This window comes from Rhinopithecus bieti, unplaced genomic scaffold (genome assembly GCF_001698545.2).
Source record: "Rhinopithecus bieti isolate Rb0 unplaced genomic scaffold, ASM169854v2 scaffold_12086, whole genome shotgun sequence".
In the NCBI taxonomy this organism is placed as follows: Eukaryota; Metazoa; Chordata; class Mammalia; order Primates; family Cercopithecidae; genus Rhinopithecus; species Rhinopithecus bieti.
Window position 1 is genome coordinate 3078199 of NW_016807466.1, and position 71786 is coordinate 3149984.

Genomic DNA, 71786 nt, shown 5'->3' on the forward strand with positions numbered 1-71786 from the left:
CCCTAAAGAGGGTCTGGGAGACCCTCAACAGTTGGAGCTGTAGGGGCCTCTCTCTTCACTGTCAGCTCTGAAAGGTCAGGCAGGGATTTTTATATAGGGAGCTGAGGCCGGTGGGCTCAGTGGGTAATGGGGCAGGGTGGGAGGCACGAGTCCATTGCTGTCCATTCTGGGGATCCACCTGTGGTTTAAGGAAGCAGATCCACCTCATCCGGCCTCCGTCGCAGGCTGCCTAACTCCAGGTCTATCATTCCTGTAGTGCAGTGCATAGCCTACACTCCTCTCCGTGGCTGCCTGGTCTGGGAAGAAGAGGCACCTGATTTTGAGGCAAACACAGCCCAACAGATCTTTGCTCTGGAGCATAAAAGCTGGTCTTTATGAAGACTTTAGTGAAGAATTTCTTTTCAGGTTGAACTAGCACATACTCAGCTCCTTTTATGTGCCAAGCTCACAGTAGGTGACCTTTCTCATCTAAACCTCCCATCTCCCAGTGCAATTTCTGCTTTGTTTTTTGTTTTTTGGTTTTTTTTTTTTGAACAGTCTTGCTCTGTAGCCCAGGCTGGAGTGCAGTGGTGCGATCTTGGCTCACTGTAACCTCCACCTCCCAGGTTCAAGCAATTCTTGTGCCTCAGCCTCCCGAGGCACGGGAGGATTACAAGTGTGTGATTACAGCTGGGATTACAGGCGTGTGCCACCACACCTGGCTGATTTTTGTATTTTTTAGTAGAGACAGGGTTTCGCCATGTTGGCCAGACTGGTTTCCAACTTCTCATCTCAAGAGATCCACCTGCCTCGGCCTTCCAAAGTTCTGGGACTACAGGCATGAGCCACCGTACCTGGCCTCTGCTACATTTTTGAGTTGGAAAGAAACGTACTTGCTTTATTGATGGAATGACCATATTTACATTCTCAATGGCAGATGGTGCATTTACAAAATTGAAGTCAGTTTTGCAGTCACGTCTGGCTTGCAATGTCACCTCTCTTTGTCCCTTTGAGAATGGTTGGGACATTTGGATTGGTGCCCAAGGCCCTCTGTGTGGCCCTGTTGATGTTGCTTCTCACCCTGGTGACTCCCAGGCTTCTAAGCAGTTGCTCAAAAGGTCTCTAGGCCCTTGGCTCTTAACCAGCCGAGGAGGAGCCAATGATTCCAGGAGGTTCTCTAGCATCAAGGGCTAGGGCTAGGGCTGGAGACTTGGTGGGCATCCAAGTGAGAAAGAGGCCCCCAGCCCATCCCCACCCCTTTAAGGGAGACCTTGCCCTTTGAATTTCAGCTGAGATTTGGGACTCTCCTCCCCACTCATGTCTGCTTGCTGGAGTTGTCTATGAAGCTGGAAAGGCTGTGGGCCTTCTCGTCAGAACTGGGTTCAACTCTTGCTTGAATCTCGGCTCACTGCAAGCTCTACCTCCTGGGTTCACGCCATTGTCCTGCCTCAGCCTCCCCAGTAGCTGGGACCACAGGTGCCCGCCACTACACCCGGCTAATTTTTTTGTATTTTTAGTAGAGACGGGGTTTCACTGTGTTAGCCAGGATGGTCTCGATCTCCTGACCTTGTGATCCACCCGCCTCGGCCTCCCAAAGTGCTGGGATTACAGGCGTGAGCCACTACGCCTGGCTGAAGTGTTTTAATAATTTTTGAACGAGGGGTTGCACGTTTTCATTTTGCTTTGGGTCCTGCAAATTATGTAGCCAGTCTTGCCTCTTCATCTTATCCGGTGGATCATATCTAATTCTACCACATCATACCCATTCTACACATGCATAAACCGAAGCTTGGAGAGGTGAAATGCACAAAATTACCCAACCTCTAAATTGCAGAGCTGGGCCCAGAAACAGATCTTCATAGATGGAGTCCATTTCACTGGGGTGGTGGCCGTGTTTCTGTGGCTTTGTGCCTGGGCTGGGCCCACGAGTTGACAGGTTACGGGTCAACAGACTCAGTGGCCTTTACCCTCTGGCTCTTAGAGGCCAGGGACTTGGAGGATCTCACCAGTCTATCACAAAACTTTCCATTTTTAACAAAGCAGTGAAAATGGCCTTCTGTCTGCCTCTTTGTTTCTTTCTTATTCTGGAAGACAAGTGAGAAGGAAATGGGAAAGAAACAAAGAAGAACAAATGTCATGGAAAGTCAGTGGCACCTCCCTCCTCAGCCTGAGCAAGGCCACAGGAACAAAGGCAAATATCAGGGAAGAGCAGCACCGCTGCCCCTAACCCCAGGCCTGGGGCCTCTGGGTGGCTGAGTGTCCACAGCTCTCTGACCAGTGCTGAAAATGAAAACTCAGGACAAGATGATCCCCACTGCCCAGAACAAAGAGAGGCTGGTGCATCTTAGTCACTGCTAATTTCTGGCAAATTACTGGGCTTGGGAGCAGGACTGCTTGTAAAGTTCCTGGTTGCACCAAGCTGGAGGCAATTTATTCAAAGGGAAATAAGGCTGCATCTGCTGAGGGAACAAGGAGACAAGGGAGCCTCTTGCACACTCGTAATGTCTGAACCAGATCTTAGATTCACCTGCAGCAGGCCCAGCCCTTTCCCCAGGCTGGTTTTTATGCCTTTGGAGAGGTTTGCAGAAGGATGCTCAGAGGGCTGATGGGAGCTTGGGAGGGTGTGTGTGCGTTCTTTAAAAAATAATAAAGCCCTCGACCACGCCTGAGGCTGAGCGCATCTGAAGGGAGTCGTGGGTGGGAGGAAATTGCAAATGGTTTTTTTTCAGCCTGAGATAGAAGGCACTGGAACTGGTTCCCAAGGAGAGGGAACGCCCTGTGGGCTCTAAATTCCAAGGTGGCTGGACTCACACACACACTCCAGGTGCTCAAAGCAAGAAGGGAGCATTAGGGTACAGGAGGGCATACATCTCAGGGCTGGAACCCTTGGAAGGGTAGGGGGAGAGAGGGAAGAGGAGATGTCTTTACCTTCTTAGGCCTCAGTTTGCCCCTCTGTAAAACGGGGCATGGGAGGCTGGACCACAATGATTCCTTTTAGTGTGGACATTCTGGATTCTGAACCTAGAGAAAAAGGACAGGTGGGAAGAGGAGGTTCTTCCTGAGCCCTAATATCTGGGCAGCACTTCAGTTGACAGGACTCTTTAAATCCATCATCCATTTTTTTCTTCTTCATCATCATTATCATGGCAGACATACAGAAAAGGACATACACAAATGGAAACTGTTATGAATGACTGTAATTGTAATAATCATAAGGAAAATACCTGTGTAACCAACAACCCAGGTCAAGGTTGAATGACAGAATGATACCAGCCTCCCCAGGTGGCCCTCCTCACTCACAGTCCCTCTGTCTCCTAGGTACTCATTGCTTTACTTTCATGAAGATCATTTCCCTTTTATTTTTTAAAATTCATTTTATTTTATTTTTCGTTTTGAGACACAGTCTCACTTTGTCACCCAGGCTGGAGTGCAGTGGCGTGATCTCGGCTCATTGCAACCTCTGCCTCCCAGGTTCGAGTGATTCTCCTGCCTCAGCCTCCCAAGTAGCTGGGATTACAGACATGCCACACTACACCCAGCTAATTTTTGTATTTTTAGTACAGACCGGGTTTCACCATGTTGGCCAGGCTGATCTCCAACACTTGACCTCAAGTGATCCACCTGCCTCGGCCTCCGAAAGTGCTGGGATTACAGGCGTGAGCCACTGTGCCTGGCCCATTTCCTTTTTTAAAAATGATTTTGCTATGTATGCATCCTTAAATAATAAAGTTTAGTGTTGCCTGTTCCTGAACTGTATATAAATGGACTCATATAATATGTGTTATTTATGTTCAGCCTCTTTTACTCAAAATCACTGTTGTGACATTTGGCTGTTACACCAGTGAAAAAAATGGGGCCCCAGAGAAGATAAACAACACATCAAAGGTCACATAACTAGTCATGGCAAAGCTGGACGTGAGCTATGCCTTCTGCTCACTCCACTACCCAGAGTGACCAGCTGCTGGTGGTGACTTCCATTTCCAGCAATATGGTGGACTAAGTAACCTGAGAACGGAGGAGATGGTCCCTATGGCTGAGCCGAGATCACAGGCCCCAGATGAGGAGCCTCTATCCCCTGCGCTTCACGGTAGGGTGCTGTACCTGGAATCATCTTCCCACTGAGACAAAAAATGTGGCAGGGAGGTAATTCCCCAAAAGGAAACGGGGATATAATTAGAAAGGGGATGGATGCTGGACAGCCAAAAACAACATGTCCTTTCATTTGTCCTGTGCAAATGAAGGACAGTCATTTTTAATTTTTCCTGTGTCACTTCTTAATATAGAAGTTAGGACAAAGTGTCAGAATCGACCCCTAAGAACATGTCAGGCATCCTCGTCTCTCAGTTCAACAGTCAGTAAATGAAGCTGATGGAAACATTGATGTTCTGGATTTCTTCTCCAAGCTTTGAATTTTCTCCTCACTCTTGCACATGAGGCTGACACAAAACTAACATAAAATCATGGCATTTTATGGCAGCTAGATGCCCGCGGGGCCAACTCTTCCAGCTTCTGCTTGGACAATTATTCCTTCATGTTACCCCTGCCTTTGCCTGGACCCTCAGCTTCATGCCAGAGACCTCCCCAGTCTTGAACAACACCTTGAAAAGCGCTATTAAGCAAACAGCTTCCAACAGGGGCATAAAGTGGTTTCCTCATATCCTCTTAAGTGGAGCCCCTGGCAAGTCATTTACATCCTAGTAGGCAGAGAGGATCAGGTTTTCAGAAGAAATTAGCAGCTGGGATGAGATTTGTGGGGAGGGAGGGATTCTTGGCTGAAGAGGGGAGATGGGAAGGGTGAGGAAATGAATACCTGAGCAAATAGGACTGGTAGAGCCTGGCGTGTGGGAATGGCAGCCTGGAAATTACAACACGGGGGTCAAAGTGTCTGGGGAGGGGGCAGAGTGGTCAGAATAATGGCTTGGCCAAGCCCCTGGGCTAGGGCAGGTCCTCCAGGGTGCTCCTGACATAGCCCCTTCCAGGAGGGCACAGAGCTTTCTCCAGGGAACCCCCAGCCTCAGGTGGAGCAGCAGGCACTGGACTGGATGTTGGGGAGCCCTGGAGACATGTGTGGCACTGCTGTAAATATGCCCATGTCTTAGGTCATTTGAGGCTTACAACCACCCAGCACATTTTATTGGCATCATTATTTTATCTTGAAAGAGAACAGTGCTGTTCCCTTTTGACAGGTGGGAAAACAGGCACAATGACGCTTGAAGCTGCCCCGTGGCAGAGCCAGGATGTGAAACTCTGGCCACCTGGCTTAATTTTTTTAAAAAGGTTAAAAAATGAGCGGATGGGACTGGGCGAGACCCACGGTCCTTTCCCATTCCACCATCCGAGTGGCTGATGGTCTTGTCTACTGGATTTCTTGCAGTCTAGGGTCACGTAGGGCAATGAAACAAACCTTACAAAAAACAAGCCGCTTTGTAAAAGACGAGCCTGTCAGGCTAACCTGATTTCCTTTCTTGAGATCATGAGATTATGAGAGAACAGCCAGGCTGGGGGCACATCCTGCCTGGCGGCCTGTGGAGTGTGGCCATAAGCAAAGGGTCCCAGGAAGCTCCCCTGCGCTTTGTGCCTCTCTGAGCCAAGCATACGCTGCCTCCTACCTCTAACTGAGGGCGCTCACCCTACCTCTCCGGGTCACCCCACCCACTGCCCAGCCCAGTGCCTGGCCAGCACACACCATCAGAAACCCCAGTGAGGGGACTGAAGACAGGCCTCCGCCATCCTCTTGCCATCGGGCAATACCAGGTCTGCATAAGGTGGGGTCCGCCCACACAGAGTCGAGTAACCCAATGCTTTTATTGGCCTGATTTAACCCTGGAGCCTGCTTAAGCAGAAAAGCAAAGACAAGTCATAGAGGGTGGCACTGAAGAGCCACCTGGTCATGCTGGAAACAAACAAGGCCCTGGGGTCAGAGACAGGAAAAGGTGGCACTGGCTCTGGGGTTAAGCTCTGAGTGTCAGGATCGAAGTTGCGGTAGCGCTTGGAGTCCTTGGGCCTCCCCGCTCCCTGGACAGATGACACTGTCAGCTTGAGAGGAGTCTGCTCAAGTCCACGTAGCTCATGGGAGGGTGGAGCGACAGTTCAGGCAGAATCTCTGGAACAAAGTCTAGCGCTCATTCCGCCTGCCCACATGCCTTCTCATCTGGTACCAGTGCAGGAAGCCATACCCTCTGCGACTCTGGTTCCAGCACCCAGGAGGCCCCAACAGCAATACCAGAAACAGGAGACTCAGAAACAGGAAAGTGAGCTTGTCCCATTCTGCAAGGGAACCTTCTGTGATGGTGACTTAACAGCAGCTGCATCCCCTGAGTTCTCAGAACTCCTCCATCCAGAAACAGAGCGCCCAGGAGTAGGACCGGCTTGGCAGCTCTCTGTGCCTCTCCAGGCCAGGGGACACACCTGGCCATGGCCTCAGGTGCCTTGGCTAGCAGGCCCCACCTTGGCAGCCTGTGCTGTCTCTCCCGGGAGTGGATGTTTCCTAAGTGCTCCACTTGCTCTCCCGGTTCCCCTGACACAGTGACACAAATGGAATGCTCATTACACATGCATGACAGGGCTCATGACACAGGTGAGTTCATTTACATTTCACAATAACCCACTGAGGCTGATGGGTTATTGCACAATAGCATTTTACCAATGAGGACTCTGAGGCACAGCAAGGCTAAGTGCCCTGACTGTATTAGTTAAAACAACTAGTCATCGGCGAAGTCAGGATTGTACACCCAGACAGCCTAGTTCTCAGTCCATGACCCCAACAATTGCACTGTAAAGGAAATGAAGCAAATGAGCTTTCCCAGAGCGAGATTTCCTCCTCCTTTCTCCTTTCTGTGCTAATTTCACTCACTCAGGCTTGCTTTTCTTTCTCTTTCTTTTTCTTTCTTTCTTTCTTTCTTTCTTTCTTTCTTTCTTTCTTTCTTTCTTTCTTTCTTTCTTTCTTTCTTTCTCTCTCTCTCTCTCTTTCTTTCTTTCTTTCTTTCTATCTTTTCTTCCTTTCTTCCTTTCTCTCTCTCTGTCTCTCTCTCTCTCTCTCTCTTTCTTTCCTTGTTTTTTTGTTTTGTTTTGTTTTTTTTTTTGAGCCAGGGTCTGTCTCTGTCACCCTGTCACCTAGGCTGGAGCACAATAGATCAAACACAGTCCACGGCAGCCTTAACCTCCTGGGTTCAAACAATCCTCTCACCTCAGCCTCCTGAGTAGCAGAGACCCACAGGTGTAAGTTACCACAACCAGCTTATTATGATTTTTTAATTTTTGTAGAGATGAGATCTCCCTATGTTGCCCAGGCTGGTCTCAAACTCCCAGGCTCAGATGATCCTCCCACCTCAACCTCCCAAAGTGCTGGGACTACAGGGATGAGCCACCATGTCAGTCACCATTTCTTTTTAAGAAACCACCCCTCTTCCATCCCATGAGATCAGCGGGTAGGCACAATGCTCAGGCTGGGCCAATCAGACTCTCTGGGTGCGTGTCACTTAGGCTGAGTGACAAAGAAGCCTTGAGTCACCCCTCACGGGGTGCCCTCCAAAACCCCACTTCTGACAAAGTTTTCTGAAACTGCCTTTGTTTCTTCAGCTTTTCTTTAACTTCTATAACCTACCCAGTTTGTTCCTAATAAATGGCACTTTTTTCCTCTGCTTGTGAGCCAAAATTAGGTCCTACAATTCAAGAACCCTATGGATACGACCATCACAGAAGTGACTTGCCTTTCATTGTGTATACTTTTTTTTTTAATTTTTAATTTTTGTGGGTACATAGTAGGTATATGTATTTATGGATACATGAGATATTTTGATACAGGCATGCAGGGCGTAATAATCACAGCATGGAAAACAGACTGTCCATTCCCTCAAGTATTTATCCTTTGTGTTATACTCTTCTAGTTTTTTCTATTTTTTGTCTTCTTTGAGACAGAGTCTCACTGTGTCACCCAGGCTAGAGTGCAGTGGTGGGATCTCAGCCACCACGACCTCTGCCTCCCAGGTTCATGCGATTCTCGTGCCTCAGCCTCTGGAGTAGCTGGGATTACAGGCATGCACCACCGTGCCCGGCTAATTCTTGTATTTTTAGTAGAGATGAGGTTTCACCATGTTGCCAGGCTGGTCTCGAACTCCTGACCTCGAGGGATCCACCCGTCTCAGCTTCCCAAAGTGCTGGGATTACAGGCATGAGTCACCACGCCCGGCCTCTTCTAGGTATTTTTAAATGTACAATTAAATTATTTTGACTATAATTACCCTGTTGTGTGGTCAAATACTAGGTCTTATTTATTCTTTCTTCTTTTTTTTTTTTGAGACGGAGTCTCACTCTGTCGCCCAGGCTGGAGTGCAGTGGCCGGATCTCAGCTCACTGCAAGCTCTGCCTCCCGGGTTTATGCCATTCTCCTGCCTCAGCCTCCTGAGTAGCTGGGACTACAGGCGCCCGCCACCTCGCCCGGCTAGTTTTTTGTATTTTTTAGTAGAGACGGGGTTTCACCATGTTAGCAAGGATGGTCTCGATCTCCTGACCTCGTGATCCGCCCGTCTCGGCCTCCCAAAGTGCTGGGATTACAGGCTTGAGCCACTGCGCCCGGCCTCTATTTTTTTGTACCCAACATTTCATATGCTCTAGTAGGCACCAAACGTGTCCAAACAGGTCTAGATTCAAATGTGGATTCTGCCACTTGTTAGCTGTTGTGATCTTGACGAAGCGACCTCACCTCTTCGAGTTTCAGATCCTTCATCTGAAAAATGAAGATACAACCTGATTGTACAATTATAAGGAATATTCCAGTAAGAGAAAGAGCAGGTGCAGAGAAATAGAAGTATGAGAGTATTTGCCTTAGGCCACAGTGGCAGGTTTCATGATGGCTCCCACTCTTCAGCCCTCCCTCTGTACACACCCTTTGCCATGGAACTTTGCAGTGGCCTCCTTATGGTAGGTGGGAGGTACTTCCCCACCTCTTGATTTTGAGATTTGACCTCAGTCACGTGTTTTGGTCAATGGGGTGATAGCAGATATGGCTCAAGCAGAGACTTGCAAAGGGCTTGCAGGACTGAGTTTCCTGTCTTGTGCCACTATCATTGCCTTCAGGTGGACATACCCAGGCTAGCCCACTGGTCCCAGCAGGAGGTGAGAGACACATGGAACAAGGGCATCCCCAGCTGAACCAGACTAAGGCGGCTGATCACCTAGATCAAAGCTCGGTGGAGCGGAGGAGAACCAGTCAAGCTCAGCCTGAATCAGCCAATCCCCAGCTGACCAACAGACATGTGAGGAATGAGGAATGATTGCTATTTTGAGCCACAGAGATTTGGGATAGTTCATTATGGAACAACTGCTAAAGGTACATAAATTGGTACCCAGAAGTGTGGTGCTGCCATAACAAAACTTAAAATACGCAGCATTGGTTTTTTAGGACTGAGTGGTAGGAATGAGTAAACTATTAGGAGAGTCAGGAAAAATAGCAAAGAAACTGCAATTGGAGGTGGAAGAAGTGGCAATCCCATTGTGTAATAGGGAATGATTAGGTAAAATTGTTGTCTTTAGTAACTTATTGGGAAACAAATGTATCTAATGAACTCTTGGTCTTGGGCAAAGAGATTTCTAGGCAGACTACTGAAAGCATCCTTTGACTTTTATGGTTGTGTTTGATAAGGTACTGCAAAAAAAGAGATGACCTCAGAAAATAACTGCCTGATTTGAAAGTAGTATTAGAAAGAATATAGAAAAGACTGAGTGCAGTGGCTCACACCTGTAATTCCAGCACTTTGGGAGGCAGAGGTGGGCAGATCACCTGAGGTCAGGAGATCGAGACCAGTCTGACAACATGGCAAAACCCCATCTCTACTAAAAATACAAAAATTAGCTGGGCATGGCGGTGCTTGCCTGTAACCCAGCTACTCGGGAGGCTGAGGCATGAGAATCGCTTGAATCTGGGAGGCAGAGATTGTAGTGAGCTGAGATTGCACCACTGCACTCCAGCCTGGGCAACAGAGTGAGGCGCTGTCTCAAAAAAAAAAAAAAAAAAAAAAAGAAAGAAAGAATATAGAGAAGTTTGAATGTGTTCTGTTGATATGACTTTTAGCACATGGAGTAGAACGGAATCCAAGGCACAGGGAACCCATCAAGTTTTCAGAGTGCTGTATTGGCAACAGAACTCCCAGCCTGCATGAAAAAATACCAAAGTTGTTTAAAATGCAAAAAGACCTCTGGGTAGGAAGCAGTCTGAGAAGACTGCCTAAAAGATGTGTTTTACAATGCCTTCAGAAGCGACTAAGGAGGGTGATAGAAAAGGGAGAACTTCGCAGAGGCTGGAGCGGGAGCCAAGCAGAAAATGGAGATGAACCTCTCTCTGGATGGAAATCTGGGAGCTAATCAGGGAATGTTACCTACTGCCAGAACAAGGGCAACTGGAAACATTTTCCTAGCAGGATTTCAGAATTGCTATGGACCAGTGATGGCTATGGGCTTCTGTTTCTTCCCCTGTTTGAGTGGCAATGTTTACTGCAGGTAAGATGGAAAACTTACCCATAGATCTCTGGATTATGAGGAGCTGCATCTGAACCTGATGAGATCATGAGAAAGTGGACTTTGGCTCGATGCCATTGGTTGTTTTGGGGTTGTTTTGGAGTCCTGAGATGGGAGAAAATGAATTTTGCATACTGGATAATTGGGGTCATGGGCACAGAGTGTGGTAGTTTGATGACATTAATGGACCCAGTACTTCACCTTTCCCTATAACTATGTCCTTTGCCGTGTAACTTTGCAGTGTCCCCCTACGGTGGGCAGGGGGCAGTTCCTTACTCTTTGATCTAGCCTCAGTCATGTGACCTGCTTTGGCCAATAGGATGTTAACAAACACGACACAGCACTTGCATGACGGAGCTTGTCCCCTTGCACCTCTGACATCACCGTAAGAAGAATATGCTCAGGCTAGTGTCGTGATCTATGGAGCAGGACAAAGACACGTGCAGTACAGCCACCTCAAGCTGGCTAGCTGCAGACTTATGCATGAGTCCATAAAGATCTGAAGAACCACCAAATCAACTCAGTGTAAGTCAGCCGACCCCCAGCCAATGCACAGACACACAAAAAACAAAAAATACATGACTGCTGTTTTAAGCAATGGAGTTTTTTGTTGTTTTTGTTTGTTTGTTTTCTTTTTTGAGACAGGGTTTCACGCTGTCACCCAGGCTGGAGTGCAGTGACATGATCTCAGCTGACTGTAACCTCCACCTCCCGGGTTGAAGCGATTCTCGTGCCTCAGCCTCCTGAGTAGCTGGTATTACAGACGTGTGCCACCACACTCGGCTAATTTTTGTATTTTTAGTAGAGATGGGGTTTCACCATGTTGGCCAGGCTGCTCTTGAACTCCTGACCTCAAATGATCCGCCCACCTAGGCCTCCCAAAGTGCTGGGATTACAGGCGTGAGCCACTGGTCCTGGCCTAAGCAACAGAGTTTTGAAGTGATTTTAAATGCAGCAGTTCTAACTGATACAGCCACAAAGGGAATTTTTCTCCACGTGAGGCTGTCAGCCACACACAAAGATGAAATGAACTCCTTCCTTTGTCGCGTAAGAATCTCTCCAAAGTTGATCCCCATAACAATAACAAAAGCTACCATTTACTGAACTCTCATTGTCGGACTCTGTGAGAAGTGCCACGTATGTATTATCTCGTTGAATTCTTGCAACAGCCTTAGAAAGCAGGTATGATTATTTCCATTTCACAGATGGAAAAAAAAAAAAAGCCCTGAGGCTCTGAGAGGTTAAGAAACAAGGCCAAGTTCACGTAGCAAATAAGTGGTAGAGTTTGGATTCAAGCACAGGCTGGTCAACCTCCCAAAGCTATGCCAGATAGGTGGCACAGGCACTGTAGTTAATGGGGTTTCGGGCCTTGGGAATAGGTGGTCCCATTCTTCAGGTCCACCTGTGGGTCACATAGCACTTGTTGGTTTTATTTTTCCAATAGAATTTAATACAAGAAACTTACAGTATTCAATATAACAATTGAACACCTGCCCAGTCCAAGCCCCCTTTTCTCCCCGATGCCATTCCCTCTGTTTTGGAGAACTGAAAAGGTGAGAAGGAGACACCAGAGTAACATAGAGGTGGAAACTGCAGGAAGCAGCAGCCACATTTACATCAGAGAACAAAGGGAAGTATGGGAGTTATCAGAGCCTCAGAGCTGGGAGGAAGACCCTGCAGAACAGGGGCCTTGTCTGGCACCTCTCAGGGGAAGTTCTTATTTTTTTCTTTCTTTTTTTTGAGACAGAGTCTCACTCTGTTGCCCAGACTGGAGTGCAATGGCACAATCTCGGCTCACTGCAGCCTCTGCCTCCCAGGTTCAAGAGATTCTTCTGCCTCAGCCTCCCAAGTAGCTGGTTTCGAACTCCTGACCTCAGATGATCCACCCACCTTGGCCTCCCAAAGTGCTGGGATTATAGGTGTGAGCCACTGCGTCTGGCCAGCTCTTATTTCTGACAGTGAGCAATGCCAAGGACATCAAGGAACGTAGCTGGTTGGTTGTGGGGAGTAGGGTGGACTGGGAATATCCAGTCTGGAACCCCATTTTTTCCACATGCAAAGAAGATGCCCAAGGAGAAGCAATGGCAAGAGGGAGAGAATGGGAGCTGGATCAGGCATCAGAAGACAGTCAGGATTTGGACAATTGAAGACATCTGAAAGAAGAATTCGCTCATCCAAGGTCCTGGGGCTAGGATGGGGCAGGGCTGGGACTGAGCACAGACCCAGGTATGTGTGCTTCTCCCTCCAACACTGCGTTGTGGGGAGCTCTACCCTGGCACCTCCTGCCACAGCGCTGGGCATAGGCTTGTCCACCCTCTGACACAATGCCCACGGGCACCTGCAGCCCTGGGTGAAAGCCTTCTAGGGAGGGGCAGGTGACAGAGTGGCCCCCCTGAGTTGGCAGAGTGTGGTGGTCACAGCTTGGGCTCTGCAGCCAGACGACCTGGGACCTAATCCTCACTGTGGCACCCACCAGCTGTGTGACCTCAGGCAAGTCACTCAACCTCTCTTATTTTTAAACATTTTATTTTGAGAGAATTTTAGATCTACAAAAGAGTTGCAGCAAGAGTCCCTGTATACTGTTTGCCCAGTGTCACCTAACGTTAGCATCTGACATTACCTGGTGCATTCATCAAAACTAAAAAATTGACATTGGTACATTGCTATTAACTCCACTCCAGACTTTATCCAGATGTCTCCAGTTTTTCCACCAATGTCCTTTTTCTGTTCTGGGATCTAATCCAGGATTCCAGGTTGCATTTAGATGTCACCTCTCTTCAATGTCCTCATCTATAACGTGGGGAGGATGGTAATGACATCTATCCCATGGTCCTGCTGTGAGGAGCAAGCGATGGTTCACAGATGTACTGCATTAGCTGGTGCCTGGCACAGAAAAGTGTTCCATTAACTAGAGGTCACAATTCTTATCTTAAGCCCAGTGCTATTGTCTCATGCCCTCTGAGGGCCCATCTTGGAATGCGAGCCCAGGACTTGCCCACTTACTCAGGGCCTAGGTTATTTTGTGCCCCTCCAGCAGGCTGGGTGGGGTGTCAGCCAATCCAGCCACTATCATTGAGGCCCAAGGGGGCACTCCTTCTAACCCTACAAACTGGCCAGGGGTCTGGGGCATCGACTAAGGACGCGCTTTAGAATTAGGCAGGCCTGGGTTCAAATCCTGCCCTCCCCAATTAGTCCCTCTGTGAACTCAGGCAAATCAATGAATTTCTCCAAGCCTCCATCGTCCCTGCCTCCCAGGGTGGCTAGAAGAGAGGGTGGTTGACAGCAGGTGTCAGCCTCAGGCAGGGTACACAGCAGCCTCCCTATTTTCTGCAGCCCACTGCCATGCTTCCCAGGGCGAGCTCTCCCCGTGCTGTTCTGCAGCTGGGCTTGCCAGGCTTGGTGCCTGCTCGCACTTATTTGTCCACATTTGGACATATGGCCTGGCTAATGGGGAACCCAGTCTGCCCAGTCTGCAGTTCCATCTCCTCTCACTGCCCTCCCCGCCCCGTACGTGTTCCCAGCTGATGCTTCTGCAGAAATGCCAAACCAGGCCATCAGAACCCTCCCTGGAGGGCGGTCTAGGGTGGCACGGCCATATGCGCCACCATCCCGGTCTCCTCCCAGAGCCTCTTCAGCACCACCCTCGATCAGGGCTTCTGGTTGGCATCATGACTTGGAAAGGAGGGACACAGGCTGCCAGAGACCATGCTCTGCTGCTCCTCTTCTCTCTGGGCTCCTGTCCTGGCTCTAGTGTCTCCTATTTTGGCTCTGCATCCTACCTTCCCGCCCCTCTGGCATGCCCCAGTCCCCTTGGACCCTGAGCCTATGAAATCCTGACAACAAAAATGGTGAGTGTGTGGTAGCAAGGTTCAGTGCTGAAGATTCAAAGTCTGCCTCTGTCACTTCCGAGTGGTGTGACCTTAGGCAAATCCATTAACCTCCCTGTGCCTCATCTGTCAAATGGCAGTAAAGATTGTACCTACCTCAAAGGGTTATTGAGAGGAGCAAATTAATTACGGCAAGATGCTTTTATTAACTGATCACATTAATGCACAGTGCTTAGAACCATGCCGCGGAGCTGATGTTACCATTGTCATTAGCAAGGCTGATACTCAGAGAGGTGGTGGCAGCTGGAAGAGGAACTTCTGGTTTTGGTTTCAGGTAAAACCAGGGCTCTAGGCTTGTATCCTGGCTCCTTTACTTCCTAGCTGTGTGACTTTCGGTCGGTCACTCAAACACCCTTGATTTCCTTGGTTTCCTCATCTGTAAAATGGGGAGGAAAGCAATAACCACCTTGTAAGTTGCTGGGAGGGTTTGATGACATGATGCGTGGAAGTGCCTAGCACAGAGCCAGGAACAACCTGAAGGCCCTCAGTGGATACTTGGTAGATGGCAGGAGGATGGGTGGAAGTCCCCGACTTTGCCTGCAGCGTGGGATTTCAGAGCTTGGTTCTCGTCCTCAGAAGGGGCTCCCCCAGGGCCTGGGCCGGGGTGGGCCCTGGTATCTCTGGGTTCCTGTCCCAGCTGCAGAGTTCCCCAGCCAGAGCCCACAGGGCCAGTCACATCCTGTTTCTCTTTTAGGCACCTCCTTTTGGGACCCAGCGCCCCAGATAGATATCCTGCTATTCATTTAGTCTATGGTGGGTGTGGGGTGGAATATTTAGGTAAAACTTCACAAACAGCTAGACTTGAGGTTGGCCTTGAAGAACAGTACGTATGCCAACAGGTGGAGAGAAGAGGGGTGGAGATGGTGTTTGCTGTGCACTGGCTGCATTTGTGGATCCAGACAAAGGCCTCCATGCATCTATGCCCTTTGCAGTGAGGCTCTGCTGCTCCTCTCCACCTTCTGGATCTTGGGTGGCCTCAATACTTGCTTTAGCAGGGAGAAATGCAGCAGAAGTGATGATGTACCAGTCCTGAGCCTAAGCCACGAGAGGCCTTGCAGGCTGCAACTGCCACCTCAGTGTACTTAAGCCTGGGCTAGCCTCTTGGAGCATAAGAGGCCACATGGAACAGAGCCAAGCTAGCCCAGGTGTCCCAGCTGAGGACCTGGACAAGTGGGAGAGCTCAACCTAAACCCTGTCTGCCAGCTCACCACAGATGCAGACACATGGGTGAGGCCAGCCAAGGTCAGAACTGCCCTGCTGAAGGAAATGCATACTCTTAAGCCACTGGACTTGGTGGTTTGTTGAGCATCACTGAGACCACAGGTAACAGAGACAGTGAAGGTAAAGAGAATGGAGAGGCAAACTCGCAGAGGAGGGACAGTGTGGGGGTGCCTGGGAGGGTGAGCAGCCCAGAATTTCTGATTCATACGGGCCTGATGGCAACCCCAAGTTCCCTCAAGCTAGGAGGCCTGAAGCCTGTGTGGCCAGTGACCTGCCCGCTGCAGAATGATGGATTAAGCGCATGTCTGATAACCGGATTGGCCACCAGACTGCTGGTTGGATGTCTGCCAGGTTCCCTCACAAGCAGGCCTGCCTGATATGTTTTCTCAGCCTGTTTTTTCCTATTTGCCACAGCCCAGGCCTTTGAAACTCCTATCACAAGACCGCTTCCACTTCCCCCGTGGATCCTGGTGAAGTTCCTCTCATAGAACAGCGTTTTCTTGATGTTGAGCAATAACTCACAGAAACTCCTGGAACCTGCCTCTCAGCCATGCGCACTGGCGCAGCCCTGCTGTGTGGCCTTAGGCGCCCCTCTCCTGCCCCCGGGCCTCCCTCTACTGCGTGACGGGCCACATGGCCATGCCTGCTGCTCTGTGCCTGTCTCCTCATCTGTGAAATGAGGACACAGCCATGGACTTCATGGCAGGGGGCGGGGGGAGGGTGGTGGCGAAGGGGACTACTGTGTGTGGTTTGGATTCCTCTTGGCTTAAAAACGGCTTCCATCCCCAACTCCCCAGCTCCCCGTCTCCACCCAGGCCATTTGACCGATCTTGACGATCTTGTTGAAAATAACAGTGGTTTCCAAAGCAAATCCAAGTCTTGTGCGGCTCTGGGCTGAGGGTCCCACGCTTTTCACCCAGACCTATAATCATCACAGATGTTTAGAGGAGATCGTAAGTATAGAGCTGCATGCTTTAATTCTGCTGACCCAGGCCCCCGCCCTCCTCCCTCCTGGGTACCGGGCTGCCTCCCAGGCTGGCGGGGCTGGTGTCTCTGTCTCCTCCTAACACTCCTGAGATTTGCAGCGACGCCAGGCGCGGCGCTGACCCAGGAGGTGGGGTGTTTAGAACCCGCCCCCCGGGCTCCCCCAGGAGCTTTGAGTTTAGTAAAGGCAGCAGTCAGTTCCCTGGTAGGCTCAGGGAGGGACTCCCGGCTCAGTCCTCAGCCCCCAACCCCCACTCTCCAATTTCCTTCCCAGCCTGATGACCCGCTCTGCGGGAAAACCTGCGGCGAAAGGCACCGCCCCAGAGCAGGGTCTGGAGTGGCAGGACCGGCAGCCAATGAAGGTGAAGGCCGAGCGTTACATCATCACCGTGGTCTCCCATTGGTTGACATTCTAGGCTTCCTGACTCCGCCTCCCAGCCTTGACAATGGGCCTCTCTGGGCCTCTCTGCTCCCCAGGCTTCTGCACCCTAGTGCAAGCGTTGCCGAGAAGGCCACTGTCGGGCAGAGTGCTGGGCTAGGCGGCAGCCCGAAGTCTGGGCTGAGCCACTTACTAGAGGTGAAGCATGGTGTTGCCAGGCGTCATCTTCCTCAACTGCAAGAGGAGAGGGTTCCAGCTGTCAATCTTGGGTTCTGCTACAGTTCATCCACCACCACACACTCGCCCATGAACGTCTTCCTTGCAGGCCAGGGGACCCTGGCCGGTCAGGTGTCTGGTCTGCCATGGGCTCCTTTTCCTCCCCAGAGCCTGGCAGGAAGTGAGCATATGGAATGGTTAATGTTAACTGATGTTTTCTAAAGAGCAGACACTGGGCTAAGCCTTATACATTGTTTGCTTCATGTCCTAAATATTAGCCCGCCACGCAGCCCTAATTGTTCAGAGACAAGCACTGACTCTCAGAGAGCTTGGCCAGGCTGAGGGGGATAGTCAGGATTCAAACCCAGGCGACTGGCTCTAGACCCCTTCAACTGATGCCACGGGAATGGGTGGGGGACACCAGCCTCGCCACTGTGACTCGTTTGAGCTCTCAGCCCAGCGTGTATCCTGGTGGGAGCCATCCCCGACTGGCTCGGCAGCTCCAGGCTATTCGGAGGAACAGTCTTCAGAGAGCCTGGGTGCTGAGGGGAAAAGTTGTTGCTGACATTTGACAAGTTTGGTCCTGTGATGTCAGAAAGGATTTCAGCTCTTCTGCCACCCCAGGGATGGTGGCAAGTAAATCACAGTGAGCTGGCTTATGTCAGGTCGACTGTGGAATTTGATGCTAGCTCATTGCTACCTCCTCTTCCTTGCCTGCCTCTCTCGCTCTCTCAGCTCTAGTTTGAGATCGGCACAGATTCCCTGGGTGATTTTTGAGAAAATTGCCTCCTCTTTAGGACTTGGCATCCTGAACCTGCATCAGGAAAGGGTGGCGACAGATACTCTCACACCCAGGGAGACTGCAAGGCCTACCCTCCACTCTCCACCTGAGTTCTCTGGCATCGAGACTCGTGCCCTACAGTTTTGGGCCCTTGAGGTGATGTCCCAGTGGGACCAGGGTGAGGGTGCAGGTATCTGAGAGCGTAGTAGGACCAGAACCTCTAACCTTAGGGAGGCTTCCTGGGAGCCAAGCTTGGTGACTTAGAATGTGAATGTCTGACTCATATCCCACTACTTTTGGTGGGTGCTGCAGAGGACAATTGAGAGAGATTCAACTCTGAAGAGTGGTCTTGTGGAAGAGGCAGCTGGCTCGTTCAGTGTGGCACTGGCAGCCTCCGTAAGGTTCCCAGGTAGAAGTTTCTGGCAGGTGGATTTCAGCTGTGTTTAAGGAAGATCTTTGAAGTTGTCAGAATGAGCTGTCTTGTGATAGTGAGCTCTCTGTCTGCAGAGGCATGCAAGCAGGGCACTTTCAGTTATGCATTCAAGCTGACCTACGCAAGGCACTGTGCTGAGTGCTGGGTGCAGAGGAGAACAAGACCCAGTGGGGAAACAGGCACTTGCAATGCTGCTGTGAGTGTGAGCAGAGGTCAGCATGTGGCATCTGGAGCACAGGGAGGGAGTCCTGAAGGCTGTGTTGAGGATGAGGATACAGCTCTTTGCTGAGCCTTATGGTGAACCAGAAGTTTACCAGGCAGACAGGGGCTGGGGAGACGACTGGCATTTGTCCATTCAGGTTATGTTTTCCGAATTATATACAGAAGGACATGTTGCAGAAGAAATTTCAAGTACAGTGAAGAATAAGACTGGGGGACTTTTACATTCAGCGTGGCCTTCACTGTGGGTGATCTGAATTGATCCCTGTATACAGGTGCTTCTGGGGTGACACTTTCCCTGCTCCATGGAGCTCCGGGAGGAGCGCGGACCACCCCCTTCTTTGCAGGCCTGTCTGTGGGGTGCCACTCCTCCTCCCACCTCCCCACTGCACAGGCAGCCCATCAGTGTCCGTGAGCTGCTCCAGAAGGATGCAGCTCTGAGGAGGCTCTGGGAGCGGGGAGCGGCGTATCCTAGCAACCTCTGAGGCTGGCATCTGCAGGGCTAGGCCCAGACTCAAGGCTCTTTCTAATTCACCAGCCTTCCCTTAATGATAAGCTTTCCCACACAGATGTGGGGGTGGGGAGGAAGAGGGGAGAAGTGGGCAGGAAGTGTTGCCTCCAACCCCATCACAGAGCAGGTCAATCCTCGCCCACAATACTGCCAGGGATGGGGGAAGGAGGGAGGGCAAAGTGAGTCCCTTAACTGAATATGCCACTTGTCCATCACCATGGCCAGTTTATCACCGTTTAGAGGACAATGAATCCAGGCAGTGATCATCAATGATAACTAACATCATAAAAAGATAGATGGCTGGACATGATGTTCCTTCTGATGAAAGGTCACAACACCTACTGAAAAATCAAACCTGAATCAGATCAAGCCTCTGGAGGTAACCCTCAGCTACAGGAATTGGAGAACCGGGGGGCATGTTAATACGTCAAGGTGTTTAAACCTCACCACAGGGAGGCGGCCAGATTTCATCTCAGGCAAAGAATTACAGGTTTCATCAACAACGTGGAAGGAAAAAGAATAAAAGAAAAAAAAACAAAACATAAGGAGAATTTATAGATTAACAGAAGCTTAAGAGAAATATCAGCCAATTACAACATATGGACTTTGGATTCTGATTCTTGCGAACAAACTACACAACAGTGACAATAAAAATGAGAAGTATTCACGAGGCAATTGGGGAAATTTGAACGCTGACTGGATACTTAACCTCAAGGAATCATTTTTAATTTTTGAGCAATGTGAAAATGGTATTTGAGATTATGCTTAAAAAGAGTCCTAACTGTTGAGGGATTCATACAGAAATATTTGTTGATGAATTAATGAGGCCAGGCACAGTGGCTCACACTTGTAATCCTAGCACTTTGGGAGGCCAAGGCAGGCAGATCACCTGAGGCCAGGAGTTAAAGACTGGCTTGGCCAACATGGCAAAACCTCGTCTCTACCAAAAATACAAAAATTAGCCGAGCATGGTAGCACATTCCTGTAGTCCCAGCTACTCAGGAGGCTGAGGTATGAGAATTGCTTGAACCCAGATGGAACCTGTTCCCAGCTACTCGGGAGGCTGAGGCGTGAGAACTGCTTGAATCCAGATGGAGGAAGTTGCAGTGAGTGGAGATTGCGCCACTGCACTCCAGCCTGGGCGGCAGGGCAAGACTCTGTCTCAAATAATAATAATAACAATAACAATAATAATAATATGTCTGGGATGTGTTTTAAAATAATCCGTTGCAGAGAGAAGAGGGAAGTAAAGGTTTAGATGAAACAAGATTTGCTGTGAGCTGACTGATCACTGTGGTAGCTGGGTGATGACGGGTACGTGGGGGTCATGATACTATACTATTAATTTGAGTCTTACAAACTTGCGATTATTTGACCATTTTTGACTTTCAAAATGATTTAATGTGGTGCAAACCAATCCTTTGGTGTATGCTGGAAATTTTTTCACAACAAAGCATTCTTTTCAAGAAAAAGGTGAAGGGCAAACCTGCTTTTTCAGGAGGCTCTGCCCAGGAAAGAGGTACCCGAGACTCTCACTAAAATCTGTAGGGCTGTCATTAAAAAAGCCAAAAATGACTCTCAGAGGCAGCTGTAACTTGCATGCATTATTTCTGTTCAGCTAATAATAACAGTAATAGCAATAATGATGATAATAATAATAATTTACTGGTCGCTGTCAGCAAATGCTGAGCAACATGCCTGGATATGTTGGAACTGCAGAAGATGGCTTCATTAATGTCTTGGTTGCTCAATAAGGAACAATAAAAAGTTAAAGGAATCCAAACAAGCAGTAGACCAGGCATCGAATGGAAATTCTTCTTGCTTGCAGAAGGCAGCACCCAGGGTCATTCCTGGAGCATAAACGATCCGTGCAGAACATGGGCTAGAAGACCCCACAGTGGGGCAGAAGCAGATCCTGGACTGGGATCCCAGCAGTGAGAAGACCCGGACATCAACCCTATTTCATTCTGTGGCCTCTGCAAATCTCCAAACTTGTGGAGCTGTAGTTGCAAGCTCAGACTTGTGGTTTCCTGTACCTGGAGGAGGCCCAGGTCATTCTCTTAAGTCCCTTGTCTATTTCCTGTTTTTATCTGGATGCTGAGTGAACTATTTGATCCAACAATAAAACTAACAAGGTTTTATTTATTTTTAATGTCTTCTCTTTGCTGAACGCTGTGCTGGGCGCTGTAGTTGACATAGTTTTTGTCTTAACAGCTCATGAATCAACTCCCAGCTCCACATTTTATAGCTTTAGACAAGCATTTAAGCACCACTTGGGCCTGTTTCCTTACCTGCAAAGTGGGGATAATGACAGTTAATAGCTACTTCATTGTGACTTTGTGAGGATTAAATAAGATAAGGCAGATAAACTACTTAATAGGGTCTGGCACATTGTAAGCCTCAATAAATGGCAGCTATTTTGTATTATTATTATTATTATATAAAACCATGAGTGTTTAACAATGAATATATAGTAAACAGTGATTCTGAATGATGTATGATGTGAGATATCCTCAAGGACTGGTGTCACAGGGAAGTCTTACACTAGGCCTTGAAGGATAAGACCAGAAACTGCTAGATGCTCCCCATTACTGACTCTCCCCATTTCCTTTAATAACGAAGCTGAGACTACATTTCTTAGCCTCCCTTGCTGCTAGATATGGCCACATGATTAACTTCTGGCCGACGAAATGGATGCATAGGTGTTATGTGGAACTACTGGAAAGGCTGCTTAAAAGGAACTGGTTGAGTGGGAAAGAGAATCCCTTTGTCCCATTTCTTTCTACTGCTGGTCTGGAATCCTGACGTGATGGCTTGAGCCCCAGCATCCATGTTGGGGCATGAGTTAAGGGTTTTTTAATAAGACCTTGCATATAAAAATATGCACCAGGGATGATGGAGCATGATGGGAGCCTGGGTTTCTGGTGACAGTGTGGAGTCACTATAATGTCCTTATCTCCTTATATTTGGGTATGAGAGTAGTAAGCTATCTTGTTGAAGTCCCCCTTTTCGCTGTTAAATGCAGCCAAGCTTACTCTCAGGGACGGTATTGAAAATATTTAACAACCAGAATGGCACAGACACTGATGAGGAAGGGTTTAGGGTAGCAGAAGGCTTAGAACCACAGATATTTACCAACCAGTGTGGAAGTATTTTAATATTTTAGCAACCAGCTTAGTCATATCAATGCAAAACAGCTGAGAACCAGCTGAATACTAGCCCTGCCTAACCTTAACGAATACAATCAATAATATTTGGGAATAGCTAAAAAAAACCAAGAAGATGGCCATTCAGGCCATGAGTACAACCTGAGTGAAGGTTTAGAGGGTGAATGAAGCTCCATGAGTTGATGTACAATGAGAACTGGAGATCAGCCTGACTTGATGGGAAGGTTCTCTTGAGTATGTGTATGTGAGTATGTGTAGATTATAAGAGGGGCTGGAAGATATCATTGGAAATAACACCAAAGAGGTTATTTAAATAAACCAGATTGCGGAAGCCTGTGAGGATCTGAGGCAATAAGGAGCATTTGTGGGCTTTTGGGTGAGTGAGCGAGCGGATGAGCCCTGGGAGTGAGGAATTTTGGCTTTGCAGTGCCAGGTGGTATTTCAGTTACCCTGCAGTGTAACAAGCCATTCCTATTAGCCAAAGAAATCACAAGGCCACTCAGATTCAAGAGGGAGCAGGCATAGGTGCCATCTCCCAATGGGAGGAGTGTCAAGGCCACATCGCAGCAAATCTCGTGGATGGGACTGCTGCAGCCATCCTTGGAAATGACAACCTGGCACAGGCGGTGTCCCTCCTCGCTGGCACCTGTCTTTTTCTTTTCTTTTCTTTTCTTTCTTTTTTTTTTTTTTTTTGAGACAGAGTCTTACTCTGTCACCCAGATTTGAGTGCAGTGGTGTAATCTTGGCTCACTGTAACCTCTGCCTCCTTGGTTCAAGCAATTCTCGTGCCTCAGCCTCCCGAGTAGCTGGGATTACAGGTGTGTGCAACCATGCCTGGCGAATTTTTCTATTTTTAGTAGAGATGGGGTTTTGCCATGTTGGCCAGGCTGGTCTTGAACTCCTGGCCTCAAGTGATCCACCCACCTCAGCCTCCCAAAGTGCTGAGATTACAGGCGTGAGCCACTGCGCCCTGCCACCTGTCTTGTTAAGAAGCCCCTCGGAGTGGGTGCTTTCTCTTTCTTAGCAGTTCCAGTCTGCTCAGAAGTATGAGGAGGCTCTCACTGTCTTCTAAATGGGATATGCAGTGTGCACCGAAATTATTTATGGAAACCAACTCTGTCTTTGGTGGAAAACGTCCAGAAAAAGCATAAGCACTGAGGTAATTAGCTAAAATAATTGAAATGAAGGGAATAGTTCAGACTCTTTAAGTATGACTTGAAAATGAAGAGACATGGATTCCTTTTTTTTGAGAAGGAGTCTTTCTCTGTCACCCAGGCTGGAGTGCAGTGGCACAATCTGGGTTCACTGCAACCTCTGCCTCCTGGATTCAAGTGTTTCACCTGCCTCATCCTCCCAAGTAGCTGGACTACAGGCGCCTGCCACCACGCCCGGATCATTTTTTGTATTTTTAGTAGAGACAGGGTTTCACCATGTTGGCCAGGATAGTCTCGAACTCCAGAGCTTGCGATCCACCCGCCTCGGCCTCCTAAGTGCTGGGATTACAGGCGTGAGCCACCGTGACCAGCCGAGATATGGATTTTTTTTTTTCAGTGAGAGGTGATATAATCCCCATCACTATCCCAAATGGGAAATGGAGTCATTCAGTTAGCAAAATCTTCCGAGTGCCCACTAGATGCCAAGCATCGTGCTAGGTCCAGGTTGAAGATCAAGGTGACCTGCCTCCTACCTGCAAGCTGCTGAAACTTAGCAACGGAAATGACCAAAAAACGTGGACAATGATGTGCTAAGTGCTCTGATGGAAGGCAAAAGGTAAGGTGTCTGGGAAGGTGGGAAGGATTGGGCTCAAGGAAGCCACCTTGAGCTGAGTTTTGGAGAAGGAGACTAGTGTACCAGGAACTCAGGGGCACAGCAGGGCAAGGACCTTCCAGGCAACCCTGGCAGCTTCCTGAGGCTGGATCTTCTCAACCACGGCTGAATGTTGATCTGTCACACAGGCCCAAAGGAGAGCTGGAGAGAGACAGACAGATACACACACACACATGCATACACACACACACACACAGAGAGAGAGAGAGAGAGAGAGAGAGAGAGAGAGAGAGAGATTGTCTCTTATTATAACCTCAAGATAAACAAGTCAGAAACACACCAGCGACCAATCATATGGCAATATAAGGCCATTCCATGAAGGGTCAGCAGCGCCCCCAGATCTCCGTAAGCCCAGAGAGAATCATCCAATCATATTTAGGGCAGTTCTGGGCCATCTGCTTTTAAAATAATCTTTTGGATCTATTGTTTGAAGGAGGCACACTTTAAAGAACACTATATCTTAAAGAAAAGTCGATTATCCTTACCTAAGTTTACAAAGGACCTTTTACACATACACTTTGTTTTCTTTTCTTTTCTTTTTTTTTTCCCCTGCATCTTCTTAGAGCAAGAAAGGAATACACATATACTTTTTATTTTATTTTGTTTTATATTTATTTATTTATTTAGAGACAGAATCTCTCTCTGTTTCCCAGGCTGGAGTGTAGAGATGGGCTCTCCCTATGTTGCCCATGCTGGTCTCAAACTCCTGGCCTCAAGCGATCCTCCCTCCTCAGCCTCCCAAAGCACTAGGGTTACAGATGTGAGCCACTGTGTTAATGCATTTAATCCTCACAACACCACTCTAGGTGGAGGTATTCCTGTGAGTCCCATTTTAGGATGAGGAGCCAAAGGCACTGAGAGTGGTTGAGAAACTGAACTCACACTGAGATCCCTGCTGGAACCAGGAGCCCAATGGGCCCCACCCCCTGCATTCCTGCATGATTTTTCCTCTGCGATGCCTCCTGTCTCAGTCTCCTCCTCTCCATTCCTTTAACCCTGTTCCAGGTCACACCATTTCATGTCTCCTGCATCCTCCTTTCCCTCAGCTGCTCCCCTCCCATCCACTTCCCGCTATGCCACCAGGGATCTTAATGAAAGTCAAGTGTGGTCCTGTCCCTGAACCTTCTTACCAGCGCCCATATGTAGCCTCAGGATCAAGTGCAGACTCTCCTCCTTGGTATCCTAGGCCGATGCCATTTGGCCCCAACCACGTCTCCCTCCTAATCTCTCACCACCCTGTGTGCACCAAATGTGCTAGGCTGCCGTGCCTCTGAGCTTCTACTGTCCCCACAAAGAGCCCAATTATGAATCTAGGCCTTTGCAATGCTGTTCCTTCTTTCTAGAATGTTCTTTTCTTCTTGAATTTGCCAAATTCTTAGTTCCTCAAGACGAGGCTCAGAAGCCGCCACCCTGTGCCTCCCCTCTCGGCTTCCCCAGCCTCCCCGCTCTCTGCTCCTGGGGTTGGAGTTTTCCTGCAGACGGAATCCCTTCCCACACGGCCTTGTTGTTGGCTCTCTACTTGCATATCTCCCTCCCTAGACCAGGAGCAATTTTAGGTCAGGACAGATCTTACCCATTACCATGGGACCCAGAAGTGGGGCTGAGCCCTCACACTGGCATATCAGGAGGAGGGGGGCCTAGATTCTATGGCCAGCTCTGCCCCTGGCTAACTTTAGAGCCTGATCAGTGCCTTGCCTTTCTGTGAGAGGAGAGCATTTGTTCAGTCAGTGGTTTTGGACCCTGGGAACCTTGCAATTAATACTGATGTCCAAGAACCATCCACAGTGATCCTGACTCAATTGCTCCCAGGCGATTCTAATATGCCCCCAGGGTTGAAAACCACTCTGAGTGCTTCCCCAGCCTTGATGTGCACACAAGTCCCCCGGGCCTTGTCTAAGAGTCATTTCTGGTGCAGTAGGTCTGGGGTGGGGCTGGCGTGTCTGCATTTCTCACAAGCTCCCAGGTGATGACGGTGCTGCTGGCCCACTGACCACCAGTGGAGTAGAAAGGACTTAGCCAATCTCTCCCATCCCAATGCCACTGAGATGGGAAGAGGAGACCTGGAGGCCTGCAGTTCAAGAAGGAGGGAAAGAGGGGTGGAGGGAAGTAGTGAGGATGAGGACGTGGTCATACCTGAGTAGGGTGTGGGCAAGCAGCTACCCCCAGGGCGAGAGGCAGGAAGAGCAGTGTGGCCCCTGCCCTGTTCATTCACAACCTCCCCACTCCCTCCCAGCTGCTTAGGATTTCAGTCCTCATCAGGCCATCATTCCCATTCCAGCATCTGACTCTCATGGTCCTGGACAATGGGCCACATAATGACTTGTCTTTTGCAAGATCAATTTCATTCTGTTATTTACTAATTGCTTAGTTATTATTTTGATGGACAGAACAAGGCACCCAGCCCTCTGGGCTCCTGTGAAACAAACTGACTTCTAGCTCACACCACTTGGATAGATAATAGATCCTCCCATTGGAAAGCCCAGGCAGGTGTATGAGGACTCCTTGTTCCCTGTGCCCCTTGCTCCTGAGGACAGATCCTGTATTAGTCCGTTCTCACGCTGCTAATAAAGACATACCTGAGACTAGGTAATTTATAAAGGAAAGAGGTTTAATTGAGTCACATTTCTGCATGGCTGGGGAGGCCTCAGGAAACTTATGGTTATGGCAGAAGGGGAAGCAAACACGTCCTTCTTCACATGGTGGCATCAAGCAGAAGTACCCAGAAAAAGGGGGACAAGCCCCTTATAAAACCATCAGATCTCATGAGAACTCACTATCACGAGAACAACAGCATGGGGGTAACCACCCCCATGATTCAATTACCTCCCACCGGGTCCCTCCCACGATACGTGGGGATTATGGGAACTACAACTCGAAATGAGATTTGGGTGGAAACACAGCCGAACCACATCAGACCCCCTTCGCCTTACGTCAGGTGGGCTTTCGTGGAGTAGCTACCCCATCTGGTAACCTCTGTAGCTGAGGTCAGAGCTCTTCCTTGGGGATCCTGATTGCTAAGGGGGCAGATGCCCTGAGCTCCAGCAGGGGAGAGGGAGGGAGACTGGCTCGGGAAAAGAGCTATCCAAGCCAGAGGGAAGCAGACAAACAGAGAAAAGGCTCATCCAAGGCCAGACTTCCCCTGTCCCCGCCACTGTCTTATGGGATCTTCATGTCTACTGGCATTATTATTGCCTCCACCATCAGGCTCGGGGCTCCAGCAGCATCTGAATTTGATTCATCTCTCTCATCCCAGGAGCCAGCGTACAGCTTGACAGAGTCAGTGAGGTCCTGTACATCCCACAGGAAAATGACCAAGGGCTAGAATTCTAGTAGCTGTACCCAGCCTGGCATTTGCCACTCATCCACCACGCATGTGATGTGTTTGACTCTTGCTCCCAGTAACTCACATTTACAACGGATACTTCTTATGCTAGGTTATACTCTGGTGTGTTGTTTATTCATAGCCAGTATTTCCACTTGATGAGATCCTATGGGATTTTGCAACTTATGTAACAAACTTTTAGGCAGCATTTGCTATGAGTTGAATACCATTTTAGGTGTTTACTTATCGAGTCCTTGTAATGGTCCTGTGAAGTAAGTATAATCATTATCCGCATTTTATGGAAAGCTGAAGCACAGAGAGATGAAGTAAACCTGCCAGGAAGTGAGGAGGTGGGATTCAAACCCAGGCTCCCTAGTTCCTGGGCCTGTGCCATCGCCCTCAGCTAAGCTGCCTCTCCTGGGTTTTCTCATTTCCAACCATTCTCTCTTTTTTGGATGTTGTGTGCCTGCCTTGATCATTGTAAAGTAGTCTCCAAACTTTTTGTTTGTTTTTTTGGTTTTGTTTTGTTTTTGAGATGGAGTCTTGCTCTGTCGCCCAGGCTGGGGTGCAGTGGCCGGATCTCAGCTCACTGGAAGCTCTGCCTCCCGGGTTCACACCATTCTCCTGCCTCAGCCTCCTGAGTAGCTGGGACTACAGGCGCCCGCCACTGCGCCCGGCTAATGTTTTGTATTTTTTTTTTTTTAGTAGAGACGGGGGTTTCACCGTGTTAGCCAGAATGGTCTTGATCTCCTGACCCTGTGATCCACCCGCCTCGGCCTCCCAAAGTGCTGGGATTACAGGCGTGAGCCACTGCGCCCAGCCCCCTCTCCAAACTTTTTGATCATACACTCCATCAGTAAACATTTTGGAGCATGTTTTCCTCCAACATATGTATGGAATGCTGGCAAATTATATACAAGCACCACTGTCAGAAATTAATATCTCTCTCTTTTTTTTTTTTTTTTTTTTTTTTTTTGTTGAGATAGAGTCTCGCTCTGTCGCCCAGGCTGGAGTGCAGTGGCTGGATCTCAGCTCACTGCAAGCTCCGCCTCCCGGGTTTACGCCATTCTCCTGCCTCAGCCTCCGGAGTAGCTGGGACTACAGGCGGCCGCCACCTCGCCCGGCTAGTTTTTTGTATTTTAGTAGAGATGGGGTTTCACCGTGTTAGCCAGGATGGTCTCGATCTCCTGACCTCGTGATCCGCCCGTCTCAGCCTCCCAAAGTGCTGGGATTACAGGCTTGAGCCACCGCGCCCGGCCAGAAATTAATATCTCAAGGCTTGGTATGCATTTAGTGCAATGATGGAAATAAATCCACATTTCAAATAGTCTCCTTGAGAATCTCAAATTCAAGGGCAGGAAATTGCTGCAGATTTGTCACTGCTTTTATTTCATATTCTGTCATTTGCTTTATTTTTTTTTCTTCTGTGCTTAAACAACTAGTACTGTCTTCACTTCGTAGGCCCTTTGCAGGAGTCCTTTTAAGTCATCTATCCAGTAGGTGAGGGCTGATTTAATGAAGAGTAGATAGTTTGCAAACCCAGTTTCCTGGACAAACTTGAACTGCACTAATGGTAGAAGCTCATTAACCCTTTCACACTATGGCCACCTGACCCAGGATTACCTTAATATTAATTTGTAAATTAAATATGAGTAAATCCTCATTTCTTTCCTAATTTTACACAAATATATGAATAAAATTCTAATATTATCTTCCTGCCCCTGGGGTGCACAGGCCCCCAATGACAGACTATTTCTTTGCCCTTCTCATGTTTATTAGCATAATTTCTATGGGTTTCAGGGGTTGTTACACGTGATGCAACCATTTTCACACAGATGAAACCCTTGGGTAATCAAATAAACATTTTTAAATAGCCACAGAAAATTATTTGATTAAGTAAATACATGCTCAGGAACACAAACAATTCTCAGAAACACTTTTATGTGCGTTGTTAAGTTCCAAACAAGTGATCCATGTTTAGTATGACACATGGTACAAATTCTAAGCTTGATTTTAACAGATTGAATAAACAAATGCTCCAAAGGGCTTAACAATTCCTTCAAGCAGTTCCCACTTCCCTGTGGCTCGGTGGATCATTTACAAGGTAAGAGGCCTGGGTCTTAGGTGAGCTTGGATGCTTGAGTGATCATCCACTGGAGCAATTATGTGATTAGTGGGACCAGCTGCACTTGTATCTCCCAAATAACCCTTTTAAGCAGAGAGATTTAATAGGGGAAGTGCCTGAGTCTCAGAGAGACTAAAGCCCATACTGATAGTTAATGGTGGAGCTGGATTTAAAAATCAGGTCTTTGCTAGCTGGCACAGCATACCAAGCAAACTCTTTATTTTTTTGGTGTATTAGGCAGCTATTGCCATGACAGTGCTGAGTAACAAGCCACCCCCAGACCCGGTGGCTTAAAACAGCAATCCTTTTTGATTACATTCACAGGTGTGCAGGCCAATTGCACTTGAGCTCGGCTGACCTGGTTTCCAGATGCCAGGCCCTGGGCTCCAGGCCCCAGATTGCTGGTTGGGTTACAGTCTGCTTTCCATATCACTCACCCTCTGTGGTCCAGCAACTACCTGGGGCATGTGGTCTGCCCCACTGATCTCATTCTAAGGCTCAGACTGAAGTCGTATTCTCCCTCGGTGATCAATGGAGGCCCAGGCTGGTCAAGTACATTTTTTTTCTTCAACTTTTAAGTTCTGGGGTCCTGGTGCAGAGATGTGACAGGTTTTTTACATAGGTAAGCATGTGTCATGTTGGTTTGCCTGCATAGGATCACCCATCACCCAGGTATTAAGCCCCAGTATCCTTAGTTATTCTTCTTGATGCTCTTCCTCTACCCCCTGTTCAACATAGGCCTAGTGCTGTGTTATCCACCACCTCCCCATGCATCCATGTGTTCTCATTGTTCGCTCCCACTTATAGTGGAGACAATGCAGTGTTTTCTCTTCCTGTGTTAGTTTGCTGAGGATAATGGCTTCTGCTCCATTCATGTCCCTGCAAAGGACATGATCTCATTCCTTTTTATGGCTGCATAGTATTCCATGGTATTACATTTTGTTTATCCAGTCTATCATGATGGGCATTTGGGTGGATTCCATGTCTTTGCTATTATGAGTAGTGCTGCAGTGAACATATGTGTGCATCTATCTTTGTAGTAGAATGATTTCTATTCCTTTGGGTATATATCCAGTGATGGGATTGCTGGGTCAAATGCTATTTCTGCTTCTAGATCTTCGAGAATTTGCCACACTGTCTTCCACAATGGTTGAACTAATTTACGTTCCCACTAACAGTATAAAAGCGTTCCTTTTTCTCTGCAACTCACCAGGATCTGTTGTCTCTTGACTTTTTGATAATCACCATTCTGACTGGTATGAGATGATATCTTATTGTGCTTTTGATTTCCATTTCTCTAATAATCAGTGATGTTGAGCTTTTTTTTCATGTATTTATTGGCCACATGAATGTCTTCTTTTGCAAAAATGTCTGTTCATGTCATTTCCCCACTTATTAATGGGGTTGGTTTTTTTTTTCTTGTAAATTTGTTTAAGTTCCTTGCAGACTCTGGACATTAGACCTTTGTCAGATGGATAGATTGCAGAAATTTTCTCCCATTCTGTAGGCTGCTTGTTCACTCTGATGATAGTTTCTTTTGCTGTGCAGAAGCTCTTTAGTTTAATCATATGACATTTGTCAATGTTTGCTTTTGTTGCAATTGCTTCTAGCATTTTTGTCATGAAATCTTTGTACCTATGTCTTGAATGGTATTGCCTAGATTTTCTCCCTGGGTTTTTATAGCTTTGGGTTTTACATATAAGTTTTTAATTAATCCATCTTGAGTTAATTTTTGTATAAGGTGAAAGGAAGGGGTCCAGTTTCAATTTTCTGCATATGGCCAGCCAGTTCTCCCAGCACTATTTATTACATAGGAAATCCTTTCCTTATTGCTTGTTTTTGTCAGATTTGTTGAAGATCAGATGGTTGTAGGTGTGTGGTCTTATTTCTGAGTTCTCTATTCTGTTCCATTGGTCTATGTGTCTGTTTTTGTACTAGTACCATGCTGTTTTGCTTACTGTAGCCTTGCAGTATAGTTTGAAGTCTGGTAATGTGATGCCTCCAGCTTCATTCTTCTTTTGCTTAGGATTGTCTTGGCTATTCACTCTTTTTTTGTTCCATATGAATTTTAATATAACTTATTCTAATTTTGCGAAGAATGTCAATGGTAGTTTAATGGGAATAGCATTGAATCTATAAATTACTTTCAGCAGTATGGTCATTTTCATGATATTGATTCTTCCTATCCATGAGCATGTAATGTTTTTCCATTTTTGTGTCCTCTCTGACTTCCTCAAGCAGTGGTTTGTAGTTCTCCTTGAAGAGGTCCTTCATTTCCTTTGTTAGCTGTATTCCTAGGTATTTGATTCTCTTTGTAGCAATTGTGAATGGCAGTTCATTCATAATTTGCCTCTCTGCTTGCCTGTTGTTGGTGTATAGAAATGCTAGCCATTTTTACACATTGATTTTGTATCCTGACACTTTGCTGAAGTTGCTTATCAGCTTAAGAAGATTTTTGGCTGATACAATGGGGTTTTCTAGATATAAGATCATGTCATCTGCAAACAAAGATAATTTGACTTCCTCGCTTCCTATTTGAGTATGCTTTATTTATTTCTCTTGCCTGATTGCCCTGGCCAGAACTTCCAATACTATGTTGAATAGGTGTGGCAAGAGAGGGAATCCTTGTCTTGTGCTGGTTTTCAAGGGGAATGCTTTCAGCTTTTGTCCATTCATAAGATATTTCTGTGGGTTTGTCATATATGACTCATAATTTTGAGACATGCTCCTTCAATATCTAGTTTATTGAGAGTTTTTAACATAAAGGGATGTTGAATTTTATCAAAAGCCTTTTGTGTGCCTATTGAGATAATCATGTGGTTTCGTCTTTAGTTCTGTTTATGTGATGAATTACATTTATTTATTTGCATATGTTGAACCAAACTTGTATCCTGGGGAGGAAGCCAATTTGATCCTGGTGGATAAGATTTTTTGATGTGCTGCTGGACTCAGTTTGCTAGTATTTTATTGAGGATTTTTGCATCGATGTTCATCATGGATATTGGCCTGAAGTTTTCTTTTTCTGTTGTATCTCTGCCGTGTTTTGGTATCAGGATGATGCTGGCCTCATAAAATGAGTTACAGAGGAGTCCCTCCTTTTCCATTGTTTGGAATAGTTTCAGTAAAAATGGTACCAGACTTTCTTTGTACCTCTGGTAGAATTCAGCTGTAAATCCATCTGGGCCTGTGCTTTTTTTTTTTGGTTGGTAGACTGTTTATTACTGCCTCAATTTCAGAACTTGTTATTGGTCTATTAAGGGACTCAATTTCTTCCTGGTTCAGTCTTGGGAGGGTGTATGTGTCCATGAATTTATCAATTTCTTCTAGATTTTCTAGTTTATGTGCATTGAGGTGTTCACAGTATTCTCTGATGGTTGTTTGTATTTCTGTGGGGTCAGTGGTGATATCCCCCTTATCATTACTGATTGTATGTATTGGGTTCTTTTCTGTTTTATGCTTTATTAGTCTAGCTAGCAGTCTATCTATTTTATTAATTTTTTCAAAAAAACAGCTCCTGGATTGGTTGATTTTTTAAGGGGTTTTTGTGTTTCTATCTCCTTCAGTTCCATTCTAACCTGGGTTATTTCTTGTCTTCTGCTAGCTTTGGGGTTTGTTTTTTCTTGGTCCTCTAATTCTTTTAGTCATGATGATAGGTTGTTGATTTCAGATCTTTCTAGCTTTTTTTTTTTTTATTTTGGACACAGGGTTTCTCTCTGTCACCCAGGTTGGAGTGCAGTGGTGCAATCTTGGCTCACTGCAACCTCAACTTCCCAGGCTCAAGCAATCCACCCACCTCAGCCCCCCAAGTAGCTGGAACTACAGGCATGTGCCACCATGCCCAGCTATTTTTTGGTTTTTTTTGGTATTTTTTGTAGAGACAGGGTTTTGCCACGTTGCCAAGCTGGTCTCAAACTCCAGAGCTCAGGCAATCTGCCCACCTTGGCCTCCCAAAGTGCTGGGGTTACAGGTGTGAGCCACCACATCTGGCTTCTTTCTAGCTTTTTGATGTGGGCATTTAGTGCTATAATTTTCCCTCTTAACATTGCTTTACCTGTATCCCAGAGATTCTGGTATGTTGTCTCTTTGTTCTCATTAATTTCAAAGAACTTCTTGATTTCTGCCTTAATTTCATTTTTTACCTGGGAGTCATTCAGGAGCAGGTTGTTCAGTTTCCATGTAGTTGTGCTTTTTTGAGTGAGTTTCTTGAGTTCTAATTTGATTGTGCTGTGGTCTGAGAGACTGTTATGATTTCAGGTTTTTTGCATTGGGCAAGCACATTTTAAGCCTCTGCTCACTTCCTGGCCACTAATATGCCAGTGTCACCTGGGCAAGCCCAAAGTCAACGAGTGGGAAGGTTTCTCCCTCCCACCGTGAGGCTACAGCAAAAGTGAGAACAAGTCCCTTTTTCATTCATCATAAGCAGTGGTTTGAGTTCACAGGGACCAAATTCCCAGCTACCTGAATGGATCTGAACTTGTGGCTACTCCCTGCCCGGAGGAGGGGGCTGGTCTTTGAAGAATTGTAGTTCTGCTTCTAACTAGGCCCTTTTTTAAAAAATATCTTTTGTTATGAAAATGTCCAAGCACACATTAGAGAGAGAGTAGTCTAAAGAACTCCCACACACTCATTACTTAGCTTTAACATTCTGTCATATTGCTTCATCTGTTAGTAACTAATATAACCATAACATTATCATCACCCCAATATTGACATTTAATCACTTGATACCATCTAATATGTTCAATTTCCCCCAATTGTCTCAAGCCTTTTCACAGTTGTTTGTTTGAATTAGAATTCAAACAAGGTCTACACACTGCTTTTGGCTGGCATGTCCCTTAAGACTCTTTCAATCTGTATCACTTGCCCTTCCTTCTGAAAATGCCATTTATTTGTTAAAGAAACTTGGTCATTCACACTGTGCAAGTTCCCACAGTCTGGATTTGGTGTTCAGCATGTTCCTCTCTCCTCCATTTTCCTGCAAACTGGAGGTTGATCTAAAGGCTTAAGTAGATTCTGGTGTAGTATTCTGGGGATCAATGGAGTCACAGGTGGTGCTGTGTACCAGAAGGCATCATATCAAAAGGTGCTCCAGCCCTAGAATCAGCCACTTCTAAGGAACCCTGGATTCTTCTAGTGGGAAATGGTACTTAGAGATCACAATCAAGATGCTAAATATGTTTATTGCTACTGCGGTATTATCACTTCTAAGGCTATTCAGTACACAATGCAGGATATATATATATATATGGTTTAGAAAGAGGAAAATAAATCCTGAGTTATACTGACATTTCAAATTCAAAGTTCCTCTTGCCTAAAAATGGATCTGGCACTATGGAACGTTAACCGCTATTCTCTCCGGATTTATCTGCCTTGCACTCTTTGCTGACAGCTATGGGTGACAGGATTAGGCATGTACAGGATCATGGGATATGGGGAGCTTTTTCTCCCCAAAAGAGGGAAACTTGAGAGCTGATGGGACTGCTGGAAAAGATCCTTTTGCAACTGATAAGCAGCTGCCTGAACTTTTCAGTGTTGCTGCATTGGGTGGGTCTTTCTCTGGCCTTCCTGAGCTCTTGGCCTTCCCCATCCTGCTGCAGACAATGGTTTTCTCTCTCTCATTTCCCTTTCCTATCTTTTCTGTTACTCAGGGCAACCATCCTGCCAGAGACCACATGTGGAAAAATGTCCTTGGGAGTTTGACCTTGTAAACATGTGGTGGTACTTCCTCCTGGTCTCTGCCATCCAGGGAACAGGAATTTTGGGGTTCATAGCTCCAAAAATTATCTTGAGTAGTTAAAAGTCTTCACAAGCTCAAAACTGGCTGTTCTAGACTCCTTCTGGGGAGAGCAATGGAAACTGCCCAATGCCGTAACTCAGGAGTAAGGCTTTGCCATTTTACAGTGGTGGCTCATGTTCAATCCTGGCTTAGAGAATGAGTCCTTTCTGGTTTGATATCTGCGTAACCTTGATCATTTGGTTATTCTCTTCCCCTCCACAAACCATCTTGAATTTTTCTTTCTCTGAGCACAGAAATACTGGCTTTTTGGCCTGGCTAATGCTGGGTAATAAAAAATTTAAAAGAACTTTTAAAAGAACACTATGCACTGTGGTGAAAAGTCAGCTTAATGAAAAGTGGATATTCACACTCTAACAGTCTGGGACCTCTTGGGAAAAACAGGAGACACCACAGACCCCGTTTGGGGAAAAACCTCAGTTTTCCTCATGAAACCACAGGATTGAAAGCAGATAAATCCTTCTCAAAATCTAAGGCTCTGTTCTGTTTTGCATTGCATTATCTGATAGTTTTAACTTTTTGGAGTATCAGAAATTACTTTGAATTATAAGAGAGATTCGATGTGTAATAACTAGGTAGGGAATATACTTTTAGGGCTAGCTAATGGCAGTTATGGGGGAATACTCAGCTTTGCATGTTTGGATCAGAGAAGCATGCTCTTGGCCACCTAGCAAACCCCTACTGAGAAATAAGACTCTCATGGGAATGGGCTGATTCCTCTTTTTGGAATTCAGGATCTGGTATAAAAATGGGACCCTTAATATTGGGTGATCTGTTTTGCCTTCTAGTTGTGCCTGCTTATTAGGCCATAGAAATGATATGTTTTCCTGGCCCTGTTCCTCCAAGGGCTCCATTCCGAAACCAGTAATCCCAACTTAAAAGTGACAAATGAAAATCTTACAAGTACTAAATCTTCTTTTGTCTGTGTATTTATATGTGTTTATGTGTGATATTAAATAGCTTTAATTAACTGGCTTAAAAAATAAGAGCTCCTTAGGGCCTCATCCGTGCAAGTAATGGACACTTTAAAGCAACGCGATCTAGATGTTAACATGAACATGCTCCATAGTTTTATGGGTTTCGTATTGTTTCACAATTGCAAACATCATCCCAAGTGGGTATTGTAGAGTGCCACAAATGAGTGGCAATCCTGTGGAATCAACTTCATGTTCATTTTCTAACTCAGAATTTTATAATCTAATTAAGTGTTCTCATTACTAAAGTTGGAATTGTAAACAGGTAAAAAAAAAATAAGAGCTTAACTAAAATATGTTATCAGAAAATAAAAGTGTAATGCCTTTTAGTTCATGTAACTTAAGTAAGCTTTGGAAAATAAAGGCAGTTTTAAAGATTATTGGTAAAATAAAAATATCTTCAAAATTTAGACATTTCATTTAAATTAGGCAGGTCAGATACTAAGTTTTTCAAATGCTCTAAGGTCATAAAATGCTTCTTTGGCTTTTGAAAATTGTTCAATTTACCTAATTTGGAGCATTAGATTCTAGATAAGGCCTGGGGACATGTGGAGAGCTATGCCCCCTAGCTATGCTGAAAACAGTCAGCCCTTGTCTGCACTACTGTCTGGGTCCTAGGTTCCACATCTAGTACATAATTAAAATCCCTTATTTACCAACTTTTTTCAAAAATGAAAGTCGCTAAGAGTTAACATTGTAATATGTAATTGAGACTACCGGAGAAACAGTTTTACATGCAAGGTGTGTAAGAAAAGTGAAATGCGTTTTGGTAAAAGATTATAAGAAGGCATGGAAATGTAGTTTTTCTGCCTAGATTAAAGGGTTAAAGGGTTGTGTCAATTAGATAGGGTAAAGCTGAAGGTTTAAGCCCATTTTGGAAGATTTGTGAAAAATTAATGTTGTAAAAGAATTTCTGTGTCAGAACATATTGGCTAAAGTTAAAGGAGTATTATTCAGTTTTTTCATAAAGTGAGCATTGAAATAAAAGCACAACAGGTTTTCCATAGAGCACTGATCTGCTCTTCAACAAAATTTTGTAAAGCGTTATAAAAGATTTATGAGAATCTTACCTTATGGTCAAACTGATTAAACTGGATAGATTTGTCTATAAGGTTTTATTAAGAATTGGGTTAACATCAATAATGCACTGATGCAAATGTGAAATTGGGCTCATTTAGTATAAAAGTCATACAGGAAGCATTGTCAAATATGAAATGATGTTTGGCTTTCTTTGGGCTGTATTTGTATAAATATGGTATTGGTATGTGTTCCAAAATTACACAAAACTCCTATAATTCTAATATTATTTAGTGTATGATATCAATAACTATACTTATTATGTAAAATTGTTGTACACCACAGAAGTAACAAAAATTTCTTTGTCAATTGTGGCTTTAATAGTGGCTGTCCTAAAACTTTTTGTCATCTACTGACAATTGTCTTGTTTTGGTCCTCATCAAAAGGTGGTTTTATAATCAGTTATAGGAATTTTACAGGTGCTCTCGAATGCAGGTTTCTGATAACTTTGGAGATTGTGACCTAGAATAGAGGAAAAACCTTTCAGGATTCATGGAAAGCTAAAATGTTCATGAATATCAAGCAGAACAGGAGCTAACTGCATGAACTGCATTAATAGAAGACTGAAGTAATCTTTTTGACTTTTTGCTTAAAATGTTCCTGATGCTTCGTTTTGTTTTTGAATCAAGGAAACTTTTCTTTTGAGCTATTTACAGCTTTTAACAATTGAGAAAAGTATACTTCTGTGAACAAAATTTGGAGCATATTTGTTTCTCTCTACCTGATTTCTCCAAAATTTGGAAACTATTAGTTAGCATTCTTAATTTATGGCAGTATAGTTGTTTGCATAAGTGCAATAAGAATCTGTTTTCTTTCATAACAGTACACAATTGGAGAAACCGGTTATTTTAACAAGGCTTTGACTGGAATGGTGTGCTTTCCTTTAGGGAATCAAACTTGACTTGCAGAGCCAATAAAAGCCCTTTGGGAAAACTGGCCTCATGCCTTGTCTCCACAGTTCCTGTACAGGGTTCCTGACCTGTGGTAAGTAAAAAATGTTACTTTCTGACAGGTCCAGGAGCCCCAAGTTATCTTGGGACTTCAAGAGGAGAGGAATTTATCCAACTCATAGGTATTTGATGGTACAAATCCATGGCTGGGCTCAGCTTTAAAAAAAAAAAGTCTTATCAGAGATTCTTTCCATGGAACAAGGTTCCATCAAAGCCAATTTTAAAAGCCTATGTAAAAAATTATTCTTGCTGTACTTTGTACAATCAGGCTAAGTATAATAAAGGAAATTGGTCTTACCATGATTTGTCTTTAGTAAAAATGGGAGACTGAAGAGAGAAAAAACTGTATTTGAAGAACTATGGTACACCTGTTAGATTCTAGTTTCATCAGTTGTTTTGAGTTTGTTTTCCTGCAATTTAGACTGACCCTGCTTATTTCTGTGAACCAACCAGTGATCTCTGGCTACTGCTCAGAAGAAACAGAGGGATGGGTAATGTAAGAATCTGGATCAATATTCTAATTCTCAGCACATTGGAATCAGCTTGTGACCCCATATCAGCTTGGTTTCCAACAGCTGTCCAGTTCATAGAAAGCCTTCTAATTTAGTTTACTTGGAATAATTTTGCTTTACTGTTGTGAAATATGTTGCTGTTGTGCTTTTTGTATAAGAATGCAGGATAAGCTTAATGAATGTTTTCCTAAACTATGTATTTATTAATCCAGATATCACCTTTCATTGGAGTTATGTATAGCCCTCACCACACTGATGATTTCTGACTAAGCTCCTCTCTACCTTGAATACAAGATACCCTAATAGTTAGGCAGGAATATCATTGCCCCTATTCAGCCTAAATAAGTTACAGAAGATGGATCTTTGTCTGTCTACAACCATTAGGATTAAGGCTTTTCTTATAAAAGGAAGGGGGAAAATATGTTAGAGTTCTTTGAACCAGAGTGACTCCATCTTGAATAGGGGCTGGATAAAATAAGGCTGAGACCTGCTGGGCTGCATTCCCAGTAAGTTGAGGCATTTTTAGTCACAAGATGAGACAGGAGGTCGGCACAAGATACAGGTAATCAAGACCTTCCTGTTAAAACAGTTTGCAGTAAAGAAGCCAGCTAAAACCCACCAAAACCAAGATGGCAACAAGTGGTTATCCTCACTACCACACTCTCACCAGCGCCATGACAGTTTACAAATGCCATGGCAATGTGAAGAAGTTATCCTACATGGTTTAAAAAAGAGAGGAACCCTCAGTTCTGGGAATTGTCCATCCCTTTTCCAGAAAACTCATGAATAATCCACCCCTTGTTTAGTATAAAATCAAGAAATAACCATAAAAATGGGCTACTAGCAGCCCTCAAGTGACCTGCCCGCCTTGGCCTCCCAAAGTGCTGACATTACAGGTATGAGCCACCACACTTTGCCTAGACACTGTTAAAATTGCAGTTGAACTTCAAACAATGTGGGGACTAGGGATGCTGACCCCTGTAGAGCTGAAAATCCGAATATAACTTTTGACTCCCTGAAAACGTAATCACTAATAGCCTACTGTTGATCAGAAGCCTTACTGATAACATAGTCAATTAATACATATTGTGGGTTTTATATGTGTTATATACTGTATTCTTACAATACAGTAAGCTAGAGAAAAGAAATGTTACTAGGTAAATCATAAGGAAGAAAAAATATATATTTAAGATTCATTAAGTGGAAGTGAATCACCGTAAAAGTCTTCATCCTCATGGTCTTCACGCTGAGTAGGCTGACAGGGAGGAGGAAGAGGAGGGGTTGGTCTTATTGTCTCAAGGGTGGCAGAGGTAGAAGAGGTAGAGGAGGAGGAAAAGGGGCAGGAGAAGCAAGGACACTTGGTGTAAATTTATGTAAATATATGGTAATTTTTGTCTGACTTTTTGCTTTTACATTTCTCTAAAAATGTCTCTATATGGTACCAAGTCTTCTTCCACTGTTTGCTTTAGTCTCAGAGCTCATATCATAGACAGGTCCACGTTGTAAAAGAAGTAAAAAGCAGTGTTGAATAATCAGAACTCTTCGGTCAGAATGTCTAATGTCCATTGTTTTGTGGCACTGGCTTTCTATGTCTTTTTCCTCATTGTCTGGCACTGATTCAGAAGCACTCCTCTCCATCAAGTCGTCTTCTGTTCATTCCTCTGTTAGCTTTATTTTGTTGTTGCTTTCAGGTTTTTGGGAAAGATCTGATTTTAGCTGAAAAAGCAGAGGAAACCCCATATATTACCCTGTTTTAGGCGTTAGCCCTATCATTCTTGGGAGCCTCAGTTTTATTTGGTGCATACCCTAAGGTCCTTCTCACCCCCATGAGACACCTGTTAGGGTGAGGTGAGAAATCAGCTGGGGGGAGCGGTGCCACTTATGGCCAAGTGGAATCGTTCCGAGGGGTTGTTTAGTAAGCAGGAGGGTTAAAGGGCAGAAGAAAACTACGCACAGGGGTTGAGCACCTCCAGCCAAAGAAGGCAAGGCATACAGATATCTTACCACTAGGGAATGTAGCCCAGTCCAAGTCACATGGCACTATATGTTACGGGTGGCGAATCCCTATCCATAGGAGTCTGCAGCAACCTCAGTTCTTGCCTCCTCAGAGGAAAGAATTCAACTGAGGGGCATAAGGCAGAAGGAGAGACTGCGGCAAGTTTTAGAGCAGGAGTGAAAGTTTATTAAAAAGCTTTAGAGCGGAAATGAAAGGAAGGAAAGTACACTTGGAAAAGGGTCAAGCAGACGACTTCAAAGGCGAGCTCCTGAATTTTTCCAAGATCCATATCTTGAAACCCTTCAACCCCCACCCCGCCACCTTTCTTGCCATATTCACAATATCAATCATGAGTTTTTTTTTTCCTTTTTCTTTTTTTTTAGACAGAGTCTCGCTCTGTCACCCAGGCTGGAGTGCACTGGTGTGATCTTGGCTCATGTCAACCTCCACCTCCCGGGTTCAAGCGATTCTCCTGCCTTAGTCTCCTGGGTAACTGGGATTACAAGTGTGCATCACCACGCCCGGCTAATTTTCTTTGTGTTTTGAGTAGAGGTGGGGTTTTGCCATGTTGGTCAGGCTGGTTTCTAACACCTGACCTCAAGTGATCTGCCTGCCTCAGCCTTCCGAAGTCCTGGGATTACAGGTGTGAGCCACCGCACCCGACCCATTCATGATTTTCTTGATTGAACCTGTTATAAATTCTATGAAGCCATGAAGTCATGCACAACATCCAGACACAGTTTTCTCCAGCAGGAATTTATTGTTTTAAGCATGATGGCTTTCACAGCTTTTTCTATAATAACAATGGCATCTTCAATGGTGTAATCTTTCTAGACTTTTTTTTCTTTTTTGAGACAAAGTCTCACTCTATGCCAAGCTAGAGTGCAGTGGCATGATTTTGGCTCACTACAACCTCTGCCTCCTGGGTTCAATCGATTCTCCTTCCTCAGCCTCCCAAGTAACTGGAACGACAGGCGTGCACAACCATGCCCAACTAATTTTTGTATTCTTAGTAGAGATGGGGTTTCACCATGTTGGCCAGGATGATCTCGATCTCTTGACCTCGTGATCTGCCTACGTCAGCCTCCCAAAGTGCTGAGATTACAGGCGTGAGCCATTGCGCCTGGCCTCTTTCTAGACTTTCATAATGTTCTCTCTATCAGCATTTTTTTCAGCAGTGTTGACAATCATTTCCATAGAGCACTGCATGTGATGAACCTTGAAGGCCCTTATGACTCCCTGATTTAGAGGCTGAGCTAGAGATGTTGTGCTTGGGGGCAAGTAGAACACTTTGACTTCAGTGTTGAACTGATGGGGTCCTGGATGGCCAGGACATTGTCCAATATCAAATGAATGTTAAAAGGCAGTCTCTTACTGGCAAGGTACTTCCTAACTTCAGGGACAAAGCATCAATGGGACTAGTCCAGAAAAAGGGTTCTTGTTGTTCAGGCCTACTTGTTCTACAACCAAGAGACTGGCAGCTGGTGTTTATCCTTTTCCTTCAAGACCCAGGGGCTAGCAGCTTTATATATAAGGGCAGTCCTGATCATAAACCCAACTTATCTGCACAAACAACAGACTTAGCTTATCCCTTCCTGCCTTAAATCCCAATGCTTGCTGCTTTTCCTTACTAATGTCCTTTGTGACCCCCTCACCCCGAGAATAGGGCACTTTTGTCTACATTTAAAACCTGTTCAGGCAGTTATCCTTTCTCCTCAGTGATTTTCTTAATGGTGCCTGGGAACTCTTCTGCTGCCTCTTGATCAGCAGAGCTTGCTTCTGTTATGTTGACATTTTTAAAGCCAAATATCTTTCTAAAATTATCAAACCATCCTTTACTGGGATTATATTCTTCATCTTTAGATCTTTTGTTTTCCTTTTTCTTTAAGTTGTCATATAACGACTTCACTTCTTCTCAAATGGTATTAGAGTTGACAGGTACACCTTTCTTCCAGCAATCCACACCTATGTAAAAGCTGTATTTTCAACATGAGATAAAAATATTTCACAAAAAAAATACACAGTTTTATGCCTGCTGGTGTAGCTGCAGTGATGGCTTCACAATTTTCTCTTTGTTTTTAATATTTAACTTTTGAGACGGGGTCTTGCTCTGTCTCCCTTGATGGAGTGCAGCGGCACGACATGGCTCACTGTGGTCTCCACCTACCAGACTCAAGTGATCCTCCTGCCTCAGCCTCCCAGGTAGCTGGGACTGTAGGTGTGCACCACCACACCTGGCTAATTTTTTAATTTTTTGTAGAGGCAGGGTCTCCCTATGTTACCCACACTGGGCTTGAACTCTTGGGCTCAAGCCATCTCCCTGCCTCAGCCTCCCAAAGTGCTGGGATTATAGGCGTGAGCCACTGTAATGAAAAATGTGGACTCCTTTTCTTTTTCCTTTCTTTTATTTTCTTCTTTTCTTTTTCAATGGTCCTTACACTAGATTAATTTATCTTGAAATGGTGGGTAACTGCAGCTACTTACCTCAATCTATGGTACATATCAAGCAATTCAGCTTTTTCTTGTAATGTCATGACTTTTCGCTGCTTCTTCAAAGCACTTCCAGTATCACTAGTGGCACTTCATATGGGACCCATTGTGGTATTCAAGGTGTACAATATTGCACTAAACAATGACAAAGATGCAAGAACTGAGAGATCACTTTGTATGGGAATATGCAATTTACTGGAGAAATGAACTGCTTGCAGTACTTGAGCTCATTGCAATAGCAACAGGAGGTGGTGTCTATAAAATTGTTACAGTAGTACAGTGTGTACTGCAGTTAATTTTATCCAGTTGTGATTTAATACTGCATCTTTACATTTGTTTACATTTCTCTCAACTGCAAATGGCATCATGTATGATCTGTGTTTGTGTCTGTTTTGATAAATTTTAACTTTTTGTAATAGATTTGTGTATCTTTTAGGGTAGTAAATGATAAAAGGAACGATCTACATATATTTTATGTATTCATGACAAATCTAATTTTTCTCAAACTTTTTTCAATACTTCTAGGCTACACAGTTTGTCTGTGAGTTTTTTCAAATTGTTGTAAATCTACCCCTAAATTTTCCAATGTATTTATTGAAAAATATCCATGTATAAGGTGACCCATGCAGTTCAAACTCATGTTGTTCAAGGGTTAACTGTATAGAAGCTTAAAATATGTTAAATATCTTATAAGACTAAGAACCCTATTCTTCTTCTTTTTTAGATTTTTCTCTGGCTACCCTTACTAGTTTTATTCCATATGGATTTTATAATCAATCACTGATGGTCCATGAAAAAAAAAGATGGTATGGGTGGGAGGATTAAATTTCTAAATTAAGTTTATAAATTAGCTTGTGAAGTACTGACATTTTTATGATGTTGATTTTTTCCACCACGATCATGGTATATACATCAGTTTGTTCAAGTGGACATTTGTGTCTTGCAGAAATGTTTTCCGTTTTCCTCCTATACATTTTGTACATTTCTTATTCAGTGCATGTCTAAATATTTTATTTTAATTTTTGTTATTATGAATGGAGTCTGCTCTTCCATTAGTTTTTCTCCCAACTGCTAATTTGTTATATATGTGAAGACTGTTGATTTCTCCATGTTAATTTTTTTTTTTTTTTTAAGATGTGGTCTCATTCTCTCGTCCAGGCTGGAGTGCAGTGGCATGATCTCAGCTCGCTGCAACCTCTGCCTCCCGGTTTCAAGTGATTTTCCTGCCTCAGCCTCTTGAGTATCTGGGATTACAGGCACGCACCACCATGCCCGGCTAATTTTTGTATTTTTAGTAGAGACGGGGTTTTACTATGTGGGTCAGGCTGGTCTCGAACTCCTGACCTCATGATCCACTCACCTTGGCCTCCCAAAGTGCTGGGATTACAGGTGTGAGCCACCACACCAGGCCTCTCCATGTTAATTTTATATTTTACTACTTATTAAATTATCAGGCCAGGCACAGTGGCTCACACTTGTAATTCCAGCACTTTGGGAGGCCGAAGCAGGTGGATCACTTGAGGCCAGGAGGAGTTTGAGACCAGTCTGACCAACATGGTGAAACCCCATCTCTACTAAAAATACAAAAACTAGCTGGGCATGCTGGCACATGCCTGTAATCCCAGCTACTCAAGAGGCTGAGGCAGGAGAATCACTTGAACCCGGGAGGCGGAGGTTGCGGTGAGCTAAGAAGGCACCATTGCACTCCAGCCTGGGCAACAGAGTGAGACTCCATCTCAAACAGATAAAATAAAATAAATCCTCATTGTTTATAGCCATTATTTCATATCCTTTTGCCTTCTCCCTATGTATAGTCTTATCACCTGCAAATAGAGATTGGTGTTATCTCTTCCTCTCCAATTCTTCTGCCTCTTCTTGCTTTCTTTTGTCTAATTGCTTTGGTTAATATCTCCAGCATCATGTTCAACAGTCATGATGTGTTGTTTTTTAATGTGCAGATGGTTTTTGTTTGCTAGTATTTTATTTAAGATTTTTCTCTCTGGGTTTATGTAAGAGCTATCTGTGATCAAGTGAGGTTAGTGGGGCCTGTTTTTAAACCCTTCTCTGGTACTCACAGCCTATGTGTGGGTGACAGCATGAACTGCAAAGATTCTCATGAAATTTACTTTGCATGTTCTTCCCTCCACTCTGGCTGCTGCCACCACGTTCAAAATCTACCCCTCTGTGCTTCCTTTTGCCTCACCCTCTGTTGGTCTTTCAGACTCCTCCTTTCACCTTCATGTCTGCTTTCTGTTCTTTCCCCTTCCTGGGGAAGCTTATGATATGAAGAAAGTGAACAAGCCTTGGACCCACACAGACAAACCTGGTGTTAAATCACAGCTCAGCCACTTGCCAGGTCTGAGGCTTTGGGCAGGTTGATGAATCTTTTCAAGCCTCAGCTTTCTCATCTCTGAAATGGGAATGCTAACAATGCCTCACTTTACTGGGTTGCCGATAAGCGTAATACAATTTAAAGAGATAACACAGTGAACAGCTGTTTGTTAGAGCTGTTCACCAAGCCCAGTTCTTCCTCCTGGCCATAGGCTTAGATAACATTTCCCACTTTTCTTTGCAGGTGGTGTGGGAGAAGCCTGCTGTGTGCTAGCCAGTGGAATGTGATCAGAATGATGTGTACCACTTTCTGGTAAGGCCTACAAAGAGCCTCTCTCAAGAAAGTTTCCATATTCTTTTTCCTTTTGCTAGTTTGATGCAGACAAACAAGGTGAAGATGGTGGAGCCACAATGTGAAAGGAGGTTGGATCCCTGAATCACCACTTGGAAGAGAGTCATCTGCTAATAAAAAACATAGTTTTGGATTTTACATGAAAAACTAATAAACATTTATCATATTTGACCCATTGTCCATTTCAGGGTTTGTTTGTTGTAGCAAAAAACATTATCCTAATTAATACTGTGCTCAAGAAATGCGACTTCTTCCTCCCACTCTCCTCTTTCTCATCCCTCTTGACCCAGCTCAAAATGCCAGCTCCCTGGTGAGTCTTTCTCCCACCTCTTCAGGTAAAATTCATCATTCGGTCTTTGGTGCTTTCAGAACACTTAGTGCAAGCCCTTTCTCAGTCACAAACTAGGTTGTGAATTCTTTGTTTATAGATCTTTCTGGCCATCAGTGCAGTGAGGTGTCTGGTCCAGAGCTGGTGCTCAGAAGAGGTTAGTGGGCTCAATGAGGGATGAGTATGTCATGTGCAGATGTATTAAGCACATGTTCTGGTTAAAAATTGATATGTACAAAATCTCTGCAAAAGGATATAGCAACAATACATTAACCATCTCTTCCAGCCTTAAGTTCAAAGCGAACTGTTGACCTAGTTACAACGTTGGGTCACTGCCAGGGACAGCTTTTAGTAAAGGCTCCTGGAACAAAGATGTGGATTGTATTTCATGCACCCTTTATTTCCTACCACGTTAGGTTCAAGTCTTGGCTCTGTCTGGAATTAGGTATGAGGCCTTAGGTGTGTTACCTCCCTGAGGGTTCATACAGTTGTGATCTGGCGGGCAGGGAGAGCACTCCTTACCTCAGGTGGGCCTAGGGAGGCCAAGCTGCAGGGAGCTGAGGCTGGAGGAGGCAGCCCTGGAGGAGGGCTTCTCTGAGGTTCCATGTGGTATTCATGTCCGCAGACCTCTGAAATGCCAGATTGTGGGCCTACGCCTCAGCTCTCGCTGCTCAAGAGCTTGGTCCCAGCTATCAAGCTGCTCCAAACTCCCGGAAGGTGGGGCCACATCAAGACTTCCTAAGGCCCTACGTTCCAGAGAGATTCTGGTGCTCACCATCACCCCACAAGTCAGACAAAAGTAAAACAATACTATAATGGAAATAGCATAATGCAACCGAATTCTGATTTTTTTCATGATTGTTACTTTGATAGTGCTTTTGCAACATTACATATCACTATCTTTCTAAAATATTTTCTTTTTCCTCATTTAGTTTTTGGTGCCTCTGTTTGCTGTCATCTTCAGCACCTGCTGGGCCTCCTGTTGGAGAATCCAGGAGGCAAGTTGATACCTGTCTTAAGGCACCTTGAAAATCTTGCATTCTTGGTATCCGTGGGAGCGGAGCCCAATTCCTATCCGTGTGGGCAGGTGCTGATACCTTACTCGTACATGGCTGGAAAGGAGCCAGGTCTCAGCTGCGGAGCTGTGGCACCTTTCCTGGGTTCCTGTGGTGCATGGAGGGGGCAGGAAGTCTTGCAAGCTGCCATGTGTGGGGTGAGGGTGTAACAAAGGGTGCTGGGGATGGGGACAGGGGGGATATGGAGAGGCTGAGCTGGGAGGAAAGCGAGCAGGGAGGGGCCTGTGGAAAATGCCACTTGCGTTATCCCTTGGGCTCTGGGAGAGGCAGCGAAATGTGGAACAAGCCCAGGTGCTTCCTGGTGTCTGGGCCTCAGAGGGGTTGGCTGAGGGGGTGGCTTGGTGGGCTGGAGAGGTGAGGCTTGGCACTGGAGACAAAGAGCCCCTGGCTGGCCTCGGAATCTTTCTTCTGATGTCTCAATAGTGGCAGGAAAACAGCATAGTTTAAAAACATGCACTTTAGAGCCAGATTGTCCAGATCCACATCTGAGTTCCGTGGTCACCAGCTCCACCATCTTCAGAAAACCACTGAACGTTTCTGAGACATGAGTTGTTTCAAACTAGAAGGGTCAAGAGGCCTCTCAGCCCAGCAACCTCATTTCGCAGAGAATGCTGCTGAGGTCCCACTGGGGAAGGAGCTCTCCAGAAGCTCCAGCTAGGAGGAGGCAGAGCTGGAGCCTGAACCTAGGACCTCTGACTCCTATCTAAGTACTTCATTCAGTCCATCATTGTGAAATTGGGCATAAACAATCTCCAGCCACGGATTCTCCCAATTTAACCATTCATTCCCCCAACCATCCATCATGCGTCCACAAATCACCAAATTCCTCCATTTCTCCATTCATAGAATCCATTCCTCTACCTGCCCATCTATGATCCATCCTTCCATCCATCCACCCACCCATCCATCTGCCCATTCCTTCCTCTCTCTCTCCAGCTATTCCTTATTTACCCATCTGTCATCCATCTATCCATTTATGCATCCACCTATCCTTCCATCCAACCACTACCATGCCCAGCAATCCAGCAGAATGGCTATTGGGTACATAACCAACAGCTTGCCATAGGGTATGAGAATCTTTTTTTTTTTTTTTTTTTTTTTTTGAGATGGAGTTTCACTCTTGTTGCCCACGCTGGAGTGAAATGGTGTGATCTTGGCTCACTGCAACCTCTACCTCCCAGGTTCAAGCAACTCTCCCACCTCAGCTTCCTGAGTAGCTAGGATTACAGGCGTTTGCCATCATGCCAGGCTAATTTTATATTTTTAGTCAAGACATGGTTTCTCCATGTTGGTCAGGCTGGTCTTGAACTCCTGACTTCAGGTAATCTGCCCTCCCAAAGTCCTGGGATTACAGGCACGAGCCACCATACCCGGCCCAGAATCTCCAGTTACTATATTTAAATCATTTTTTCTCAATTCAAATCAGTGTTTACTAATTTGCTGTTAAGTTCATAGTGTTCTAAGAACTTCTGGGTAGGGGTCAGGATTCAGAAAAAAAAAATAAAACATAAAATACTGTTTTCTAAAGAAATATGGCTATTAATTGCAATTAGGGAACGTGGATTGCATCTTGGACTAGGAAAATAAAAGAGCTATCAAGCACAGTATTGGGGCAATTGATTAAATTTTAATATGGACTGTGAAATAGATAATACTATATTGCTGGAATGTTTAATTTCCTGATTTTAATAACTGGGCTATGGTTGTACAACAGTATGTTCTTTTTCTTAGGAAATTCCCACAGAAGTATTTAGGGATAAAAAGGCACATTATCTCCAATTTACTTGCAAATGATTTCAGAAAAAAGATACACATATATATATGTACATATAATACAAACATTACAATGTACGATGTAAAATATATGTATATATTAAAATATATGATTATATAGTTATATATACATAAATTTTGTGTGTGTGTGTGTGTGTGTGTGTACATATATATATGTAGAGAGAGAGTGAAAGGAAGAAAATGGGTAAAAAGTAAGCAATTGGTGCATTTTGGTCAAAGATATAAGAGAGCTCCTTGTACTATTCTTGCAAATTTTCTGCCTGTTTGAAATTTTATAAAATAAAAAGTTGGCCGGGTGTGATGGCTCACGCCTGTAATCCCAACACTTTGGGAGGCCGAGGCAGGTGGATCATTTGAGGTCAGGAGTTCGAGACCAGCCTGGCTAACATGGTGAAACTCCGTCTCCACTAAAAATAGAAAAACTTAGCTGTGTGTGGTGGTGGGTGCCTATAATCCCAGCTACTCAGGAGGCTGAGGCAGGAGAATCGCTTGGTCCCGGGAGGTGGAGGTTGCAGGGAGCTGAGATCACGCCACTCCACCTCAGCCTGGGCGACAGAGTGAGACTTCATCTCAAAAAAAAGAAAAAAAAAAAAGTCAATCTCCCAAATCCCGAGTCCCTTTCTGAGGAGTTTAAAATTAGAGGAGATAACCCGGCAAGCCCAAATGCCTCCAAAGGTAAAGAGGACAGGACATACTAATCTGTGGTGTTTATGTCCCACCCCCATGCCCATCCCCACCCCCGGCTCCAGCAAGGTACACAGGGAAGGACTAGAGGGGAGAGGGTGGGAGACAGACCGTGGGAGTGGGGCTGGGGGAAGTTTGTGGGGTGCGCTGGCTAGAGCTGCAGTGGGCATGGCAAAGGACCTTCTGAGAAGTCAGCTAAGGGTCAAGAATTCCATTGTTTTTCAATAATCAGAAAAGGATTGAAATGTAATTTTAAGTTACTTTTGGTTGCCAGACTATGAGTCTTGGAGTGCAAATTCGTGCAAAGACTGGTTCACGTGGAGCCTCGCATTTTATTCAGGTTACAAATATATAGCTCTTCTCCATCAATTAGTACTATCACAAAGATCCTTGGGGAATGAGCTGGTCAGAGAAGCTCTACCTCCAGCAGGAAGTGGAAAACTATTGGAAGCAGAGGTATAAGTGACAACTGGCTGGGCAGTGAGGAAGAAGAAGCCTTGTGAGTCCAGATGAGAAAGGGGAAAGGCATGGAGAAAACGAATATTTATGGTGCACTGTGCTAGGCTCATATACATACCTTCATGTCACTTAATCCACACAATATCCGTGCTAACTAATTATTATGAGCTCCATTTTAAAGATAAGAAGACTGAGTCACAGAGAGATTGCCCAAGGTCATACTGCTAGTAAATAGCAGAACCAGGAATTGCATGATGCCACCAATGCTACCCTGACTCAAGGAAGAACATGTCATGGGCAGGTGGTAGGGAGAGGTGAGATATGGATGAGCCCAAGGGAAGGCCTTGGATGCCAGGAGCAAGAGCCCAGACTTCACCAACATAGATTCTAAGAAAACTGCTAGCAGATGAGGGTGCTGGTGGACATGGAATGTTAAGAAGAGGGGCCAGGGGTCATAATCTCACCCAGCCACCGCAGCAGCTGTCACCAAGACACCCACCTCTCAGAGAGCCTGGCTTGCAGACCCCTTCATCTGACGGATTCTCCTGAGAGGTAGGCACTGCTTCCTTCTCCATGGCACCAGGCACATTTAGATTCAGAGAGGGATGTGAATTCCATGTGGGCAGGCTCCAATTGTGACCTTGCCAGCTGCTGCTTCCTGTTCTCTCCTGACACAGGATGGGGGACAGCCCCCCCTCCTCCTTGCAGACTGGATGATTACTGAGCACACACCAGCTGCTCAGTGAGCCCAGCCTCCCTCTGCTTGGTGACTTGGACTGCAGCCTTGCCCACCTGACCATCTCAGAGCCCAGACCAGGCCCTTCCCAGTGGGCAGAGGGCTGAGCTTGTGACACAGGGGCCCAGAGAAGGCCGAGGTCTGGCAGGAGGAGGGGAGCAGTGAGAGCCAGAAAAGAATCACTTGGGATTTCAGCAAAGTAGAAGGATGATTTTCCCAACTGGGCCAGGGCTCTGTCTTCTGTCTGCTGGAGGCAGATCACGATGAGGCCCTACAGGATGACTGGGCCACAGGAGGGAAGGAGCCTGGGTCTCCGAAGGACCATGTAGAAGACAGCTGACCCCCACCCTCAATACCTACCCTAGGATTAGTGCGAGTGTGAGGAAGAAATGTGCTTCTGCTGCAGGGAGATGTTACCTGCGTGGGCCTGTTTGTTACAGCGGAATGCCTCCTCCGATACACAGTCTGTGTCGTCATGGGGTCATGAAAATAGCACCNGCTATTCCTTATTACCCATCTGTCATCCATCTATCCATTTATGCATCCACCTATCCTTCCATCCAACCACTACCATGCCCAGCAATCCAGCAGAATGGCTATTGGGTACATAACCAACAGCTTGCCATAGGGTATGAGAATCTTTTTTTTTTTGAGATGGAGTTTCACTCTTGTTGCCCACGCTGGAGTGAAATGGTGTGATCTTGGCTCACTGCAACCTCTACCTCCCAGGTTCAAGCAACTCTCCCACCTCAGCTTCCTGAGTAGCTAGGATTACAGGCGTTTGCCATCATGCCAGGCTAATTTTATATTTTAGTCAAGACATGGTTTCTCCATGTTGGTCAGGCTGGTCTTGAACTCCTGACTTCAGGTAATCTGCCCTCCCAAAGTGCTGGGATTACAGGCGCGAGCCACCATACCCGGCCCAGAATCTCCAGTTACTATATTTAAATCATTTTTTCTGAATTCAAATCAGTGTTTACTAATTTGCTGTTAAGTTCATAGTGTTCTAAGAACTGCTGGGTAGGGGTCAGGATTCAGAAAAAAAAATAAAACATAAAATACTGTTTTCTAAAGAAATATGGCTATTAATTGCAATTAGGGAACGTGGATTGCATCTTGGACTAGGAAAATAAAAGAGCTATCAAGCACAGTATTGGGGCAATTGATTAAATTTTAATATGGACTGTGAAATAGATAATACTATATTGCTGGAATGTTTAATTTCCTGATTTTGATAACTGGGCTATGGTTGTACAACAGTATGTTCTTTTCTTAGGAAATTCCCACAGAAGTATTTAGGGATAAAAGGCACATTATCTCCAATTTACTTGCAAATGATTTCAGAAAAAAGATACACATATATATATGTACATATAATACAAACATTACAAAGTACGATGTAAAATATATGTATATATTAAAATATATGATTATATAGTTATATATACATAAATTTTGTGTGTGTGTGTGTGTGTGTGTGTACATATATATATGTAGAGAGAGAGTGAAAGGAAGAAAATGGGTAAAAGTAAGCAATTGGTGCATTTTGGTCAAAGATATAAGAGAGCTCCTTGTACTATTCTTGCAAATTTTCTGCCTGTTTGAAATTTTATAAAATAAAAGTTGGCCGGGTGTGATGGCTCACGCCTGTAATCCCAACACTTTGGGAGGCCGAGGCAGGTGGATCATTTGAGGTCAGGAGTTCGAGACCAGCCTGGCTAACATGGTGAAACTCCGTCTCCACTAAAATAGAAAACTTAGCTGTGTGTGGTGGTGGGTGCCTGTAATCCCAGCTACTCAGGAGGCTGAGGCAGGAGAATCGCTTGGTCCCGGGAGGTGGAGGTTGCAGGGAGCTGAGATCACGCCACTCCACCTCAGCCTGGGCGACAGAGTGAGACTTCATCTCAAAAAAAAGAAAAAAAAAAAGTCAATCTCCCAAATCCCAAGTCCCTTTCTGAGGAGTTTAAAATTAGAGGAGATAACCCGGCAAGCCCAAATGCCTCCAAAGGTAAAGAGGACAGGACATACTAATCTGTGGTGTTTATGTCCCACCCCATGCCCATCCCCACCCCGGCTCCAGCAAGGTACACAGGGAAGGACTAGAGGGGAGAGGGTGGGAGACAGACCGTGGGAGTGGGGCTGGGGAAGTTTGTGGGGTGCGCTGGCTAGAGCTGCAGTGGGCATGGCAAAGGACCTTCTGAGAAGTCAGCTAAGGGTCAAGAATTCCATTGTTTTCAATAATCAGAAAAGGATTGAAATGTAATTTTAAGTTACTTTTGGTTGCCAGACTATGAGTCTTGGAGTGCAAATTCGTGCAAAGACTGGTTCACGTGGAGCCTCGCATTTTATTCAGGTTACAAATATATAGCTCTTCTCCATCAATTAGTACTATCACAAAGATCCTTGGGGAATGAGCTGGTCAGAGAAGCTCTACCTCCAGCAGGAAGTGGAAAACTATTGGAAGCAGAGGTATAAGTGACAACTGGCTGGGCAGTGAGGAAGAAGAAGCCTTGTGAGTCCAGATGAGAAAGGGGAAAGGCATGGAGAAAACGAATATTTATGGTGCACTGTGCTAGGCTCATATACATACCTTCATGTCACTTAATCCACACAATATCCGTGCTAACTAATTATTATGAGCTCCATTTTAAAGATAAGAAGACTGAGTCACAGAGAGATTGCCCAAGGTCATACTGCTAGTAAATAGCAGAACCAGGAATTGCATGATGCCACCAATGCTACCCTGACTCAAGGAAGAACATGTCATGGGCAGGTGGTAGGGAGAGGTGAGATATGGATGAGCCCAAGGGAAGGCCTTGGATGTCAGGAGCAAGAGCCCAGACTTCACCAACATAGATTCTAAGAAAACTGCTAGCAGATGAGGGTGCTGGTGGACATGGAATGTTAAAAGAGGGGCCAGGGGTCATAATCTCACCCAGCCACCGCAGCAGCTGTCACCAAGACACCCACCTCTCAGAGAGCCTGGCTTGCAGACCCCTTCATCTGACGGATTCTCCTGAGAGGTAGGCACTGCTTCCTTCTCCATGGCACCAGGCACATTTAGATTCAGAGAGGGATGTGAATTCCATGTGGGCAGGCTCCAATTGTGACCTTGCCAGCTGCTGCTTCCTGTTCTCTCCTGACACAGGATGGGGACAGCCCCCCCTCCTCCTTGCAGACTGGATGATTACTGAGCACACACCAGCTGCTCAGTGAGCCCAGCCTCCCTCTGCTTGGTGACTTGGACTGCAGCCTTGCCCACCTGACCATCTCAGAGCCCAGACCAGGCCCTTCCCAGTGGGCAGAGGGCTGAGCTTGTGACACAGGGGCCCAGAGAAGGCCGAGGTCTGGCAGGAGGAGGGGAGCAGTGAGAGCCAGAAAAGAATCACTTGGGATTTCAGCAAAGTAGAAGGATGATTTTCCCAACTGGGCCAGGGCTCTGTCTTCTGTCTGCTGGAGGCAGATCACGATGAGGCCCTACAGGATGACTGGGCCACAGGAGGGAAGGAGCCTGGGTCTCCGAAGGACCATGTAGAAGACAGCTGACTCCCACCCTCAATACCTACCCTAGGATTAGTGCGAGTGTGAGGAAGAAATGTGCTTCTGCTGCAGGGAGATGTTACCTGCGTGGGCCTGTTTGTTACAGCGGAATGCCTCCTCCGATACACAGTCTGTGTCGTCATGGGGTCATGAAAATAGCACCCAGCTCCTGATTCAAAAAATAAGCCACCCATTTGCTGTCATCTTGGACAGTCGCTTTGCTGAGACCCAATTTTCCCATCTGTGAGGAAAGAGGATCAGTTAGGTGATTTCCAAGAGTCCCTTCTGTTCCGTGATTCTGTTTTCTAAGAGGTGGACAGTAGTCTTTGAGAATAAAAACCCAGCCAAATATTAGACAAAATGTCTGACAGCATCCTGATGGATCAGATGCAAAGTGGAAGCTTGCAGGCCGCAGGTGGAGATGGGTCACAGCAGGCTGAGTAATGACGCTTAAGGAGTATTGATTAGGATGGATCAATAACAGCCCAGCAAGGAAGTCTCTAGCGATGTGCCACAGGACTCTTTTTTTTTCTTTTTGAGACGGAGTCTCGCTCTGTCACCCGGGCTGGGGTGCAGTGGCCAGATCTCAGCTCACTGCAAGCTCCGACTCCCGGGTTTACGCTGTTCTCCTGCCTCAGCCTCCCGAGTAGTTGGGACTACAGGCGCCCGCCACCTTGCCCGGCTAGTTTTTTCTATTTTTAGTAGAGACGGGGTTTCACTGCGTTAGCCAGGATGGTCTCGATCTCCTGACCTCGTGATCCGCCTGTCTCGGCCTCCCAAAGTGCTGGGATTACAGGCTTGAGCCACCACGCCTGGCCTGGACTCTTTTATTTTATTATTTCTTAAGATGGAGTCTCATTCTGTCACCAAGGCTGTAGTGCAGTGGCACAGTCATGGCTCACTGCTGCCTCAACCTCCTGGGCTCAAATGATCCTCCCACCTCAGCCTCCCAAGTAGCTGAGATGACAGGCACAGATGCCAATACACCTGGCAAATTTTTACAAATATTTTAGTAGAGATGGGGTCTCGCTGTGTTGCCCAGACTGGTCTCAAACTCCTAGGCTCAAGCGATCCTCCCACTTTGGCCTCCCAAAGTGCTGGGATTACAGGTGTGAGCCACTGCTCCTAGCCCCACAGGGCTCTTTTAAAGTCAACAACTTGAATGAACATACAGAAAAGAAGTTGAAATGGATACAAAACACAAAACTGAGAGGGCTAATGCACAAGTGGATGAGAGACCCATGGTTCAAAGCTGTCTTCATAAAGTAAGAGATTGGAATGAAGGTGACAAAGGCAAACAGAACCAAAGATGAATGCAAGTCCTGCAGAATTCAAGGGCTGGGGGAGCTTGTCTGGGCAACAGGCCTTAGCAGCAGGCTGTGCAAATGTGACATCTGTGTTGCCCACATGGATTCTTGTGAAGCCAGTACTGGGCCATGGCTACTGAAGCCCACGGCATCTGAGGCTGCACTGAGCAGTCACACATGGGGTCCAAGGAGGGGAAAGAAGGTATCCATCCTAAATGGTCATCCCTGAGGTCGTCCCCTGTACAATGGAGCTGAAAACTCCAGACTTTAGAACGAAACTCCAGACTTTAGAATGAAAGTCAGAAATTTTCTGTAAAGATCAAGTAGTAAATGTTTTAAGCTTTGGGCCATACAGGTTCCCTTGTAACTGTTCCACTTGGCTTTTGTAGCTCAAAAGCAGCCACAGACAACAGTAAACAAATGTGTGTGGCTGTGCTCCAATAAAACTTTATTTACAAAAACAAGGGGTGGGCCAGATTTGGCCCTTGGGCTGTAGTTTGTCCTCCCTACTTTGGAAAAAAGAGCAGACATCAATGACCAGGGTGGCAAGGGTTCTGGAGGTGGAGGCCAGTGTGGATGGGTAAAAGAACTGGGTGGGGCTCAGTGGGGAGAGGTAGGCATGCCCCCTCACTGGCCTCACATGGAGAGCCATGTGAGGGAAAGTGAGAAGGGGGCTTATTTTCATCCATGCCAGGGAAGACCTCATAAAACAACAAAGGAGTGATTCTGCATTATCCGAGGATAGGGATGGGGGAACGGGGCCGGGTGATCTTCCACACCCTGGCCTCTGCCTTCCCACCCTTCCCTGTCCCAACACTAGGCTGGGACATTCTGCCTACATAGTGAGGCATGAATAATACCCTGGAGGCACAGCCGCAATCCCTTCAATGATGAGGCTCCAGGAATCAAGGAGACATTTGTGGGGCTGGCTTGATTAGAGACTTCAGCAAGCCCTGCGGGGCTGGGGAGGCCTCTGGCTGCAGATTACCCTCCCCACCATACGGGTGATGGACACCTGGCTCTTCAGGTGGGAGGCCTGGCCCAGGGCTGGCCTCTCAGAGCCTGGTTTGTGCCTTGGGGTTCCCCCCGGTCCAAATCGTGGCAGGTGGTTGGATGAGTTAATTTCTCTGGTCCTTTCCAGCATAGGCATCCTGGGACCAGGGAGCAGCCACCAATGACTACAGGTGAAACACAAGCCTCCCTGGTCACTTTTTGCTGGCCGTTGGAAGGAGGCTGATGAGTGGGAGTGGAACCTCCAGTTTTCCTGGGGCACCATTCTCGATCCCCTCACCTCAGCTCTGTGAGGTCATGGCTAAGCCTGAAACAGGTCCCAACTCATTCAATCTTGCCATAAACCTATGAAATGGGTGTCACCCACGAGGCTTTGGTTGCAAATAACAGAAACCCCAACTCAACTGCCATATGGAAGCAGAGAAGCAACTGACTCTTTGCTGGAGGCTTATGGCAGGACTTCAAGTAGTGAGGTGGTGGCTGTTCAGGTCAAAGGATTCGCAACTCCCACTGACTTAAACAATGAAAAACTGCATCTATGATCTTAGCAACAACGTTCAGTAACATTCAGTATCACCACGGAGGAGGACGCGGCCTCCCTGGTGATAGCTGATTGGACCAGGGGGAAGCCCCAGTCCCAGGGCAGCCAATCAGCAGTCTGGCAAGCAGCCAATGGGATGGCCTGGAGGGGGAGTTCTCCCCAGTCACGATACCAATAATTAAGAGGTCCATGCTGGAGCTCTGTTTTGGAGATTTGAGCCAGAGATTTGGAAGAAATATGAGGCAATCTGTAGAAGGAGCAGAAGACAAAAATCACACTGAAGGCAGTGAGTGGAGGAGCTTGAGCTGCGGGATACAGAAGCCAGGAGGGAGTGAGGCACAGGCAGAGCCAGTCTGGCGAGGACTCAGCCATCTTCAAAGCCAGGAATGGAAGGTTCTCTGTCCCTAGAAGTGAAGCAGAACTTTCCCAGTCCCCAGTTTGTTTTGGTCTTTAGAAGCTGGTGAGTGGCCAGCCATGGAGGCCATGCCAAGTGACTGGCATGACTGAGTTGCTATCCTTATCTGTGGCCTCCCATCCGCCCCTCGCCTTCACCGAAGAGGCAGCAAGGAGGACAGTGAAGCCTGAAATTCTGAGGAATTTTCTTGCAGAGTTATGGTGTGACATAAGCCAGCCTTCCTGGGCCAGGTTCTCTCTCTGCAGGGCATCCCTGGGGAATGTGTGAGTGCTAGGAGTGGTACCTAGGTCTCTAGGCCCCCTGGACTTTCCAGCGCCATCCCTAAACTAGGGAGTCTTTCCTGACCCTGAATGAGAGTGCTTTGATGGGCCAAGGCCAGGGAATCAGCCCTAAAGCAGTGTTTCGGGAGGAATGGGCTGCCAGCCTCGCCCTCTGCCCTGGCCCAAACCAGGATTGTCAGTATGGGGTGAGACAGAAGGAACAGAGAGTAGGGAGGCCCAATGGGGTCCCCAGAGTATGGGCCACCTGTGCCTCTTTTCTGCCTCCCACCCTCACCTGCATTTCACTGGGGGCCCCTGAGTTTCTCAAACAAGGGAGACCATCTAAATACCTTGTAACTGAGGGTGCAGTCATTGGAATCCCATCAAACTCCCAAGTCCACCATCTACTGTGAGGCAAGTCACCCAACCTCCCTGAGCCTCCATTTTTTCATCAGTGAAATGGGAGTGATCATAGTGCCTCCTACACAGAGCAGGGGAATTAAATGAGTCCCCACGTGTGAAGCACATGAACCTGTGCCTGGCACGTAGCACATGTGGACTAGCCACCTCCTGTAAGCAGGGTCTCAGGGAAGGGAGCCAGGAAGGAGGGATGTAGAGAGAACAGGAGGCAGAGAGAAATACTAAAAGGAGAAGGAGGGTAGAAGGATATGAAGAGGCCAGAGAGGAAATGGGGCTCCCTGGGGTGCTGACCTTGACCTCTCAGGCCTGGCTCAGGTCTGTCTTTCTTGTTCTTTCTTCCCCCATGTAATCTGTGTCTGGAATGCTTAGAAATTCTGCTTCCACCCCCAGCAGTTGCCATGGTGATGAAAACCTGGACCCAGTGGAAAGTTCTCTGTGCTCTTGGCAACAAGACTGCAGCACCCTGCCTCCCCCTGCCTGCCTGTGCGTGGGCGGCCAGCTCCGGCTGCTGCCAGGATTTGGGGCCAGCACGGCCTCTCTGCAAGACCCAGCCCTGCCCCCATAGAATCTAGGATGGGAGCTTCGGTATGTCCGGTGCCAGGGGCCCTCAGAGAATATCTAGCCTGTCCCATTTTACTGATGGGACCCTGGGCCACAGAGGACTGGTGGCTTGTCCAAAGCTGCACAGACACCCTGGGGTCTCCCTCCTGGGCTCGGCTGTGAGTCGGGTGGGCACGGAGCACCCGGGAACATCGCAGACAGGGGACTAGCCACATGGCAGGCCAGTCCCAGAAAGCAGGCCAGCTGCTGCAGCCAGGAGGATGCAGAAGACAAAGGGACTCCAGGAAGCTGGACACTGCCTTACTCTTCTCTCCTAGACACAGTGATGGGTGGGTGCAAAGGACTGAATGCTTGTGTCCCTCCACAATTCACATACAGAAGCCCCAGTCCCCATTGTGATGTTATTTGGGGTACAGCCTTTGGGGGTGATTAGGGCATGAGGGAGGGGCCCTCACAGTGGAATTAGTGCCCTTGTGAGAAGAGACAGGAGGGACAATCCCTCCGCCACGTGGAGGTCGCAGGCACCCAGGGAGAGGGCCCCTGGCAGCCCTACCATGCTGGTACTCTGATCTTGCAGACTTTAGAGCTGCGATAAATCCATACTTATTGTCAAAGCTGCCCTGTCCACAGTAATGAGTTACAGCGTCCTGAGCTGACTCAGACAGTGAATTTGTTGGGGTGCTGAGTTTGCTCCACTCTCCGCAGTCCCAACTCTCAGACTAAGTGGAAAGGCACAAGCCAGGGCTTTTTATTTTTTTTTTGAGACACAATCTTTCTCTGTCGCCCAGGCTGGAGTACAGTAGCGTGATCTCGGCTCACTGCAGCCTCCGCCTCCTGGGTTCAAGCGATTCTCCTGCCTCAGCCTCCTGAGTAGCTGGGACTATAGGTGTGCGCCACCATGCCCAGTTAATTTTTGTATTTTTAGTAGAGATGAGGTTTCAGCATGTTGGCCAGGATGGTATCGATCTCCTGACCTCATGATCCACCTTCCTCAGCCTCCCAAAGTGCTGGGATTACAGGCGTGAGCCACTGCGCCCAGCCAAGCCAGCCTTTAGCAGCCTCCCTGCCAGGGTCCTGGGGGCCCCTATTTGATTCCCCTCCTCTTTTTCCTCCTCCTCAGCAGGCTGAACGTTGGTCCTGAAGTTTGCTTCCAGCAGAGGCCAACTGCCTCCCTTCAAGGTTGGTAGGTCCTTAACCAGCTCTCTCCCACCTTTTGCCCACCCAACTCCTTCTGTGCTATTTTTCTTTTATGTACCCCATGTGCTATGGTCTGAATGTTTCATGTTGCCCCAAAGTTTGTATGTTGTCATCTAATCCCCATTGTGATGGTATTAGGAGGTGGGAGCTTTGGGGTCATCAGGCCAGACCCTCATGAATGGAATCAGTACCATAAAAGAGGAGCTGAAGAACTCCCTTACCTCTTCCACCATGTGAGGACACAGCAAGAAGACAGTTCTGTGAGCCAGGAAACAGGCCTTCACCAGGCACCAGAGCTGGTATCTCTGGTGCAGACGCCAGCACCTTGATCTTGGACCTTCCAGCCTCCAGAGTTTCTGTTGTTTATAAACCACTTAGTTTATGATATTTTACTATAGTAGTCTGAATGGACTAAGATACCATGTTTTCAAAACTTCTCTTCTTCTGTCTTTTCTTGAGTGAGGGTCTCACTCTGTTGCCCAGGCTGGAGTGCAGTGGCACGATCATGGCTCACTGCAGCCTTGACCTCCCAGACTCAAGGGATCTTCCAGCCTCCCAAGTAGCTGGGATCACAGGCGCACACCACCACAACTGGCTAATTTTTCATATTTTTGTAGAGATGGGATCTTGCCATGTTGCCCAGGCTGGTCTTGAATTCCTGGGTTCAAGTAATTCACCTGCCTCAGCCTCCCAAAGTGCTGAGATTATAGGCATGAGCCACCACCCCCAGATGTCTCTTAAGCAAACAGCTTTATTGAGTAACAATACAATGGCCCATTTTTGATCATCAAAGCCCCACAGAACCCAGGCTTTGCCTGCCCCAGAGACACGGGACTCTTCAGGTTCTTATATGGTCATGTGATGGATATGTGGGACAGTTCCATAAGCTGAACACTGTCACTAGTGCAGGGCCTACTGTCCACATCCCTCAGAACCCTGCAGGTGAAGGTTCCCAAGATGACATCAGTGGAATTTCCTGCAGGTCCCACAGGCCCACATTGGGATGGGATGTGGGTTGTCCCAGGAGCTCTGGCCATGGATCAGACTGAGGCTGGGCTGGGCCATATCATGCCTACCACAAACTTCCCACAGGACTCACTGTTCAGACATTTTGGGAGTGTGAAAGGTCCTTGTGGTTCTTGCCAATAATCCAGTTACTGGGAAGAAGGGGCCCTCACCCTGTTTCTGATGATAAAACTTGGACAACAAAACTGCTTACTGGGCACCAAGGGCTTTCCCTGGCGCCATCTCAGTGGTCCCAGAAGCTATGGCCCCCAAAATAGAGACTAAACTCATGGGTTCTAATTTTCCATGGAATATTGGAGTTGGGACATTTCCCTAGAGATGTTTTCGTTACACAGGAGCATGAATTTGATCTAGAGATGGGAAGTGATGGCACAGCCAGGGGATGGCTACAATGTCCAGAGCCAAGTTCCATCTCTGTCACTCCTGAACTATGTAATCATAGAAGAATCACATCACTCCCTGAGCCTCAGTCTCCAAATCTGTGAAATGGAGCTCAGATCATCAGCCACTATAATTCCTCCACCAGGTCATATACTTCTTTGGGGAAGGACTGTGCTTTTGTTCTCTTCCGTGTTTCTAACACAGAGGCTGCCAGAGTAGCCCGGGCTTAATCAAAGGGTAGGCACAGATTGTGAGGGCGTTCTTTCCCCCAGACCATCCACCACACATTCATTTCATTCATGAATTCATTTTTCTGTTCAACCAAAATTTAATGTCATTATCTACATGCTGGGGACACAGCAGTGAGGGAAACGGACTGGGAGCTTACAATTGACCGATGGGACCCACCAGGTGGTCACTGCACACTGGAATGTGGGACATATAGGACGCCTCCTGAACACGAAGAAGGAGACCTACCTCAGTTCTGCAGAGTCCAAGAAGACTTTCCCGAGAAGCTGACAACTCAGCTAAGACCTCAAAGATAAGATGGTTTAATGTAAGCCAGAAAAGCAGGTTTAGAGTTCCAGGAAGTGGAGAAGTAAAAGTATGACATGGAAAGGGAGGCGGGAGGGAGAGGAGCCTCTGGGACCACACAATTCTCCCTTCCCCCGCCAGCTACTTCCCAAAGAAACCACCTCCCTCACCCTGAACAGGGACTAGTGGGGTTCAGGACCATGGAGAGCACCACAGTGCTCTTCCAGGCACCATTTTGCTCTTGCTAATCCTGAAGGGCCCTGCTCGGGTTAAAGCCCGAGGAGACGAAGGACAGGGTCTGGGGGTGCGGAAACCACCAGGCTGGGGACCAAGGAGGGAGAGTCCGGGGGCCAGTTGAGTCTGGGGAATCAACTGTCAGCTCTCCAACTAGATGAAGGCTGTAGTCACAGACCCAAGGGGAGCCTGGTGAGTTACACTTAGGCCTGGGAGCCCAGGATCCCTGCTGGGCACAAGGAAAACAGTGGGATGATGGAGACAAGTGGTTCTCTATGGTCTCTGTTACCCAGGCTGGAATGCAGTGGTATGCAGTTTCGACCTCCTGGGCTGCAGTGATCCTCCTGCCTCAACTTCCCAAGTATCTGGGACTACAGGCATGCACCACCACGCCTGGCTAGTTTTTGTATTTTTTGTAGAGACGGAGTTTTGCCATGTTGGTCAGACTGGTCTGGAACTCCTGGACTCAAGTGATCCACCCACCTCAGCCTCCCAAAGTGCTGGGATTCAGCAGCCCAGGGAACAGGCCCAGGGGATGAGCTGCTGCAGTGGGGTCTGTGGTAGGTTTCCTTGTCTCCCAACCCTCAACAAGAAGAGTCTTGATCCAACCCTGTCCAGAGTCCAGCTGAGGCCTCCAGACAGACCCCACTCCAGCCAGATGAAGGCTCCTGTCAAAGAAGGGGCAGGCTGGGGGAAAAGCAGAAAAAATGTCCCCCAATCCAAACTCCTGGATCCCTCCATGAGAGAGAGGTTCCCCCTCTTCTCTTCTTGGAAGAGAAGCGCTTATCCCCAGACCCAAGACCACCAGCAGAACCCATAACCCTTCCTGGTAGAGTTGGCAGCTCTGAGGTACCACTGTTCCTGTGCCCTGTGGCCCCTCTCCCCTGCCCTCCCCTCCCCTTCTTTCCCTTCCACTGCGCTCCACACCCTACATGTTACTCTCCCAGCTCTGGGCAGCCAGGCCCTCCCCTCCTGCCTCCTGGTCTTCTCTATTCTGCTGGTTCCAACCCATCCCCTTGCTCAACCCACTGTCCCCCACATTGCTCCTACCGCACACCCTCTGCCTCCTCATCCTCCCCTCCCCTATCTAGGCTTGGTGGACTCAGGCACCCCAGGCTTTTCTTAGCAAAGCCATCTCTCTTAGGTGCAGTGGTCCCACCTCCCAACCCCATCACTGCCCTCCACCCCATATTAACTGTAATTTTGTAAGAAGAATGACTTGTTGGTTTAATAAATCTCTAGTTATTATAATAATAATTTTAAAAAAAACACAAAAGTGTTGGGATTACAGGTGTGAGCCACCATGCCTGGCCCAGACTTCTTTTTCTTTTAGAGATGGGGTCTCGCTCTGTCACCCAGGCTGGAGGGCAGTGATGTCATCATAGATAACCACAGCCTCCAGTTCCTGGGCTCAAGCAATCCTTCTGAGTCAGCCTCCTGAGTAGCTGGGACTACAGGCACACACCACCACACCCAGCTAATTAAAACTTTTTTTGTACAGACAGGATCTTGCTATGTTGCCCAGGCTGACCTCAAACTCCTAGCCTCAAGCAATCCTCCTGCCTTGGCTTCCCAGCTAGTTCTCTACTGTTTAAAATCAGAAGCCCTTTGGTAATCTGATGAATGATAAATAATACATTTAGAAATTTAACATAATAAGGCCAGGCATGTTTGCTCATGCCTGTAATCCCAGCACTTTGGGAGGTCTAGGCAGGCAGATCGCTTGAGCCCAGGAGTTTGAGACTAGCTTGGGCAACATGGCGAAACCTCATCTCTACTAAAAATACAAAATTTAGCCAGGTGTGGTGGCACATGCCTGTTGTTCCAGCTACTTGGGAGGCTGAGGCAGGAGGATCACCTAAGCCTTGGGAGGTCAAGGTTTCAGTGAGCGGTGGTTGCACTGCACTCCAGCCTGGGTAACAGAGTGAGAAAGAAACTTAACAAGTAAGTAAATGTATGGTGTGGTATGTCAGAAATTGATAAGTGCTGTGGGAAAAAAAGGAAAACTTTCTCCCCCTGAAAAACAAGTGACCTCTGGAATTATACCAACAAAGTTGGTTTTCAGCCCGCCTGAGCCTTCCATGGATGCATCTCAGAACCAGTGCCCCTCCAGGTTATGACCCATTCTATATGGGAGTGGGGAAGAGGGAAAAAGGGACTGGGCTGAGTCTGCCTGGACCCCCAAGCCAGGTGTGGGGGGACCTCTGCCCCGACCAGTAGCAAGGGGCATCTCCAGGCCCCTGGCTCCTGACTTGCAGCCCCTCCCTCGCCACTGTATTTACCAATTGAGCAACTAGACTGTATCAGTCACAAGATAACTAAAGATGCTGAAGGGGATCAGGATGCTGGAGGTGATATTAGGATGCTGGAGCTGATATTAGGATGCTAGAGGTGGATAGGATGCTGGAGGTGATTAGGATACTGGAGGTGATTAGGATGCATCGGTCAGCAAAAGTAAAGTGAATGCCCCCAGACAGTTCATATCCTAGTGGGTGCAGACAGATAATAATGAACAAAGTAATTTAAATTATATAGCACATTAAAAGTGGTTAGTGCTGTGGGAAAAACAGAAAAAGCTTAGCAGGGTAAAGGGATGGGGAGTGCGGGGATGGGCTTGGGTAATGTGTTGGGGGTCAGGGGGCTGCAATTTTTTAAACAGAGGTCAGAGTAGGCCTCACTGAGAAAGTGACCCCTGAGCAAAGACTCAAAGGGGCTGAAGGGCTTGGCCATGAAGATGTGGGGGAGCAGGGCTTCAGGCAGAGGGGACAGCCAGTGCAAAGGTCAGGAGGAGGGGAATGTGGCTGGCACAGAGGAGGACCCAGCACAGGAGGCGTGGTTGGGAGGAGGTGAGGGGCAAGGGGGCCGAGCCATGGGGAGCCCTCGTACAGACTGGCTTCTGCTTGGCGTCATGGCAGGGTTAGAGCAGAGGAAGAACATGATCTGACTTGTGGTGAGAATGGATTGTGGAGGAAAGGGGATTGGTTAGGAGGCTCTAGCAGTTACCCAGATGAGAGGTGACAGTGGCTTGGACCAGGGTGATGGCCAGGGCCATGGAGAGACAAGTCAGACTTGGGATAGATTCCTAGGGTAGGGACAGCAGGAAGTGTGGATGGATCAGAATGGAAGACAGAGGAGACTGAAGGATGACTTGGAAGGCTTGGCCTGAGCTACTGGAAGCATGGAGTTGCCATTCCCAGAGATGGGGAGACTCCAGAAGGGGCAGTTTGGGGGACAGAATGGGAGTTGGATTTGGATGTATTCTGTCCGAAGTACCCACTGGACATCCCAGGGAGACACTGAGGAGGGATTTGGAAACAGGATTCTGAATTTCACAGCCCAGAGTGGCTCAAATGGGACTAGCCCTTAGAAGGCCACCTGAACCCAAGGCCCGTCAGAGCTGGAACATTCTCCACCCCATTTGTGTCACTGCCTGCATGCATCCAGGGTGGGTCACCACTGTCTTCCCAGGCAGCTGAGAGAAGGACAGATACTGAGTGGAAGGATAGAAGGATAAAGGATGGATGGATGGATGGATGGATGGATGGATGGATGGATGGAAACAATGGGCATTAGACTGGAAGGAAGAAAGGATGGAAAAATGAAAGAAAGGAAGGAAGAAAAGGTGAATAAATAAAATGATAGTTGGATTCTATTAGTCTATTTGTGTGGCTGGACAGCCCTGCCCTCCGACCCTGCTTCTCTTTCATGTTCCCAGCTCCAGCATCACCACCCCTGGCTACCTGCAGGACGCCCTTCAGTACCATCGCCCTCTTCCTGCCCATCACTTGCTCCCCGTGTGGCCCACGCCACTCTCCACTCCGCTCACTCTCCCTCTGAGCTCCAGCACCTTCACCAGAGCAAGTCATCTCCTCTCCTACCTCCCAGGGTGACCTTCCCCCTACCTGCAGTCACATTCCTCAGCCCTGAACATTCCTTCCTCCCCTCCCAGCCAGGGGTGCTTTCTTCTAGGGCTCCCCTTGTCCTCAGGACAAAGTCCAAATTCCTCATGTGGCCCATGGAGACTGGGCTCCTGCTCTCCTCTCCAGCCCGCTCATCTCCAGGCTCTGTCCTGTTAGCACACAACGCTCTTTATCACCTCCCTGCTCTCCCATGCCTCTGTGACTTTGCCCATTCCCTTCCTTCAGCCTGGAATGCCTTCCTTATCTGCATGATAAATGTTCACTTCCCACTTCCCCCAAGGGCACCCAGGGAACCCATTATGACCCCCTGAGGGCTGGCGACTCCACTCTAACTTGCATTACTTCTTGGGAACACATCTGTTATATTGCATTTCTCAAGTTGTACCTTAAGTATTTGAAATCTTTCTTCCCTATGAGAAGTTTCTAGAATAGGCTTATGGTTTATTCATATTGAAAAATTTGGACATGCATATAAATGTAAATACTTAAACATAAGTAGTATCCAGTTCAAGTCGGTACTCATAAATATGTAATCAATGAACGTATTGATGGGTAGAAAGGATGGGTGGACCAATGGAAGGAGGAAAGGAAGAATGATTGGCTAGATTGAATGATGGATGGATGGAAGTGAGGAAAAGGAAAGATGGATGGATGGTTGGATGGATATATATGGAAAGAGTATGAATGAAAGGACAGTTGAATGGGAGGAAAGAAGGATAGATATTGAGTGGAAGGATAGAAGGATAAAGGATGGATGGATGAATGGAGGGAAAGATTGACATTAGAATGGAGGGAAGGAAGGATGGAAAAATGAAAGAAAGGAAGGAAGGGAAAAGGGTGAATAGATAAAAGAATAGTTGGATTCTATTAGTTGGAGAGTTGGATTCTATTAATAGTGAGATAAATTAATGGAAGGATGAAAGGAAATAAAGGATGAAATGATGGATGGATGTTTGGATGGACTGATGGAAGAATGAAAGGCTGAAAGGAGCAATGTAAGAGGATAGGGAAGGAAGAATGGAAGGATGGGTGAATGAATGGCTGGATGCCTGGATTCACGGCTAGACATGACAGTTCTTATACCCCTTCAGCTGGTCAGCTCCCTCACAAGGCAGTCTGGAACTTCCAGGTGGCCCCTGAAACTAGCCCCCATTGCCTGATCTGCTACATTTATCTTGTATATTTTGACCCTAGTCAATAAACAAATAATCTATTTGTGGTTATTAAGGAAAACTAGAATGCTAGAGGCCAGTTAGTCTAATAGATTCAAGGTGATTTCAGAGGACATGGGCTCAGCCTGTCGAGGTTGTGTCTAGGTCCTGCGATATCTAATGAGCTCAGCTCAGCTAACTCCACCCAGAGCTCTGCATTCTACTTTCCACTTCCCACCTCTCCCTGGAGGCTCATTCAGAGCAAGGCCTGCCTGTCCGCTAACCTAGAGAGAGATTTTTCATGGAACAAATGAGAAAGGGAAATGACCTCAACCAAGGGTTGTTGCTGGGGGAGGCCTGGGCAGGGACAGCTGCCTTTCCATACCACATGTGACCCTGGGCACATTCTGGAGCAGGAAGAAGAGGATCTGGCCTAGTGCCAGCACCCAGGCACCCTGCCAGAGCCATGACACAGAAAATGTTGAGCAGCATTGGTCTGGGTGCCCAGGGAACCCTTGGGGGAGGTGAGCAGGCAGGTTAGGGTACCTTCATTGAACCCAGAACAGGGCCTGGGTGTGGAGGAGTCTGTGAACCCTTGGTCCCTGGTGCCCTCAACTCCTGCCCCATGGTGAAGGTCCAATAGCTGAGCCTCAATGGCGTCCCCAGCCCTCTCCTCTCCTGATAGCACTTTCTGCTCTCTTTCTTTTTTATCTGTTTATCAGTATCTGTCTATCATATATTTATTTATTTTATTTTATTATTATTTTTTGAAACACAGTCTTGCTCTGCCACCCAGGATGGAGTGCAGTGGTGCGATCTCGGCTCACTGCAACCTCTGCCTCCCAGGTTCAAGCCATTCTCATGCCACAGCCTCCTAAGTAGCTGGAACTCCAGGCATGCACCACCATGCCCGGCTGATTTTTATGTTTTTAGTAGAGATGGGGTTTCACCACATTGGCCAAGGTAGTCTCGAACTCCTGACCTCAGGTGATCTGCTCACCTCAGCCTCCCAAAGTGCTGGGATTTCAGGTGTGAGCCACTATGCCTGGCCTATTTATTTATTTTAGAGACAGGGTCTTGTTCTGTTACCCAGGCTGGAGTGCAGTGGCACCATCATGGCTCAGTGCAGTCTCAAATTACTGGGCTTAAGCAATCCTCCTATCTCAGCCTCCCAAGTAGTTGGGTCTACAGACGTGCAGCACCATGCTTGGCTAATTTTTACATTTTTCATAGAGACAGGATGGCACTTCTCAAGCAATTCTCCCACCTTGGTCTCCCAAAGCGCTGAGATTACAGGCATGAGTCAACCATTCCCGGCCCCCTGCTCTCTTTCTTAGCTCCTCACCCACCAACTTCATTAATGAAGTTTCCAGAAGATGCTTGCACACCTGTGGTATCCACACACCGCCCTGCATCTCTGCTCCCAGGTGGGCGGCAATGACGCAGGAGAGCCATGCCTGGGATCCCAGCCACTCCCTTCTCCAGTCTCCTTCCACACACAGTCCCCACGCTGGGACACCTGGCAGTTACTTCCCCTGGAACTTCCACCTTCACCCTCTCAGTGAGGCTTCCAGCAGCCCTTGAGGTGGGGGTCAAGGGGAAGGTGGAATGGAGGGATTGAAGGTAAGATTCCAGGCCTTCCATGTTGGGGTGGTCATTCACGAAAACACACAGCAATATGTATTTACACAACCAGAGATGCGTCATAGAAATCTTTACAGAGAACTAGGCATAAAGTCTAATTTTAAAACATGTGTTTGTATAAATTCATCCTTTTATTATTTATTTATTTATTGACACGGGGTCTTGTTCCAGGCTAAAGTTCAATGGTGTGATCATAGCTCACCACAAACTCCAACTCCTGGGTTCAAGTGATTTCTTGCCTCAGCCCCCTGAGTAGCTGGGACCACAGGTGCACTCCACCACGCTTGGCTAATTTAAAAAAAAATTGTTTTGGGCCAGGTACAGTAACTCACGCCTGTAATCCCAGCACTTTGGAAGGCCGAGGCAGGTGGATCATGAGGTCAGGAGTTCGAGACCAGCCTGACCAACATGGTGAAATCCTGTCTCTACTAAAAACACCAAAATTAGCCAGGCATGGTAGTGCGTGCCTATAATCCCAGCTACTCGGGAGGCTGAGGCAGGATAATCACTTGAACCCAGGAGGCAGAGGTTGCAGTGAGCTGAGATTGCACCACTGTACTCCAGCCTGGGTGACAGAGTGAGACTAAATCTCAAAAAAGAAAAAAAATTTTTTTTAGACAGAGGATCTGCCTACATTGCCCAGGCTGGTCTCAAGCTCCTGGGCTCAAGTGATCCTCATGCCTAGGTCTCCCAAAACACTGGGATTTACAGGCGTGAGCCACTGTGCCCAGCCTAAATTGATCTTTGAATTGTACAAATTTATAGCAAATGTGTGAAAGTATTATACTTTGGGATTATTACTGCTCATCTTTAAGAGCTTGTCCTTCTAACAGGCCTCCTTGCCCGTTCCAATCTGCTTTCAGCAGCAGCTGAGTGATTGGGGTGAAACTTAAAGCACACACATTTAGGAGAGAGTCAGAAACTTCCTCTGTAAAGGGCCAGAGGGTAAATATTTTAAACTTTGTGGGTCATTCAGTCTCTGCCGTAGCAACTCAACTACTCTGCCAGTATAGCACAAAAGCGGCCGAGCACAACAGTAAATGAATGGGTGTGGCTGTGTTCCAATAAAACTTTATTTGCACAAAGAAGTGGTGGGCCGAATTTGGTGTTTGGGCTGTAGTTTGCCACTCCCTGGTTTAGAAAAAGGACACATATAAATGACCACAAAGGTGAGCGTTCAGGAGGTAGCGGCGTGTATATGGACTGGGGAAAGAACTGGGTGGGGCTGGTTCAGTGTGAAGACTCAGAGAGTTAGGCATCCACCCCTAAAACACCAAGGATGGGGATGGAGCCATTCAGTGGTCCCAGAACCCAACCATAATGCGGGGGATGTAGCAAAGAGGCTCATGTTCATTCACGAGAAGAAAGACCCCATTAGCAATGAAGGGGGAGTCCCATATTCTTAGAGGCATGTAAGCAGAGGCTGGGGGTCAGGGAGAATTGTTGGTTTTTTTTTTTTTTTAATTTTTTATTTTGAGTTCCGGGGTACACGTGCAGGATGTGCAGGTTTGTTACATGTTACAGAAGTTAACGTGTGCCATGGTGGTGGGGGAGAACTGTTCTTACACATCCAGTCCTGCTCTTAGAGTGAGATGTTCTCTGTTTCTGCTCAAAACTCTCCACAGTCCCTGCTTTGCTCAAGGCAGAAGCCAAAGTCCCCACCAAGGCTGACCACCTGCCCATGGTAGCCCCACTGCCTGGCCACCCTCGCCTCGTACTCTCCTCCCTCTCTCAACTCCAGCCCTGTTGCTTCTGAGCTGTGGCCTGAGCCCCCAACACCCACCCACCTCAGTGCCTCTGCTCAGGCTGATCCCTCTCCTGGAGTCTCATCCCCAGACATCCCCGCGAAGGGGACCAGGGCATGTGGGGAGAGGACCCTCATGTCACTCAGCCCTCTCCCTGCCTGCCCTGGTCCTTGACTGCTTGTCCTCCTTAGTGCTCACCTCCACTTAACGTGCCATTTCATTTATTTGTTTGCTCCATGGTCTGGCTTCCCCTCCTAGCATGTCAGCTCCATGAGGCAGGGACTCGTGTCTGTGGGTCACGTCTGGATTCCCAGGGTTTAGTGCCTGGCTCATAGTAGGTTTGCAATAAATATTTACTAATATGGCGATTTTCTTTTCCAGAGCTGGCCATGATACCTCCCGTGCCACTGTACTTCTTACAGCATGGTGCCAATACTCGTCCCTTTGAGAAGTGGGGTCTTTGTTCCCTTCCCTTGAGTTTTGGCAGGCCTATGACTATGTCAGAGGTAAAGTTATGTGACTTCCGAGACTGGATCATGAAAGGCAACACCACTTCTGCCCAGTTCCTTAGAATGAAGGAAGGCTGGCACCATGGTGTGAGGAAGCCCAAGTTACACAGAGGCTACATGTGTATGCTCCAGCCAACTGCCCCAGCCAAGGCTCAACCGCCAGATATGGGCATGAAGACATCTTCAGAGCAACTCTGGCCCCAGCCACCATGATGGCAGGAGAGGCTCCCAGGGAGAACCAGTCAACCCCCAGGACTGTGGGACATAGTAACAA

General features: G+C 46.9%; 2 long non-coding RNA genes across 2 annotated transcripts; one reads left to right on the forward strand and one right to left on the reverse strand.

Annotated features, from left to right (window-relative positions):
• Positions 1–17591: 17591 nt before the first annotated feature.
• LOC108535897 (uncharacterized) lies at positions 17592–21262 on the forward strand. Its single transcript, XR_001887355.1, has 3 exons — positions 17592–18604; positions 18777–19501; positions 20951–21262. It is a non-coding gene; the product is annotated as an uncharacterized LOC108535897 (long non-coding RNA).
• A 35134-nt stretch (positions 21263–56396) lies between these two features.
• Positions 56397–58940, reverse strand: LOC108535889 (uncharacterized). The gene is made up of 2 exons (XR_001887354.1): positions 58902–58940; positions 56397–57919 (listed from the first exon to the last, which is right to left on the reverse strand). It is a non-coding gene; the product is annotated as an uncharacterized LOC108535889 (long non-coding RNA).
• Positions 58941–71786: the final 12846 nt, after the last annotated feature.